The following is a 68,086-nucleotide window of genomic DNA, read 5'->3' as shown; positions in this document are numbered from 1 at the left end:
TGGTGTATCTCAAAAATAAAACTATGAAAACATTCAAAATAAATTTCCTTTGGTGGGAAAAAAGTTTGTGCAACTTTTTTGTATTTACAGTTTTGAGGGATAAGCCTCTTAAATTTCTCTAACTAGAAATATATGTTAAAAAAACAAAAACGATTTTAAATTTTTTTGTAGTTTATTGCACTTTTTTGCAATTTATGTAATTACTATGCACTTAATGTAGACATATTATTAAAATTTGGGATATAATGGTTATATTGATGTATAGCAACTTGAAATGCTCCAAAAAATGGCTCCACAGCATGTAAAAATATAATATAAGCTCTGGCGGACTTGGTTCTATGGTAGGTCTTAAAGGGTTAAAATAAGCTGACTGGGCTTCATAACCAAAGCTGAGAAATTTTTCATGCTCATCAAAAAGGATGCAGGTCGGAGTCTCAGTGAAACCTGTTGACCCCAGTATTTTAAACGAGGTTCAGTTTCTGCTTCTCTTTTTGTCAGACTGAAAGCATATCCACTGTACGCAGTGCCAAAGTCTATTGCTATGATGTATGAATTATCCATTGTGGAAACAGTGCTGAAGAGCAGCAGTTAAAGAGTATTTATGAACAAACCAGGGGGCGGACCTCACTGAACTCCACCCCCTGGTCTGTGGAGTTCAGTGTAACAGTCGTACTTGTGTCAGACTGGAAAAAGACTTTCACTAAACAAGACAAGACACACCACGATGAGTACTCAAAGCAGGTAAGTGCATTATATCAACATTTATCATCTGCATAAACTGGCAGATTTAAAGGTTACACTAATTAAAACTATTTAAACGTGAAAATGCCTGAATGCAATTTGAAGTTTTGTTTAACAGTTTTCCTTAGTTTGAAATGATATGACAGAGTATGAAGTGCGCAGATAAGGTTTAGTATTTTTCCTCTCTGGATATCTGCCTAAATATCTGTGATATCAGTGTTTCCTCTTTACCTTCAAATTAGACATTGTAATCAAGCAGCAGCTCCACAGGAGCTAAGTTAAGGATTTGCTCTTTTTTTAATATCATTTGATGTTTCTGATCAGAAATGTTTTAAATTGCTTCATTTACATGGTTTTCACAGCTGAGCACAGGATAGACTGCATGAATTATACTCTATGTTGCTATATGATCATCTCATCATAAGATTTTACATTTTAGAAAAGCTCAATAAACATTAAAATTCTGAAATGAATTCTTCAAAATTGTTTTGTGTATTGTGAATAACTTTTCTAAAATGGTTTTAAACAGTTTGGCTGAGATGGGAAAAAAACTGAAGTTTCTCATTTCTTCTTTTTATTTGATCCTTTTTTTTAATCTGTTCACCAAGACTTTTGCTTTAATATGTATATTTGTCTCACAGTATGGTGGTGAAACATCAAAGTCTGCTGTAAAAACTCATATAATTACACTCATATTGTTAAAGTATTTTAAACAGTGAAATTTTAGTCTTTTGCAGACTGGTATGCTTGATAATACATATGCTTAATTACACTAAAAACATGAATTTTCTCTCACAGGTCTGTGAAACGTCTAGAGGAGGAACTGAATTCAGTCATACAGAGGTACTGTTGGCATATTCTTGTGAAACATCAAAGTCTACTGTGCAAACTCACATAATTACACTAACATTGTTAAAGTATTATTTTAAACAGTGAAATTTTAGTCTTTTGCAGAGTGGTATGATTGATAATACGCATCAACTGAAAACTGACTGAGATTAATTTTTCAAAATATTTTTTCCCAGTTTCAGTGAGTAAAAATCTCTCAAAAACAGTCAAAAAATCAGCACTGAACACTGGACCTATGTTATTGATCGCCAGCAAGTGTGAGCATCTCTATAACCTCAATAAGGGAGGTTTTAGCTGTTTGTTCGTCTTGAAATTTAGGTTTCTCTAACCCACACCTGCCGCCTGCAATGACCTGAGCACAGAGTCTCCTGGCCCTTTGGTGCCAGGAGATTAAAGTGGCCCCACTAAATGCTGAGTGTCCAACGCAAACTTCCTTAATTGCCTGATCACCACCATGCCATGTAGGTTCACCGCCTCCATCTGGGACTGAAGGAACTGCAGGATGTGAGAGTGCAAGACAAAGGCACCAGCAAATATTATCACTGCAGCTTCTGAGCTTGGGTCAGAAGCTGCAGTGATACAAACGTAAACAGACACACAATGCCTCGACATATGGTACCACACAAAGCGCAAGTGGTCAACGATCGCTGGTTTTACTTCTGTACAGCCATTTTATATGTACGCTTTTGGGCATGGATGGGCTAGCTGGAGTTTCTTAAAGAAATATTCATGTGTCATAACCAAGGGGTGGGGAATCATTACATATGGAGAGGTAATGTAAATATACCAGAGAACATAACAATCTTCCTAGGAGTGGGCGTTTTACCAAATTCATTGCAAACCCAGGAACTCTACAGGCCTCAGTGAGCAGGTTAAAGGTTAATAATGATGACATCACAATTAGAAAAAAACTGATCAAGCACGGCTGTTTGGACGGGTTGCGAGAGAACTCTTCTTCCATATAAAAGAACATAGCTAAATGGTTTAGGCTTGCAAAGCTGGGGGTGAACAAAGCATAAGACTTCTGGCTGATAAAGTGACACATCACTGCAGGTTACTGCTGCTAAAGTTTGTTCTACAAGATGCTGAATCAGGTGGTGGACTTGTACACAAAACTGTAGATACAGATGTATTTCTAATCATAGAGCTGACTGAATATATTGCATATCGTGAATAACCTCTATATTATGTTTTTAAACAGTTTGGCTGAGATGGGAAAAAAACTTCATCAGGCAAAGTAAACATTTTTTCTTTTTTTTTTTTTGCCTGTCCCATTTGGTTCTTTAGCCATCAGAATTGTTGTCTGAAGACCAACAAGGATACCAAATGGATTTATTTTGCCAAATGGATCATCGTGGCATTGCCGTATTGGTCCATTTGATCGACCTTTGTTTTTATTATTTATTTTATTTTATTTTCAGATGTTACAGACGGGACAGACATGAGTGAGGGATAGGAAAGGGAGAAAGAAAGAGGAAGGAAAAGAAAAACAGAAGGGGAGAGGGACAGTGAGAAAGGGGGAAAAAATCTCCTGGATCACCTGTTGAGAGAGAAAGAATAGAAAACAAGCAAAAACAAAACAAAACAAAGCAACACAAACAAAACACCATCGCATTAATCTAGCTAAGTGTAAACAGCAGTAAATACTAAATATTGAATGTTGTTGTGCAGCACGCAGGACAGACAGCGCACAATGTGTTTTGAAGTAGCAGCCAAGAAAGGTGTAATTTAAGTCTACGAACAGTGAACACCCAAAACATTTTTTTCTCATCTTTCATAAAAGTCTGAAGTTTCTCATTTCTTCTTTTTATTTCATTTTTTTTAATCTGTTCACCAAGAATTTTGCTTTACATGCTGTATATTTGTCTCACAGTATGGTGATGAACCATCAAAAGGAGGAACTGAATTCAGTCATAGAGAGGTACTGTTCGATTAATCTGGTGAAACATCAAAGTCTGCTGTACAAACTCACATAATTACACCTACATTGTTAAAGTATTTTTAACAGTAGCATTTTAGCCTTTTGCAGACTGGTATGCTTGATAATACATATGCTTAATTACACTAAATACATGAATTTTCTCTCACAGGTCTGTGAAACGTCTAGAGGAGGAACTGAATCCATTCATACAGAGGTACTGTTGGCATATTCTGGTGAAACATCAAAGTCTACTGTACAAACTCACATAATTATACTAACATTGTTAAGGTATTATTTTAAACAGTGAAATTTTAGTCTTTTGCAGAGTGGTATGATTGATAATACGTATCAACTGAAAACTGACTGAGATTAATTTTTCAAAATATTTTTTCCCAGTTTCAGTGAGTAAAAATCTTTCAAAAGCAGTCAAAAAATCCTATGCAACACTGGTCCAGTGCAGGACACTGGTCCAGTGTTGCATACCTTCAGCAGGATTGAGACAGATGACCACCCTTATCCCTGTAAATCAACTGAGCATGGAGTTCACTGGAGTTCATGGAGTTCCTCCAGTGGCTCAAAAGAAGGATGCCAAAGGGTGCCATGGAACAGATCAACAACTTCATAATAGCTTAGTAACAGTGATTTACAATATCAAACAAAACAGATTTATTTTGTTTAAAGAAACAAATGTAGAATTTAAACTGTTAGTGTTGTTTTCTATATGTATGGTATTTAAAAAAAAAAAAAAAAGATTGATCTGATATTGTTCACAGAATCTGCGTTTAACGATGAATGTATGATCTGATGCGTTTTAACACATGAATTTGTTTGTTTTTAAATAGTTTGGGTGAAATGGAAGAAGTTTACAAAGTGAACCTCAAACAACCAGGGTAATTAGATTTCTGCAATTTTTATGGACACTCATGAACCAGTATTTCTATCCACTGTCGCTCAATATACACGTCCATGATTATTTAGATCATTCTGTTCCTAATATTAGTTCATTTTAGACTTGAATTTTTATCCTCAAATTTTTTTAAATTAATTGTTAAATTTCTTCCAAAAAGGCACAGACCATTTTTACACACTACTATTTTACTAAGAGATTGGTTGTAAAAAATAACATTAAAAGGGGATGAAAATTGAAATTGAACCTGTATCGGAATAACTTCTTCTTATTTTATATGTTTTAACAGTTTGGCTGAAATGGAAAAGTTTTACAAACAGAAACTCCAAGAAGAAAGGTAAACACATTTTAATACATAAAAGACTTAAAAATGCTTCAAATCCACATTCAGGCTGTGCTTGTTATGGTCCTGGGTCATTGACCCGGTGTTTTGTGTTATTTGTGCCTCCCTTATGTTTGCTCTCTATGTTTCTTAGTTGCTCTGTCTCCCCTGTCAGCTGTATCACCTATTCAAGTCTGTATCTCAGTGTTATGTTTCCTGTTTTACTTTGAAGTTCTGTGTCCTACGTGAATGTATTGAGTTTTGCTTCCCTTTGGTCTCACCATGTCTGATTTCTCCCAACTGTGCGCTCCTTCTGTGTCTCATTCCCCTCGTTATTCCCCAGTGTATTTAAGCCCTGTGTTTCTCTGAGTCAGTGTTATGTCCTCTCTCATGTGTCTGTGTCTCTTGGTGAATATTCCCATATGGAAAAGAAATAGTAAAACCTTATATGACTTAACTCATGAAAGTGGCCACTTTCTCATTACTTTCATATATTGTTTTAGTAAGTATCCAAAACATACAAGTTTCATTATAGAATTTTTCAAGGGATCTTATATGGGCAGAAATCTGTGCCATCAGAAACTGAATTTGAATAAGTTCAATTTGAATTTGAATTGCTCAGATTGAATCTGAATTGTAACTTGAATAAATGCTTTTGAAAACTGAATTTGAATTAGTCTAATTTGAAATTGAATTTATGGTTTGAAAATAATCATCACTAAATTGAAATTGAATTTTATATTTTGAAAATGAATTGATTTGCTTTGAAACTGCATTTTATCCTTTAAAAATTCAGCTCTCGAATAATTTCAGTTTCACTTCTCACCATTCAGTTTCAGTTCTACAATTCAATTTCAGTTCCAAAATTCAGTTTTTTGGAACTTACATCCGGTTCCGGTTCAAGCGCAGATTAATAGAACTACGTTTTACTAGCGGACCGAAAGTGTTACTGACGGGAATCTACAGCGTCTTGAGCTGAATTAAGACTTCAGAAGTCATTCGTCATGTCGAATGACCAGCGGATGAACTCTCAGGTTGGTAATAAATGTATTACATGTATAAGAACAAGCGTCATGTTAACAAATGATAGCCGTAAGGTAACTTTTATGCTTATTGTAGCTAAAAACGCTAATTTAGTGTAGTTTGCCCTGAATTCAGCTTTGACAAACAAATATGATCGACTGTTTCTAGTAGAATTCCAAAGTTGTCATCTTGTACCCTCTCAGAGTACCCCCTCTGTATGCTTGCAGAGACCCCTACAGTAGGGAAACATGCAAAACGGTGTCCAAACCTTTGTATTTTAGCTTTATTTATGTCTTACACAGCATCCCAACTCTTTAGCTAACTTAATAACTTTAGCTAAAGTGAATAGTTAGTCTAATATATTAGTGCAGCATTATTGGATCACCTCTGTTTGAAGTGATATAATATGATATACAACTATCACTGTGTTTAACTACCAGAATAATTCTTAGGGTACTGAGTGCATGCTTAATTAGATTTTTTTTAAAGCATACTGCTCCATTACTATGTTTGACAGGCTGAAGTTGTCGGGTCACCTCCTAAATCGACCATCTTTTACAGGTGTTTTGTGCCAGAAATGGAGTGTCCACTGAAGACTGAAGATACTGAATCTCTACGCCTTGCCATTGATCCCTCTTGTGCCTTCATCTAGACAAGAGACATTAACTTAACCACTCTCATATGCTCTGTACCTACATCACCTTCCCTGACAGTTGTAGCTTGGCTCATCTGAGGGTGAAATTATAAGAATGTGTTATTTTGCAAAGTGCTCTCTAGGGTTCCTAAATAAAATATGGCATTGAGGTCATTTCTTTTGAATTAATCCCTTCTTCTGAAATATAAGAACCTCTCCTGGTTTTAATGGCACTTTGGATTTCCTTACTTTCTATTCCACTTCCAAACCCAAATAGATGCTGACAAGCTGCCACAGTAACATGGAAGAGGGAAAGACATTGGAAAGGACTACTACAAATAAACCTAATGCCTAACAATGAAAAATGTAAAATAAGAACAATGATAATAATAAAGATAAAAGATGAAGTAACAAGTTTTTAGTTTATTCCAAATGATCATCCAGATGTCTGTGACATATGATGACAAACACCATAATGGAAGGCCTTAGTCATCACATGCTTAAACTCATCATATATTTTTGCATATGCTGAACAGGCAGTCAGACATGCTATACCTGTGGGGTAGAAAACTGCATGAACACTATACGGCAGGGGTCTCAAACTCCAGTCCTCGAGGGCATGGAACAGTTGCATGACACTGGCCCTTGAGGACTGGAGTTTGAGACCCCTGTCATATGGAATATGACAGGTGTGGTTGAACTGCATGAAGACTCTGAAGTTTCTCTTCTCTTCTGGCAGGACAGGAATGTGGCCTTGTCCTGTGAGCCACTGTAAGGATGTACTTAGAGTAGAAATGGACTATCACCGGCCTCAGGCTCTTCACCCTTTTCAAAGACAAAGCAGTCATTTAGATAAAATATTAGATATTGTTTACCTGTAAATGCACAAAGTAAATTTTGAAATGTAATTATTGTCAAGAGTGAACAAGCACTGATAGTGTAATGTACAGCTGTGGCCAAACGTTTAGAGAATGAGAAGTGTTGTTTGCTTATTTACAAAGTTTGCTGTTTCAGTGATAGTTGAATATCATATTATATCACTTCAAACAAAGGTGATCCAGTAATGCTGCACTAATGAATTAGACTAACTATTCACTTTAGCTAAAGTTATTAAGTTAGCTAAAGAGTTGGGATGCTGTGTAAGACATAAATAAAGCTAAAATACAAAGGTTTGGGCACCGTTTTGCATGTTTCCCTACTGTAGGGGTCTCTGCAAGCATACAGAGGGGGTACTCTGAGAGGGTACAAGATGACAACTTTGGAATTCTACTAGAAACAGTCGATCATATTTGTTTGTCAAAGCTGAATTCAGGGCAAACTACACTAAATTAGCGTTTTTAGCTACAATAAGCATAAAAGTTACCTTACGGCTATCATTTGTTAACATGACGCTTGTTCTTATACATGTAATACATTTATTACCAACCTGAGAGTTCATCCGCTGGTCATTCGACATGACGAATGACTTCTGAAGTCTTAATTCAGCTCAAGACGCTGTAGATTCCCGTCAGTAACACTTTCGGTCCGCTAGTAAAACGTAGTTCTATTAATCTGCGCTTGAACCGGAACCGGATGTAAGTTCCAAAAAACTGAATTTTGGAACTGAAATTGAATTGTAGAACTGAAACTGAATGGTGAGAAGTGAAACTGAAATTATTCGAGAGCTGAATTTTTAAAGGATAAAATGCAGTTTCAAAGCAAATCAATTCATTTTCAAAATATAAAATTCAATTTCAATTTAGTGATGATCATTTTCAAACCATAAATTCAATTTCAAATTAGACTAAATCTAATTCAGTTTTCAAAAGCATTTATTCAAGTTACAATTCAGATTCAATCTGAGCAATTCAAATTCAAATTGAACTTATTCAAATTCAGTTTCTGATGGCACAGATTTCTGCCCATAATCTTATATCTGTTTTTACTCTTGTATGCTTTTCATACAAGTTTCACACAAGACAGATACAAACTTTATAAGATTTATATATATATATCTTTTCCATGTGGGTTAGTTTATATTTTTCAGTTTACTTTGATCCTGTATCATTTCCATGTGTCGGCAATAAAGCTGCATTTTGAGCTTTTCCCGTGTGTTATGAGTTCTCCATTTTGGGTCATCTTCCTGCCTGTACACAGCCAAATCATGACAGTAGTGACAGCCCACTTTTATAATTTGATAAATTTTTTTATTTATTATTTTATTAATAGAAACATGTGTGTCCTCACAGCGACCTTCATAATATTTTGGAACAGAGATACATTTTTTTCCTTTTTCTACCCTGTACTCAAGATTAAAAAATATATGTAATTTAGAAACTGACATGCAATAATAAAAGTGCAGATTGCAGACTTTTTAGGTATTAGCTGTTTAAATTTTGCAGAAATTACAGAAGTATTTTATACCTTAATGTTAGAGCACGCCAATGTGTCAAACACAGCGATGATATTTATATCAAGGTATTCATGTTCATAACTTTTAATTAAATGACTACTTGTTGTCTTTAAATGTGATTTTCTCAGTTTTCATTTTTAAGGAACTCCTCTGTTGGTGTGGCTGTATGCTTGTGAACACAGAATTAGTTTGGTGGATGTATTATTATTTTTAGATTCAACTAAAAATAAGAATACTAACTCCGAAGGTCATGAAAAATTATTAATTTACAATTTTTCCAGATAATAAAGAAAATTGAAATCACTCACGAAACAAAAAATATCTTATTTATAGTCATGTGAACTGTGGAGCACAGAAACAAATCATTTATTTGTACCAAACACTATTCCACAGATCTGCACATGAAAAAACTAAAGAAGAGTATAAATCATTCAAAGACAGGTAATGTACAGAAACATGGATTTAACAGTGCTCTGTATGATGGTGCAGACATCACCACCTTTTTTTTTCCATGTTCAACATTATCTATTATTATTATCAGAATGGCAGGGGAGGTTGATCTTACACTAAAGACGGGGAACTCTGAAAACATGAACAACCCAGTGAATGAAACCAGACTGAAAGAGATGTATAAAGAGCTGAGGAAGGACTGGGCTAGAATCAAGCCTGAAATGAAGCAGGCCGCTCAGAGCGACGCAGAGCAAATCAAAGTTGGCATTCAGGTACATTATACAGTCTAACGAGGTGAGATCAGAGTGTAGTGTGAACTTTTTTTCATGTATAAAAAATATTTTCATTCCCTCTGATGATTATAGCGCAACTTTCAATATGGGGCAAAGCGAATAGAGCAGAAGAAGAAAGAGATAGAGTCAGTATTTAACCTTAATGCGGACAGCACTGAAGCATCTCAGAAGGTACTAATGTGTTTTGGATGTGTTAAACATGATCTCTAAAGCTATGTCCATACGTACATGGGTATATTCGAAAACACAGATTTTTCTATGCATTTGCACCTTTCGTCCACATGTATACGGCGTTTTCAGTCACTGAAAACTGAGATTTTTAAAAACTTATTTTTTTGGGAAAATCAATTTTTGCTTTTACATGTGGATGAAAACTGAAAAAACGCTGCATCAAAGATGTGCGCCTTTTTTGACATCACACTGTGCACCACGTTATTGTTTCGGTGAAAAGAATTTCTACAATGGCGGACTTACACAAAATACTCTTACTGTTAATTTTGCAGTGTTTAAATGCTTACTTATACACACAAATATATAATGAATATACACACAAAGTTACTTTCCCTCCACACATAGGACTCAGTTCTGCTTCTATGCGCCATCTTTGTTTACTCTTTCCCACCGAGGCTTCTAGACTTCGATTGGCCAAAACACAGTTAGGAATATATCACCACCTGTTGTTTTGGCATGTTCCTGGCAGTGTTTTCCTTCATTTTGGGCATTTACGTGTGGACGTTTTTTTTTTTTTAAAAAACGAAAATCTCCGTTTTCAAAAATACCTGTGTGCGTGTGGATGTAGCCTGAAGCTTCTGTGATAAAGATCAATGACAGGTTTCATTATTTGTTTCAGGTTCATGAATACACAAAGTTAACCATTCAGAACCTTCAGCTTGCTGTTTACTACAGTTTCAAAGGCACTGCTGCTCAGGTTTGTTGGAGTTACCGATACAACATTACACACATTGTATATACACAACGCTGTGCATTTGTGGGACAGGAATCAATCACAAGATGTTAAATTGTGTGTTTAATAAGAAACAGTAACTTAAACAGGACATTGGTTTTTTTTGGACTAAATGTTGTTTGTAGCCATGTAAACTTGAATAATTTCTCAATGGCAGGGGTTCCACGGACAGGAAGGTGAAACTCATAGCTTCAATAAGCTTACCCAGAAGTGCAGCTGGCTGAGCAGCTTATTGGTGCTGAACAATCCCCCTCTTCAGCCTGACTGGAAAAATCATGATCCAGGGCAAGATGCTTGGAACGTTTTCCCACAAGAGATCACAGCTGAATCTGCCACATCACTCTGCCAGGACCCCTCTGAAAATGTTGTTGGATATAGTTGGACATCCCAGCATCCAGACGTGAACCAGAGTGAAGATAATATGATGACGTGAGTTCCAACCAAGGTATGGAAAAATTCATTGGGTCCAAGAGGTAAAACCTTACTAAGACATCACCCCACCCTTCTGAGTTGTTGGGGTTAGTAGAGGTTAAAACAGCTGGGTAGGGATCTCAAGACTGCACTGTCGGTGATAGGTGGTGTTTTAAGTCACCACCTGTGTTCATCCCTGAACAGAGTAAAGGTCTACAGAATCTCACCACTGTGAGGAACCTTGGACTCATTTTTGACCAGGATATGTCCCTCAATGTACGCTCCTATTAAACAAATATGTAGGACTGCTTCCTTCCATTTGAGCAATATCTCTAAAATTAGAAATATCATGTCTCAGAGTGACCTTTAGCTAGTTATGCTACAGTAGTTGTAGGCTGCTGGGGATTCCCGTGATGTATTGAGTATTTCTTCTTCAGTCACCTTCCTCACTCACTATGTGTTAATAGACCTCTCTGCATTGAATCATACTTATTATTAATCTCTGGCTCTCTTCCACAGCATGTCTTTTATCATGTCTTCATTCTCTTACCACAACCGGTCGCTGAAGATGGCCCCGCCCCTCCCTGAGTCTGGTTCTGCCGGAGGTTTCTTTTTTCCCTTCCCACTTCTCCCAAAGTGCTTGCTATATGGGACGTATGATTGTTGGGTTTTTCTTTGTATGTATTATTGTAGGGTCTACCTTACAATATAAGGCAAATGCTGTTGTGATTTGATGCAGTATAAATAAAACTGAATTGAACATGAACTCCTGTCCCCCTCTGTTGACACGGCCCCATGAGCTCCCTGCATCACCTCGCCACTGCAGCAGGCCAGAAGCCACAAGTTCAAAAAAAAAATTCCCTTAACTGACAGTAGCACTACCTTTGTCAAAGTGGAGGGTGTAGTTTGGTAACACAATCTGTCCTCAGGTTGGGTATTGTTATATTTGAAATTATCTTTTGCTCATTATTTCCTCAACTTTTAAACAGCAAGGATTAACTGAAGAGAAAACTGCTGTATATGAATAAAGTTGAATAGAAAACAAGTGTTTATTCAGCTTTTGCCGTTAAAGGAACTTAAGTCAAATAAACATTATGACTACAACTAGTCAGGGACTCAAAATGGAGAGCAGAGGAGAGTCCGGTCATGATAAGTTAGGCAAATCAGTCCCACATATCTTAGTAAAATACAAATGATTTGAATTTCAAATTTGACATATATTAACATGTAATATTCATTACAGTCTGCCAATTGCCAGATTATGCTAAATGAATATTAGGAAAGTAACTGGTACTTTGCAGAGTTCTAGCTAGCAGTAGCCCAGCTTAACAAAAACAGTTAAAATTCAAATATGACACTTAAAGATGATGTATTTTGATATAAATACTATTTCTTTTACTAGTTATCATGTTATTTGTTCTAACATCAATCTAAAACTTAATATTTAACCGAATAAAACTTACCGCACCAGCAAGAAAAAATGGCGACCGAAGATTCTGGAATACGAAGCTCCACAGGAAATGAAGGTGTGGTCTAATTTAACACCCACAGTGTTAAAATGCAGTAACGACTAAAACCCACACTAACACGTTTCAGGAGTTGATTCCTGAAACGTGTTAGTGTTATTTTAACTCGATTAAGTGTTGAACTAACTCGGAACTCTGTTGAATTCTACTAACACTGAAAAATCAACACTGGCATTTTTTGCTGTGGTAATTTGACTTTAGAACAAATTTAGTAGAAGGAGTAGAAGATGCTACTTAGTGGGATGTGAGTGTGTGTTAATCTGTCAGAAGGATAAGCTGGAGCTCCCACCCTAAGCACAAACTCTGAGGGGCTCAGACCACAGAGGGAGCAGCTGGAAACGGACCAGGTGGAAGCTCAACAGTATATGTAAGGTCATAAGTCAAAGGTGGGTTGTCCTTTATAGCAGGTAGACTTGAAGCTGGTATAATATTGTTTTTACAGCTTAGGGTGGAAATTTTATCCAGTGTCATTCTGTTATTTAGCAAACAGAACATGTCACCTGGTCCTCGCCTGCTTTTATTTGAGTTCATTAATTCTGTTCATTGGCCGAACAATAGAGTCTGTTTGCAAGATGGAGTGTTCCCAAACGTCAGTCTGCTGTTTTGTTTGCTCTGAGTCACAAAATGTAGGAATGAGGAGCAAATTCAACACAGAATTGAGATCAAATATCTCGTTTTTCTCAGGATTTTTTTTTCAATAATTCAATAATCTGAGCTAAGGAGACACTGGAGCATCATGAAAGGAGAGGCAAAACGAAACCATCACACCATCATACCAGACAGTCAGCATGACTGATGAGTGTCACATCATCATCTAAATCACAGGTGTCAAACGCCAGGCCTCGAGGGCCAGTGTCCTGCATGTTTTAGATGTGTCCTTGTTCCATTGTGTGTCACATCATCATCTAAATAAATGCTGCAGTCATAATCCATCTTACAGGAGACCTTGATAATACGCTGATATCTTTGAAACAGTAAGCAGGTTGTTAAACTCACAAGGCAACTTAGTTAAACAACTTTGTCAAAGTGGAGGGTGTAGTTTGGTAACACAATCTGTCCTCAGGTTGGGTGTTGTTATAGTAAAGATTACCTTTTGCTCACCATCTCCTCAACTTTTAAACAGCAAGGATTAAAGTGCTTCAAAAACTGGAAAGAAAACTACTGTAAAGAAATAAAGTTGAATAGAAAACACAAGTTTTTATTCTGCTTTTGCTGTTAAAGGAACTTAAGTTAAATACACATTATGACTACAACTTGTCAGGGACTCAAAATGGAGACCAGAGGAGAGTCCGGTCAGGATACGTTAGGCAAATCAGTCCCACATGTCTTAGTAAAATATAAATGATTTGAATTTCAAATTTGATGCAAACTTTGTGCTCATGTAAAATTTGCAGTCTCTTCTTTGTGTTGTGTGCTGCTTCAGTGCCAAGATAACCTCAGAGCAAATAAATAAAACCAGATTCTACTGAAGCTTTCTGCACTTCATGGGATTTCATAGTTTATTTAGAAGTCTTTATAATGTGTCTGGAAAGGCTGCAGGCTGCAGGGGGCTCACCTGCAGCCTGCAGCCACTGTTGGTCAGACAGAAATTTTCCAACATTTATTCTCTGATTTTAATCCCAAAACATGTTAATGACATAAAACTGACTGCTATTACAAATCTCTAAAATGTCAGAACCAACCTTAAAAATCTTTTTCAAGAAATGTGTTGGCATGGCATTGTTTGGGCAAGATGATGTCTTTATACCATTACAAAGTTCTTCTACCTGATTAAAACACACAGGCTCAAACTGGTCAAAGGCAGTAGAGCAGCTGAATTTTGTAAAAACTTCATGTGAAGGTAGGGCGGTCATACATCAGAGTTGTTCTATCTTATTAATGAAAAACTGCAAAAATCTTTCACACGTTTCTGTGGAGCTATTTATACGAGAAGCAGGGGAAATATTCAGGGAAGTCAGTTACTGAGAAAAGAAGCCGGGGGTTGTTGGAGCTATTCTCAATAATATTGGCAAAGGATTGTGTGGGAGCGTTTCATTCGTTCCATAAGGAGTACTTTAGTCTCAGTTCTCAAAGAACAAGCTTTGGGTGATGAAAGACTCCAAACAGTCTTCTGTGAAGTTGAAGCTATATTGATCGACAGACCCATCACCAGAGTTTCAGATGACTCATGAAGCATTGATATGAATGATCTTCATATCAGGAAAAAGTGTAAACAGGTACAGTACATGGCAGAGTTGTTTGCAAGATGCAAGAAAGACAAAAATGGATGAGGACTAAAAGATTTCTTATACCTGGAGATAGTGTCTTGATTACAGACGCTACAGCTCCAAGAGGATCATGGATGATGACAAAAGTCTTAAATGTAAACCAAGATGCAAAAGGCTTGGTGCGTTCTGTGAGACTACAAACAACGACGTGTGTTTTGGAGAGGCCAGTTGCAAAACTTCTTTTGCTACTGGAAGAGAAATAACATCATGAACAGAGATTAAGGACTTGCCTGAGGGAATAGCTCCTTTTTTTATAACTTTAAAGTAATTGTGATTGTATGCACAATCAGGGGCCAGAGTGTTGGAGCTATTTATTCTTTATTTTTGTTATTTTGAGATTTGTTAAAGTTTGTTGTTGAGTTTATTTGTAGGTTAATATTGGTTTCATTTTGTTTTGGTCTGTTGTTTATCTTGTTAAGTCAGCCAGGAAGAACTGTAGGCAAATTTAGTATAAATAAAGGGACTGGTATATGACCAGCATGCACTTAGGTGGGCCTATGGTTTTTTACCAGAGCAGGAGAAGCAGCAGGAAGGAACAAAGATGGGTATGTGTTATTGCTTGCCAAAATGGATAAATAAACCATAAAGTACATTTGGATCTTTAGTTTTAATATTAGTAAAGAGATTTGTATTTAGGAGAACTTGAAATGTTGCTGGGGTAGACTTTATCTCCCCGTGAACCTGATCTGGACGTGCAGAAGAAAATGGATGGAGGACTTGCAATGTCTCTTCAGTAAAGTGACGCTGAATATGAGGGGTACTTGAGCCACAGTTAGTTTCTGTTGCGCAGACGTGATTATAAAAGCTGTTGTTCTGCTCCGTATTCTCTCTGGATTCCTGTTGAATTGTCAAACAGCACACAGCTCCCCCTCCTGAGCTTTGCTCCAAGCAACCGTCAATGGAAACTAGAGGGATCACTGATCCTCCTCCTAATTAACCTTTAGTGCACTTTATGAAAACAGTCTTAAATCTTCCTTACACTCATTGGCTGTGTGTTCACTTTTAAATCACACATATTAAACATAAAACAAGCAAGCTCTTTACTGTTATTGTTAACCTTTTATTCTGTGGCTGGGAATTAAAGACATAATCTGGCTCTAATTGGCTGCTCTGGGCCTTTTCCTGTAATTAGAAGCAACAAAATGAAGCTGATGTTACAGATTTCAGCTGTTACACCTCTTCCTGTGATCTGTCACTAAGTCCTTCTTATGTATGTTATGTTAGTATAACTAACTTTTGCAGGATATCACAGGTTGTTTTTATGTGCTGTTTTCACAGCATCAATCAAGAAGGTCACACTTTTCTGCTAAAGAAAAGGTTTATGATTATATTATATTATTTATGATCCTTGATACAAAATTAAAGTTAGTCACAGTCTACAAATCATCACAGTGCAATTGTTCTTTTTTCCAGCCTGTGGGTAACAAACACAAACAGCTGTGTGGTCATTCAGCTTTTTGGACTCTTCCTCCTCTATAAGAAGAGATATACATGTGTAAAAACTGTAATCAATACAACTTTATGCTTATCTTTGTGTATCAAACAGTCTGGATGAGAGCAGAGCTGCTTTGATTAGAGACTACAGACTTTGCATAACATAACAAAAAGAAAACACTTTGCTAGCCTGGAAACATCTTTCAAAGTAAAGGCTTCACAATACAAATGTTTAAATGGGGGAGTATAGCTGCCTCCACTTCATATGGGACAGATGTGAGGCGTGACACAGAACACTAGACAGTGGTGTATCAGAGCAGGTTTTAATGTTCCGATAAAAGTAAAATGTCACAAACTCCTCAGGAACAATTCTCATGTTTTCATGATTATATTCCTTCATCTGTGCATGTGTATAACCCATCTTATGGAGTTTAAAGAGGACACTGAGATGATCGGTAAGTGTAGAATTTAACGAGCGGCTGGAATATGTTGAAAGTATTTCACTGTTTTGTCTTTTTTTTCTAAAAACTTAAGAACTGATCAGTCATTTGTATGATCTGTGGGGCTCAGGCTTTAAATGTGGTAATGTGTAGGCCTGCGCCTGCTGCCTCTCTCTTACTAGGTCAGTAAATATCAGCAGTTATATATATTTGCAGTAAAGTAACATAGAGATTCATATATTATTGTATATGAATATATTACTGATGGGACATGAGGCCTGCTGAAGGCAGCCAAGCTGGGGCCAGACTCAAGGTCAGGTGAAACGTGTCACGTGCAAACTAAAGCTCTTCTGCTGCCACCTACTGGCACTTATTCTTTTGTGACTTTTTCCACAGTGCATACACTCATTGGCCAGATTTTTAGGCACACCTCACTAGGTGTGCTAGGCCAGGTGAATCTCAGAGAACATAAAAATAATCCATGCACATCCTCTTCACCCTGTGGGGTAGGTGCAGATAAGGAGCAGGTATGGATGAAACATTACCTGCAGCTGAGTTTATTAAACTCCACCAAGACAGCTGGTGACGCAAATCTAGGCTAGACCGTCCAATTTCACAACCTTGCACTTCTGGGCTCCTCGGTCTCCGAAGGACCTGGCCCACATAGACTGCGAAGGCCAGGTTCTTCGCAGGATGCAGCCTAGGAATTGGGAAACAACTTCTGAACATGTTGTTTTAGTTTCATTTTGTTCATTTGTTTGAAATTTTAGTGTTATTAAAAGTTTTAAGGGATTTTTGTATCTGATATTTGAATGAATAATCTATAAATTGTTTTTTTTATTTTTTAATGGAAAGTGACTTTTTAAATTGTCAGCAGAGCATTCTTTAAACATGCAATCAGTTTGTGTTCTTGAAGAAAGTTTCATTTCTTGTACAGTTTCAGCACAGAATGAAAACAAAATGGGAAAATGTGTTTTAAGAGAAATGAAAGCTCACAAATTTGACTTTGGTGTCATTGCTGCACACATTCTATCACTTGGTACACTATATTTCAATGAAAATCAGACATACCATTTTCCACTGATATACAGTTCAATTGCATATTTACCTTACTCTTTTTATAAAGGTAATATAATGACTGAAGGATGTGTTTTTAAACTGATAAAACAGGTTAGCTATCAGTACATCAAAACTGAAAATGTCTAGAATGGCTTGAATTTAAAAAGTCTTCTCACATTTATATTACACATGTACTGAGACAATATTCTCTCTTTCTTTTCATGCTCACCACCACTGCACAGGCTGTAACTTTATCTGTATCCTTAGGTCAGAGCCGGGCCACTATTTACCAAGGAATTAAAGTCTGAATAATCATATTTATTTTATGCCCCAGTGATGTACAAATTGACTCTTACTTCAAACAACTTCAAACATCCTATTCAGCAAGTAGGCTGCACCTCTTTTGTTTTTGTTTGATCTGATCACTGAAATAAACTGTACATAAGTGCAGTTCAACACGTGTCAGCACAGCAGACGGCTGTATTCAGAGAGAGCCGAGGACGTTTTCACGCCTAACCCTAACCCTGACATCCTCCAACATCTGTCTCCTGAGGGGCACCAGGCAGGGATGCCCACTCTCCCCTTCACTGTTTGCAATTTTTTATCAAAACACTAGCAGCAACATTTAGGCGGACTATAGTTATTAAGGGCATAAAATGCAAGAACGTAGAACCTCAAATCAGTCTTCATGAGGATGATGGGTTGCCTTTTCTCCGAGGTAATTGCATTAATAAACTCTTTCTCAAGACTTTCAGTTTATCCAATAAACTGGTTAAAGTCTGCAGTTCTTCACATAAAGAGGCACTGTAGGTGACACTTAATAATTGTCCACATTTTTCATTTTTTCATATTACTGCTGTGTTGCAGGATCCATGACAGCAAGAGGAACCATCATCATTCTGGACAACCCTATGAGTCCAGTCAGCATTTAATTAAAAACACAGAAACTGCCTGTAAAATTCCTAAAATGTGTGTATTTACTGTGTTATTTAATAAATAAATAATCAAATCTATTTGGTTTTATCATGCTAGAAGGTGCAAAATCACCCAAATTAAAGCATATTGGTTATTTCTGCAATTCAGAACGATGTTTACTTAAATAGCTAAATATGCAAAGCATAAGCTTATAGATGTGTGTGAGTCTTAGCTCAGTGTTGGAGCTATTTATTCTTTAATTTTTTTTATTTTGAAGTTTGTTAAAGTTTGTTGGTTTGTTTATGTTTTTGGGTTATTTACAATTTTTATTTGTAGGTTAATATTTACTTCGTTTTGTTTTATTTTGTTGTTTATCTTGTTAAGTCACGCAGGAAGAACTATAGAGACTGGTATAGAACCAGCATGCACTGGGGTGGGCCTATGTTTTTTTTTACCAAAGCAGGAGAAGCAGCAGGAAGAAACAAAAATGGGTCTTTGTTATTGCTTGCAAAAACGGATAAATAAACCATAAGTATTTGGACATTGGACTTCTATAGTCTGCATACAAAATATCACCACAGTGCAGCTGTGCAGTGGCTTGTAGATTTGAAATTGTTGGATGTTTGGTTGGACCAGGGACGATTCTAGGATCAGAGCTTTGGGGGTGCTGAGCATCAGGAGAGCTGCCCAGCCAAGCAAGATAAACTTTACTTGTCACGATGAGACGTCTTCCCTGTCTCTGTCAGTCCCTGCATCCCTAAATGTCTCCAGTTGTCCCGAGTTCCCTCTGACTGTCTCCTTGGTGCATTTAAAGCCCTGTTCCTCCCTGTCCTCGTCGTCTGTTGTCTTCATCTCCGTTATCAGTCATCATAATTTTACCATCTCTGTGCAAGTCTGCAAATTTCTTTATTAAATCACAAAAATCTTAAATTCATCAAGTCTCAAAACATGACATCACTGTTTTGTACATTTCAACATAATTTAATCCCCAAATTTGTGAAAAAAAAGCAAAACACTTTTTTTGAAAAATCTGTAACAAAACCATCAAATCTGATCAAGGTTATTTAAATGCTGCAAAAGAAGAATGGATTGGATTTAAAAAAATAAATATCCTAACCTTAATTACTGGGGGAGAATAATGAATGATGCTCATAGTTAGGGATGGGTATCGTCAGTGTTGGGGAGTAACGGAATACATGTACCGCCGTTACGTATTTAAAATACAAAATATGAGTAACTGTATTCCGTTACAGTTACCGTTTAAAAAGGTGGTATTCAGAATACAGTTACTTTGTTGAAATAAATGGATTACACTGCAGTACTTCCCTGTTTCATGTTGTCGCGGGTCAGGACTCTTTGGGTTTTGTTTGACAGCTACGTTCTGTTGTTCCAGGCGGCAGCGTTACGGTTGCCATGGTTACATGGCAACGCTCTCTCTCTCTCTTTCTCTGCGACTGTGTGTTTCCTGGGTGAGAGAGCGCGTTGTTGTTGTTGTGCTAAGCTAACAGGCAGAATGCTACAAGCATAGCTCTAAAGAATGTAGCATCATGGGCAGTGTAGTCCGTGTTGCAGGGAGAATGGACTGCCATACACGTTATGGGTCTGTGAGCGCGAGGAGGGAGAAAAAGGGGAGTGGAAAGGTACGAGTTGTCGTCTAGGAAAAACGGGAGCTGGAAGCATGTAAATATAATAATAACCACTTCAGCCAAGAAGAGAGCCTGATGAGCCCAGTTGTAAGTAAGCTATTAAGACTCGACTGTACACCATGTTCGTGTTTTCCTCTGAAAACAATAAGTTCCGTTGGAGCAGTCTTTCAACGCCTCTCTCTGTCTCTCGCAAGAAAAGTTGACCCACACAACAAAGTAAAGCTAGTTTTCGGCTACGAGCCGACAGGGACCCCGCCGTATTAGTCAGAGGTCCCTTTACAGTTCGGAGTCGCGGACCTTCAGTAATAGTAATAAATCACACAGCAATAGTACATTCACGTTGTTGTAAAAAGCATGATAATATATTAAGTAATCAGAATACGTTACTGTCATTGAGTAACGTAACGGAATACGTTACAGAATACATTTTGGGGCATGTATTCTGTATTCTGTAATGGAATACATTTTAAAAGTAACCTTCCCAACACTGTCTATATGTCAGGTCGGGTCTTAGACTCCACCTCTCTGGGAACTCCCAGGCGCTCCAAAGTGTGGAGGCCTATCTCCCCTCACCACACTCCCTGCCGGTGACTGATGCCCTCAGGGGTTGGTGCATTGGTGGTTCTTGGTGTCCGGGGCTCGGCACTCAGGTATGTACCAGCTCACTCCCGGTGGCTACTTGGCGGGGCCTGGTGCCTGTTGCTCGGTCAGGCCTCTTCCGGGCCGCGGGGGGCCCTCGGGCCTCTGGGCCTGCGGCTCGGTTCACTCTGGCACAGCTGGTACGCCGGTACAGCCCCCTCTAGCTTCTGCTCGGTGGCTACTGGGTGACCCCTCGTCTGGGGATCCTCAGCCCTTCCCATGAGGGTGGAGAGATGGATGAGATCCACCCCTGAAACCTGACAATATTGATTTTTAAACTTAGTTTTACTGGTTTCAGTAAGTAAAAGAAAAGAAACATTCCAAAAATCCAGACCATTGAGCATCAGGAAGTGTGGTCTAAGGAGCTTGGAAAGAAAAGTGTCTGGACTTCTTTAGTTGTTTGAAGACGTTTCACCTCTCATCCGAGAAGCTTCTTCAGTTCTAAGGGTCAAATGGTGGGGAGTCCCAGATTTAAAGCCAGTGGGAGTTTCCCCCCAAAGAGGGACAAAGGACCCCCTGATGATCCTCTACCTAATCACATGAGCCAAGGTGTGAATGCGGGTGTGGGTCCTAATCAGCCAGAGTTTCGGGTGAGCTCATTGTGAAACCCTATCATGTGATTTCCTGAGGTCAGATGGCCCAGGATGTAAATGGGCGTTAAGGCGTCTGGGAAGGGATCTCAAAAAAGGATTATAGATGGCAGACAGTTGGTGTTGTAAACCACCGTCTCTGTTCAAAGATGGTTTGATGATACATACAGGTGATACATACATTATACTGCTACTGTTCTATTGAAATTTTAAACGAATATCCTCATATGTGGATCTCATTTTTCTTAGAAACATAAAATAGGTAAAAAAAAATAAATCTGGAAATTCTTGGTTTTTACATTCATCGGGTCCCAATATGCCCAAATATCAAAGAGAAATTAAAAATGCATGCCGTGGAAGAGTTCGGGTCTTAGGAGGTTAAAGAAATATCCAGGTAACAAAACCAAAGGGTGGGGGATCATTACATATGGAGAGTTCATGTCAATATGCTAGAGAACAACACATTCTTCCTAGGAGTGTGTGTTGCAGCAAATTCATCACAAGGTTGTGCAACAAACCCAGGAACTCTACAGGCCTCAGTGAGCAGGTTAAAGGTTAACATTAATGACATCACAATTAGAAAAAGACTGAACAAGCACAGCTGCTTGTAAGGATTGCAAGAGAAATCCTCGTCTATCTAAAATAACATAACTAAATGGCTTAGGTTTGCAAATCTAGGGGTGAACAAAGCACAAGACTTGATGAATCACATCACTGCAGGTTACTGCTGCTAAAGTTTGTACTACAAGCTGCTGAATCCGGTGGTGGACTTGTACACAAAACTGTAGATACAGATGTATTTCTAACCAAGGGGCTGAGTGAATATATTGTATACTGTGAATAACTTCTCTGTTTTTAAACAGTTTGGCTGAGATGGGAAAAAACTTTGTGAGGCAAAGTAAACATTCTTTTTTTTCTCATATTTCACAAGTGCCTGAAGTTTCTCATTTCCTCTTTTTATTTCATCCTGTTTTATCTGTTCATGCTGTATATTTGTCTCACAGTATGGTGGTGAAACGTCATGAGGAGGAACTGAATTCAGTCAAAGAGAGGTACTGTTGGTATAATCTGGGGAAATACCCTACTTCCCCACTCACCTACCTACTTCCCCACTCACCTACCTACTTCCCCACTCACCTACAAACAACACCCTCTATTTCTCCATATTTTCACACCACGATCACGCAAACACATCAGCTCAACGGCAGCACATTCACAACAGCCTTACAGCACGCACAGACTTGCAGGACACATAAGCTCTGTATCATCAGATATACCAGATTCTAATACCAGTTCTGTTAACACCAGTGCTGTGTTATCATAAATGATGTTTAATAATAAATATGTTGATTTGAAAATCTTTGAGTAATTGCTTTGATAACTTTGGCCATAAAACATGCTCCAACACTGTAACACTGCTCTCTCAGTCATCTTTTTGCCTCAGTGTAGCATTGGTAACAGTGAGCCAACACTGTCACCATGAGGTCAAACTGGGACATTACACCAGATAATTCTCATCCTCCAAATGTTTATTAAAAAATACCTCCACACATTTGTAAACACTAAAAACATCTAAAGAGCAAAGTTTCTGACCATTTAGTTCAATTTTAATCATAAGGTGATAAATTGCAACAAGTGTTGCCCAGAGGTGCTTTATATTGTAAGGTAAAGAAACATTTGAAACATGAAGAGGCAGGAAAAAAGGACTGTGAGATGATCATCCATGATTTTTTAATGATCATCAAACCACACAGAGGAATTTAGGACAAACATTTACATAATGTCCTCTTTTTCTTAAACGAAGCATGCAGTCAAGTAGATACACCTGCTAATAAATCCTGTGGATTTATTCCCAATATTTGTCGCATCTGCGGCAGATTTACTGCAGACTCTGATCAGGAAAGTGAGACACCGAAAGAGAGGGAAGCGAGCCGGCGCACTCGTGCGTCTGAGGAGACGCGGACTGCGAACTGCTCTTCCTGGGATCTTCCTTTCCAATGTACGCTCACTCGGAAATAAGATAGACGAACTGGCCCTGATGAGAAGCATGAATAGAGACTTTGCCTCCTCCTGTGTGTTATGTTTTACGGAGTTGTGGCTCAGTGAGGACATCCCGGACTGCGCGCTCAAGCTGGAGGGCTTTCATCTGACCGGCAGGCCTCTCTCTCCGGTAAGACCAAAGGTGGAGGTGTCTTCTTCTACATCAATAGTGGCTGGTGCACAGATGTGACAGTGATTGCTCAGCACTGCTCTTCCTCTCTGGAATATCTTTTTATTCACTGCAAACCGTTTTATTCTCCGCGGGAGTTTGCTTCATTCATCCTGGCCGCTGTTTACATCCCGCCAGACGCGGATGCGCAGGCAGCTCAGTGCGCACTCGCGGAGCAGATACTGCACATGGAGCGGACATTCCCGGACTCTCTCATCATTGCTCTTGGGGACTTTAACAAAGCCAATCTGAGCCATGAGCTTCCGAAATATAAGCAGTATATTAAATGCCCGACCAGAGAGGAGAGGACATTAGACCACTGTTACAGCACGATCAGCCGGGCCTATCGCGCGGTCTGGTGTGTAAAACAAAAATTTGACAGAAACACGATCACTGTTAGTACATCTCAGGAAGATCTCATTTCTCAGAAGAGTAATAGATTACATCTTCACAGTATCTGATCAACCAGCTGCTGTGGAAAGTTCTGAGTTTTTTTAGACACAGAAATAAAAAAAAATGTTTGATTTAATGCTGATAAATGAATACTGAGAATTTAGAAGGAAATGTTTTCATCTCAGAACCTGATTAAAACTGTCACACGAATCTCTATGCTTTTTTTAAACTCAGCAAACATGAAACTAAGTGCTGTTTTAATTGCTCTCATTTTATGTGATGTGTAAATAATTCAGAGCAAAGTCTTTTGTTCCTCAGTGGTTCACTCTGTAGCCTCACAGTAACGTGTCTACTTCAGGAGCTCCAATTTCTTCAGCCAGCATATACATTTCAGGCAGAGGGAATGCTTCATGCACCAACAACAACATCATCACACGGCCACATCCATTTATACCAAATAAGGAAGCACTAAGATTTTATCGAATAATCAATCTAACCTGCTGAAATTATGAAAGCCAAATTTTTAGCCACCATGTAAAAGCATCTGATTGGATGTGACATCATTATTCAGGATAACCTACTGACCTATTGCCAATCAAGTAAAAACATACCCAGATAGATGAACTATCAGTCAGGATTGGTCTCCCTAAAACCCAGAGAACTGCTTAAGCAACCAGATGCATGTGTCAGACACTGAGTGCCAGTGTACTGTATGTGTGTTTGTGTGTGTGTTTATATGTGTGTAGCACCCCAAAATGGGCTATGTTTACCAATCAATCAGCAAGTTTAATTTCAGTTATTTAAACATACAGGAAAACATGACTCATGATTAATATGCTGGTTTTACAACACATACATGCAGATTGTAAACTGGCTTGTTTACCAAGAAGCATATTGACATTGATCAAGGTGTGTTGTCTACTTGTGTAAAAACAGTAAAAACACAATAAAAGGTCTTGTGATGTGATGACAAATTTGTACCAATGCGAGAAAAAAAGTGAGCTAAACCAGTGAAATCAGCGTGTTTGCAGACAGAAAGATAATGAAGACATGCTGCTAGGAAATGAAAGATACAGATAAAACGAATGTAGTGTGTATTGTGTAACTGCCTCAGTACTCATGGACATTATAAATTCTGTCTGTATTCTCTTTACAGTCATTGCGAAACATTACAAACGCGGTGACACATTAACACTAGTACAGTAAATATTAGTAACTACAAACTAAGTTTAAAGATTCTGCTGTTGGAATTTAGTAATTTAATACAAACATACCTTATTATTATTATATATCTCACAACTACCTCATAATAATAATAATAATGGATTGTATTTATATAGCGCTTTTCGAGAACCTCAAAGCGCTGTACAATTCCACTATTCATTCACTCTCACATTCACACACTGGTGGAGGAAGCTACAGTTGTAATAATGACATCTCTTCCTTGTTTTATACTTTATTCCACACAGGGTAGTTTTAGAAGTAGATGGAGGGAGGGTAAGGCGTGGTTTCCATGGTGATCTCTGCATAAGGCAGTGGTTCCCAAACTTTTTTTGCTGGGCCCCCCTTTGTTTTACAAGAAAATGTTTGCCCCCCGTGCGCGCACTGCCCATCACCACCACCCCCACCTAAACAACAGCATGTGCTCCTGACACAGGGGAAACTAATTCTGTCACAGAGACCAGCCACTACATGACACCCACAGTGGGCCCACAGACTGTGAAGCCTTTGATTTATTATTTATTGCTGCAGTCTATGGAACACTTATAAAACAATGAAGAAGAGACGTGTTTATATATCTAAATGAATCTGTAAAATCAGATCCAAACAAATCAAGAAGAGCAGTTATTCACTGTAGTGAGACAGGCAGTCGAAGTTAACATTTAACCTGTGTTACTGTTTCCTGTATTTGGCTTTAAATCAATTTGATGTCTGATGATATGAAATAATGCCAAGGTACATCAGCTCTATGTTCACAGATGGAAAAATGAAGCACATCAAGAAAACAACACTGTCCCAACTGTGAAACATGGGGGAGGCTCGGTTATGTTCTGGGGCTGTTTTGCTGCATCTGGCACAGGGTGTCTTGAATCTGTGCAGGGTAGTTGCAGGTCATAAGTCTTACAACAGGACAATGACCCAAAACAAAGCTAAAAACACCCAAGAATGGCTAAGAGGAAAACATTGGACTATTTTAAGGTGGCCCTTTTGTGAGACCTGACCTCAATTCTATTGAGGATCTTTGGAAGCAGCTGAAACATGCAGTCTGGAAAAGGAGCCCTTCAAACCAGAAACAACTGGAGCAGTTTGCTCATGAGGAGTGGGCCAAAATACCTGCTGAGAGGGGCAGAAGTCTCATTGACAGTTACAGAATTTGTTCGATTGCAGTGATTGCCTCAAAAGGTTGTGCAACAAAATATTAAGATAATATATAAGATATTAGGTTGTGGGTACCATCATTTTTGTCCAGGCTTGTTTCATACATATATTTTAAAACAATTCAGTTGAAGCATGGTTGAAAAGCAATGTCTGACTTTCATTGGTTAAGATTTATAGAATTTTTATTTATTATTACTTTTGTCAAATTAAAGTTATTTCTGTGACCATTGTGGGTTTTCTTACATTGACCAAAGGGTACCAACAATTTTGTATTACAAGTAGCAGCTAAAGTTCATAAAATATATTGCAAGCGTATTACTAAATTATACAAATAAGAGCATCAGTGCTTAGTTTGATTGTTTTTTTATCCTGTTTGAATCTGGTTTGTATGAATCCTGTTTCCTGCAGGGTTCTTGGTGTTTTTTCATTATTTACACTCTCCTCGGTGTGTGTATAATGGTCCTGTCAGTTTCAGAGTTTCAGTGTTTTTTAAAGGGAGTGTTTGCCCAGTGCACCAGACAGGCTAGGACTGTCCCTGTGTGTGGAATGCATTTTATGTTCTCTGTGAGATTCACATAGCACACCTTGCAAGGTGTGTGGCCAATGAGTATATGCACTGTGTAAAAAGTCAATAAAAATAAATAAAAATAAGAGCCACTAGGTGGCAGCACCAGAGCTTCAGTTTGCTCAGCACATGATGGTTTTCATCTGAACTTGAGACTGTCCCCAGCTTGGCTGCCCCCAACAGGCCTCATGTCCCATCAGTGATATATTTATATACAGTAATATGTGAATCTCTGTGTTACTTTAGTGCTAATATATATATATATATATATATATATATATATATATATATATATATATATACATATATATATATATATATATGTATATATATAACTGCTGGTATCTACTGACCTAGTAAGAGAGAGGCAGCAGGAGCAGGTCTACACATTACTGCATTTAACGTCTGATCCCCGCAGATCATACAGTGAAGTGATAATGCTGACAGTCCTTGGCTGATCAGTTTTTACATTATTGGAAAGAAAAATAAAAGTGAGATTTTCTGTGTTTGCAGGCCGAGCTGTGTCAGAGACTTATCACCTGTGAACAAAGCAAGACAAACAGCGATCCATTTTAACTTGCAAGGGAGGTCGATCGGATCAGGCTGCAATTCTGTACCCGACCTCAGACGACTCCGACTCCCAGTGTCCTCTTGCCGCCTTTTATTCAGTGACAAACAAACACCACCCGTTATAAAACCCATATGGTCATAAAAGTTTAAAACACGAGCATGTGTGTGTGTGTATGCACGTGTGCATGAGCACATGAGTATGCGTGTCCGTGTGTGTGACTTCCTGGTTACAAACATTTTAACAACATCCCTGGTCATAAAAAGGGTCATCTCCCTTCACCCCGAAAGAAGTGAACGCCCTTACTAAATAAGAAAACAGAACCTTTACATAGGATGTGCCTGCAGTTAAACATTATAGCCTCCCCCACCATTCAACAGGCTGGGGAGGAGAATACAACCAAAAGAATGTCTTTGATCATATAGTTTAAAAGAAGGTTTACACATTTAAGTATAATAATGACAACATTTAACAATATACTCTAACAGCCCTAGTCTGGTGGTTTGTTTTTATTTAGTTTGATTTTGTGAGCTGGTTATTAGGTGCTGCTCCAGCCAGCCAGAAAATGCCCCGCCATCCGTCCTACCCCTTCCTCCCTGTGTAGCACGCAGCAGGTGCAACTCGCAAATGGAGGGCCTCCTCCCTGCAAATGGGCAACACAAAAGCAATCGGTGCCCATGCAAAAAAAGAAAAAAAAAAGAAAAGTGCTGCCATGATGTCGGGGCAGCATGGGTGTGAGCAACATTTTTTGTGCCAATGTCATGATGCCGTCCAGGGCAACCATTCATGTCGCCCATATCAAAAACCGTTACTGGAGACACACAGAAGCATTCATTATATCTGAGTGGGTGTCAGAAATGATGACAGTTTAGTGGCAGTTCAACTGAGTGGCAGAAAGTACCTGAAAGTGCTTCAGGTGTTTCACATTTCAACATATCCCAGACCTTGGACAGGATTTAACATGTTTGTATTTGGCCTTTGGGAGAAAACGTTGGTCGCAGAGAAAGTTCACAGCGGCACAGGGAGAACATGCAAACTCCACACTGAAAGGCCTGGGAAATTTAAAGCAGCAGTTTGACTTCATTTAAAAAGATCTTAAATTACCAGACAAAACATCTTGATTTCTTTAAATTGGAAGTCTAGACGCCTTTTCTTTCCAAGCTCCTTAGAATATACTGAGTACATCAAAATTACACTGTTAATTAGCAGTAATTCTTTGAAACATTATACACTTCTTATTACACTTTAGAAAGTGCCTTTTCTTGGAAATTATTCCACTTTTCCACTTTCAAACAGGTGAATTTCAGTTCCCATTCATGGAAGTCATGGAAAGAGTCATGGAAACTGACACATGCAGAGACTATTTTCCGAATAAGTCTGTTTGCGTGTCAGTTTTTCAGTGGTTAAATACCTTTAACCGCCATCCCCAGGAATACACACCCTGTTCATTACAGAAAATAAGGCACACATGAACGGTTTACTGGAGAAACAAACACAAAACAGGTTCAGGTTCCCACTGTTATTTCAAAGGACTTGCTTGTTGGAATGTGTGGATTTATTGTTGCTCTTTTACAAGCTTCTGTTCTTACTGAAAGTGCTGCTCAAAAAAGCTGTTTCGTTGAAGAAGTTGTCAGTGACATTCAGGAAGAGAAGTAGTACTCCAAACATTTCCCTCTCATAGTAAGGAATCAGACATTTACAAAAGAGTTGAGCACATTTTAAACCAATTGGATAACTGATTTTCAAAATTAACACTGAGAAAAAAAAGACAGATATATTATGATTAAAAATGTGAAATAGTTGAGCTTAACCTCCTAAGACCCACATTTTTAATTTCTCTTTGATATTTGGGCATATTGGGGTCCGATGAATGTAAAAACAAAGAATTACCAGATTTTTTTTTACCTTATTTTTGTTTTTAAGATTAATAAGAGCCACATAGGACGGGCGATCGTGGCTCAAAAGTTGGGAGTTCGCCTTCTAATCGGAAGGTTTGAGCCCCAACTTGGACAGTCTCGGTTGTTGTGTCCTTGGGCAACACACTTCCCCCGTTGCCTACTGGTGGTGGTCAGAGGGCCCGGTGGCACCAGTGTCCGGCAGCCTTGTCTCTGTCAGTGCGCCCCAGGGTGGCTGTGGCTACAATGTAGCTTGCCATCACCAGTGTGTGAATGTGTGTGTGAATGGGTGGATGACTGGTTGTGTAAAGAACTTTGGGGTCCTTCGGGACTAGTAAAGCGCTATACAAATACAGACCATTTACATATGAGGATATTCATTTAAAATTTTGATAGAACAGTAGCAGTATAATGTCCTTATGAGTGGATATCAGGCCCTTGTTGAGCAAAATTTAGTATTTTGGTCTAAATAACCCAAAATGTGATGTCCTCATATGTGGACGCCAGGTCCTAGGAGGTTAATGAATTTGTACTTGGTGTAAGATTGGATACACATAGACTTAGAACTACAGGTGATTGTAGTGAAATACCTGTCAGAGACAAATACATGTATGTGCCCATTTTAGTTACAATAAATTGATTTTCAGGTATAACGAAAAATAGAGAATATTTCTTGCATGAATTTGAAAGACAAACTGGGTTATACAAAGACATTAACGAAGGATTATATTTCCAAAACCATTCTGTTTCCACAACAGAAATATGCTCTACACATTTTACTGTATTATGATGATTTTGAAACTGCAAACATATTAGGTTCCAAGATCCTGGAACTGGACTGTCTTTATTTCACTATAAAAAATGTATTTAAAAAAAACTTCCACAAAGGTTAAGTCTGTACTGAAGAGCCTACATTTAACCGCTCTTTTCTACAAAGAAGACAAGAAATATGTTGTTTTTTTTTTAAAACATGGTATGGAGGCCTACCCCTCCCCCCCACTGCCAGTGACAGACGTCCCCAGATATCGGTGCATTGGTGGTTCTTTGTATCCGGGGATCGGCATCCAGGTACACACCGACACACTCCTGGTTGCTGCTTCTCGGGGCCTGGAGCCTGGGGCTCGCTCGGGCCCCTTCGGAGGTGGGGTGCCCTCGGCCTCTCGGCCTGGGGCTCGGTCACTCAGGCACAGCTGGCTGCCGGCGGAGCTCACGGGCACGTCACTGCAACCCCCCCTGGCTTCTGCTCCGCGGCTGCTGAGTGACCCCTCATCTGGGACTCTCCTCAGCTCTTTCTGGGACAGTGGCGCGGCTGCCCCTCTGTTGGTCTTCCTTGGTCTCTTGTGTTCTGGGGGCCTCTGGATGTCTGGAGTTTTGATCTCCTCCATACCTGCTTCATGCCCTGGAGGACGGGGCTGTGTCTCCCCCACACCCTCTAGCAGATCATCACATGAAGGAACCTGTTAAATACAAGCATGCTCATGCTCACAGGTGTTTCACACGGGTGCTCACACACACAAACTACACCCTTTTTGGCTCCTACCTCAAAGCACACTGTGTGCTGTTGATCTTACGTGCTGCACAATAATGTTTAATATTTAGTATTTACTGTTATATTCACATAGATCATTGCGATGTTGTTGTTTATTATATTGCTCTCTTTCTTTTGCTTGTTTTCTCCTATTTTCTTTCTCAACCGGTGATCCAGGTGATTGATATATGTTTTTTTTTGTCTGTTTGTTTTGTTGGCTTTTGTTTTTTGCCCTTTATCCCCGTCCCTCTTCCGCACTCTTTTTCTTTCCCTCTTTCTTTCTCCCTTTTCTTTTCCCCATACAAGTCTGTCCCATACTTAGCAAGTAAAAATAAAATAAAATTGATGGCAAAAGAACCAAACGGGACAGGCAGGGGGAAAAAAAGAGAGAGAGGCGTTGAAAGGCTGCCCCAATGGGACTGTTTCAGAGGAAAACACGAACACAGTGTACAGTTCAGTCTAGTAGTTTACTTACACCTGGGCTACACTGCCCATGAGGCTACATTCTTCAGGGCAATGCCTAACACTCTTCCTATTGCCTTCATATTAAGTAATTTTTTGAAGAATTATTTTTGAAAATGTTTGGTCACGTCATTATTCGGGCCGCAAGTTGAGGTGACATGTGCCACGAGATTGAGAGCTTTGAGAGATTGAGCCTTGGTCTCAAGTTTGTGTTTTGTTTGCTTCCAACAGGGTGGAATTACCAAAAATTGAAAGGGGATGGACTAACATATGAAACAGGAAAAGACCACTGTGTATTCCATTTATTTCAACAAAAAGTAACTGTATCCGGAATACCACCATTTTAAACAGTAACTGTATTGGAATACAGTTACTCATATTTTGTATTTTAAATACTTAACGGCTGTACACCAGGAACGGCTGGGACCAGGGAGCAGAGTTGCAGTGTTACACGCCTCTCTGCAGCTTCTCTCCTCCTGTTACCCCCCCAAAAAACCCATCTCCATAGAGACTGTGTCTGCTCCCAAACAGACGAAAAATAAACTAAAAACCAGCAACAAACAACTTAAACATAAAAAAATCACAAAGAAAGAACAATACAGTATCCACATCTGAACCAAAGAGTAAAACAGTGAAATGTGGATTATTAAATATTAGGTCTCTCTCCTCCAAGTCTCTGTTAGTACATGACTTAATAATTGATCAACAAATCGATTTACTCTGCCTTACAGAAACCTGGTTGCAGCAGGATGATTATGTTAGTTTAAATGAATCAACACCCCCGAGTCATTCTAACTACCAGAAATTTCGAAACACAGGCCGAGGGGGCGGTGTGGCAGCAATCTTTCACACCAGCCTATTAATCCTATTTTCTGAATCCTTTATCATCTGTGTCAGGGGATTTTTAAGTTTTATTGTCATGAAATGCAACTGAGTGATATACTGATAAGTGTTTAATATTTCTGCTTATGCAAACGTCTTTCTATCATGAACTCTCTGAACAATCACATCACAACACCACAACGAGTCGTGAAGACAAGCTGTTATTGTTAAATTGTGTTTAATATTTCTGCTTATGCAAACGTATTTCTATCATGAACTCTCTGAACAATCACATCACAACACCACAATGAGTTGTGAAAACAAGCTGTTATTGTTAGATTAAGTTCCAGCAACTGCATGTTCTCTCCCCACGAGTGAAGAGCGTGCAGCTAAGCTCCTGTTTTATCTTTCCTTTGCCATGTGACATCACTATACTGAAGTGTATAAATAAAGATGCAAGACAAGTGTAGGTGTGTGAGTCTTGTTGGGCTCTCACCCGTGCACGTTACCAGCTGAACTGTCTGAGTGTCATTTCTTCACCTGAGTGTTTGATAACTGTTCACCCCTAACAATCTGCAACTGAAAATAGTTGTGGATCATTACTATACCTTTCTAATGTGACATTGTTGTCCCTCGCTGTCTTTCTCTCTCTTTCCCTCCTACTCTGCTCCTGTGCTACTGAGAGTGTAACTAACCCCCCCCCCCCTTCCCTTCCCAGCGCAAAGCACAAGACTTGCGTGCAGAGTGTAGCGGAAATTAGTGAGAGAGAGGGTGAGAGAAAGGGAAAAAAAATCCACGGGCTCGCGTCATTAACGTCAAAGATCCGTCTCTATGAGCCGTTTCGTTCGCAACCGACACATGACTACAATTTTCATTTCATATCAAAAATCCTTGAAAGAGTAGTTGTCAAACAGCTAACAGATCATCTGCAGAGGAATGGTTTATTTGAAGAGTTTCAGTCAGGTTTCAGAGCTCATCACAGTGTAACGCAATCTGTACTTACGCCAAACCTTTAATGCGTGGAAATCAGGACTGTTGACCTTGGGCAGTTCACTAGGTGTCGGTGTCATCAATTTCACCCCAATGTTTAACCCAGAATCACAGTTTCCCTAGAAATAGGTTACAAGAAATCAAATGTATCCCAATTATTTGTATGCCATCAGAGGCTAGTTTCGTAAAGGAGATTGGTAGTAGCTGCTCCACCACAGGAACAATACGGCTTCCAGCACACAATGGACACCACAATTACTTAACATAAACACATTTATTAGACACAATTTTAAATAATAAACCCTTTTTTTGCAGTGTCTTTCCACTCAGTGTCCCAAGAAAAATAAAATAAATAAATAAATAAATAAACTCAAATATGTATCCTTTCAAGGTCCTTTGGCCAAAAGAAAATCACCTGAGCTCAGGGAAAAGTAAAGTGCATCGTGGGGCCCTTTGAATTGTCCCTACCACTCTGTTGGAACGGTGTAGCATCCAATAATAGGATCCAGCAAGCAGAAGCATCCACCCGCAGCAACGACCATCTATTTGCCAGGACGGTTCAGCAGAGTCATCAGATGAGGACTTCCACAAGGCAGTTCATCAAGTAGGATCCAGGGCACCAAAAGGGCAAACAAACCAGCCTACACACAAGTGTGCAGAAGAATTAACTAAAATATTCATAAATCTCAGTACCACTGACTCAGTGTCCATATCACTAATGGCTTATTAACAGTCTTACCATCATAATAATACAGGTTTGTCAAAATAAAACATAACAGAACATAAATGCTGTTAACAACGCTTATTAATGCTGTTCTCTTAGGCACAACATAATAACTCTGTAACTGACCTCGTGTTGGCCGCCATTTTAGGACATTAGCCAGGCTCACTTAACGGCTAGCTCTCTAACAGTCAGCCAGTAACACACGTTATACAATATTTAGCCTCTTTCTTAACAAACATGACAGTGGTAGATTTGATACCTCGCTGCAGCATAATAAGGCACAAAACATTTCATACGAACATGAGCTGCAAGCTAACTCACCAGAGAGGTTCGTGTAATGGCGAATGGCTGTCGGATTCAGCTCAGCTTCACGTTCGTAACCGCTACAAGACTCCTTTTTCTAACAACATATTAAATCATTAGCTTCACATATAAAAGTTTTTAAAACTATTTACAGCAACTCAAATGTCTACTGTACCCGAATTTCCAGCTCGCAGAGGGCACGAGAGCAGCATGCGCCTCATAGGACGAACGGAAGGAAAAAACTCTGTAGCTGGACTAGAGAGTGCGTTCAGTGACTACAAATAATCAGAAATCCCATACTCAAACAATGATCTGGGTTACAACAGCACAGAAACAGCTTTAGTGAAGGTTACAAATGATCTTCTTGTGGCCTCTGACAGTGGACTCATCTATGTGCTTGTCCTGCTAGACCTTAGTGCAGCATTCGATACTGTTGACCATAATATCCTATTAGAGCAATTAGAACATGCTGTAGGTATTACAGGTACTGCACTGCAGTGGTTTGTATCATATCTATCTAATAGACTCCAGTTTGTGCATGTAAATGGAGAGTCCTCTTCACACACTGAGGTTAATTATGGAGTTCCACAGGGTTCAGTGCTAGGACCAATTCTGTTTACATTATACATGCTTCCCTTAGGCAGCATCATTAGAAGACATAGCATACATTTTCACTGCTATGCAGATGACACCCAGCTTTATCTGTCCATGAAGCCAGATAACACACACCAATTAGTTAAACTGCAGGAATGTCTTAAAGACATAAAGACCTGGATGGCCGCTAACTTTCTGCTTCTTAATTCGGATAAAACTGAGGTTATTGTACTCGGCCCTGAAAATCTTAGAAATATGGTATCTAACCAGATTCTTACCCTGGATGGCATTACCTTGGCCTCCAGTAACGCTGTGAGGAACCTTGGAGTCATTTTTGACCAAGACATGTCCTTCAATGCACATATTAAACAAATATGTAAGACTGCGTTCTTCCATTTGTGCAACATCTCTAAAGTTAGAAATATCCTGTCTCAGAGTGACACCCCTCCCTGAGCCTGGTTCTGCCGGAGGTTTATTCCTGTTAAAAGGGAGTTTTTCCTTCCCACTGTCGCCAAAGTGGTTGCTCATAGGAGATCATGATTATTGGGTTTTTCTCTGTATCTGTTATTGTACGATCTACTGTACAATATAAAGCGCATTGAGGTAACTGATGTTGTGATTTGGCGCTATATAAATAAAATTGAATTGAAACGTTTATATGGCAGCACGGTGGCACGGTGGTTAGCACTGTTGCCGCAAAGCAAGAAGGTCTTGAGTTCAATTCCACCATCAGGCCGGGGTCTTTCTGTGTGGAGTTTGCATGTTCTCCCCGTGTTTGCGTGGGTTCCCTCCGGGTACTCCGGCTTCCTCCCACCGTCCAAAGACATGCAGCTTGTGGGGATAGGTTAATTGGGTAATCCAAATTGTCACTAGGTGTGAATGTGAGTGCGAATGGTTGTCTGTCCCTGTGTGTTGGCCCTGCGACAGACTGGCGACCTGTCCAGGGTGTACCCCGCCTCTCGCCCTATGACAGCTGGGATAGGCTCCAGCGCCCCCCGCGACCCTGAAAAGGATAAGCGGAAGCGAATGGATGGATGGATGGATGAAAAGTTTATAGCATGTGAAAAAGAGGTTTTATGAATCTAAGATGTCTCTATTTGTTGTTTTGCGATTGTGTGCTAGGATCAGATACTGATGGAAGTCATTGCTTCACTGTTTGTTTTCGCTTTGCTTTACAATGTTTTATAGTGCTGGATGTTGAGTAACAGTACAGCTGTTAGAAATCAACTGAGAAGTACTTCTTCAGTAAGGAATTTTATTCTAATCAATCAACAATACGTTTTTAAACTTATATAACTTAAATTTCTATTGTAATGAAACAAAAAGTGGCGATTTGCTGTTTATATGTTTTATATTGAAATCAATTAAAAACAAACAAAACAAGAAAGTTTGGGCTTTTTTGGATTTTTTGTTTTGTTTATTTATGTACATGTTTTTACATCAAATTGGCATAACATTATGACCACCTACCTACCATTGTGTTGGTCCCCAATTTGCTTGCCAAAAAGCCCTGTCCTGTTGAGGCATGGACTCCTCTAGACCCGTGGAGGTATTCTGTAGCATCTATACCAAGATTTTAGATCCTTTAAGTCTTGTAAGCTCTGAGGTGAGCCCGCATGCAACAGACTTGTCTGTCAAACACATGACAGATGCTCAATTGGATTAAGATCTGGGGAATTTGGAGGCCAAGTCGACATCTCAAACCGGTTGTTGTGCTCCTCAACCTATTTATAAACCATGTTTGCTTTGTGGCAGGACGCATTATCCTGCTGAAAGGGGTCATCAGGGAGTACTGTTGCAATGAAAGGGTTTCTGCAACAGTTCTTAGGTAGATCCAAGGTTTCCCATAACACTGCCCAAAGGTTTCCCATAACACTGCCAAAGTGTCACATCCCCCCACCAGCCCACCTTCTTCCTGTAGGACATCCTGGTGCCACATTTTTCTTAGTTAAGCAAAACACACAACTGGACATCTGCCGCAGTGAACATTTCTGAACAGAGATGGGCAGTAACGCATTAATTGTAATGCATAATTGTTTTCAAGTAATGAGTAAAATAAGGGATTACTATTGCATAAAATGTAATTAGATTACTGTTACTTTCCCATAACCATGCTGCGTTACTACGTCATGACAATGACGTAAGCGAGTGCGACATTTGTGGCAACACCTGTGTACAGATCAACAATGGATATTATAACAAGTGTGGGAGAGATTATGACCGTGCAGTGTTTAAAGCATGGAAGTACTGACCTTACTTTGAGTTTGATTATGTAAAAGTGACAAAAACATTAGCGTCCGCTGTTCACTGTGTGGGAAGAAAACTTTTTTTACAGTGAAAAAAAACCCTAAACCTCTGAGCAAGCACCGAGTAGGCTACGCTACCATGAGAATGTGAAATTCACAGAGAAACACGCAGATTCTTCCACTGACCACTGCGGCACACCTGCACCAGGGCAAACCTCCACCTGTGTTCCGCTGTGTTTTATGTGCATCTATTTGAAAGAGTAAGTTAAAACTATTTTATTTTATGTGCTGGAATATGCAGAAAATCGGTTTAAATGTTAAACAAATTTAGTTACTTATTACTATTTTCAAGAAAGTTGACCAACACCGTTTCTAAAACGAATGAGAGAAATTTAACATATTTAATGAACAAGTGAGGGTTAAAAGCTTGCAGTTGTTTTTAGCTAAGCTTTTAGTTAAATCACATCTGATGACCGTCATTAAATGTGTCTGTTAGCAGTTCAGCAGGTAAGGAGAGTAGAGATCAGTCTCCACCGGATCTCAAGCCTGAAACTTCTTTTAGCAGTTGGTTAACAGGTAACTCTACCACCATCAAATTTCACTTCCAGAGTCATTAGGAGTGTAAAATAAAGCAAAACATTATTTTACAGCAATATTCTAAAATAATTTTCTTTCCACCTGTTGTTTACAGCATAGTTTGATACTTATAATAATGGGAATATGGTAAAGTACAGTTTTGTATTTTTTGTGATGTCATGATGTGTTCGAAAATGTGATGTATTGGTCATTTTGTCATGGAATGACAAAATTGTGTGTATTTTTAATGTTTACAAAATTAACCAGGAAATTAGTTTGCTATTGTTACTGGAGGTAGATGAAGACCTTCATCCTCCAACTCCAATACAGGTGAATGCGATGAGTCCACAGGTTTTACAGACAACTGATTTCCTTACATTAGGGGTCCCGAATCCCACGAGGGCCAGTGTCCTGCAGGTTTTAGATGTGTCCTTAATCCATCACAGCTGATTTAAATGGATAAATTACCTTGTCAACATGTCTTGAAGTTCTCCAGAGGCCTGGGAATGAACTAATCATGTGATTCAGGTGTGTTGACCCAGGGTGAGATCTGAAACCTGCAGGACACCAGCACTCGTGGACTGGGATTGGGGACCCCTGTCTTACAGGAAGAAACAGGTTTATATCGTAAAAAAATAAAATATTTTATTGAACAATGGCTTTAAAACAACATATGAAAGCCCTTTATTGAGGTCGAACAAGCATTAATAGGTGTTGTACAGGCTCATTAAGATACAGGGTCTACTTATTATTAGCTATTAGCAATGAACGATGATAGTAGTAACTGTGTACCTTCCAATGGGAAAAACCTTTTAACACTAATTTTGGAAGAAAAAACATCAACATTTTAGGATATTTCTTTTCCAGATTTGATGAATCCCCGAATTATCATTCAAATTACAATTAATAAAGTAATGCTACAAATAACTTCAGAGTAACATTTTCAAAACTTTCTTCTATATGATTTCGGTAAAATTATTTAAGAATTTTCACTGAAAAAGCCCTGGATAGATCATAAAACATATAAACAGGAATTATACACTAATGAAAATATTTTAAATTATACATTTTGAAGGATTAAAATTTTATGATATTTTATTTTAATTTTATAATTTATACAGTGTCTTTGGACTTTAAGGCACAGGTTAGAATTTTTATGAAGAAAAGAAACAAAGAAATTAAAATTCCAGGTGTATTAAAATTGGATTGGATTATACAAAAGTTTTATTCATAAAGTTTAACGATAATAAAATAAAAAAAAGCAACATAACCACAATGTAACTTCACATAGGTTCTCATCAGATTTCATAAGAAGAAGGATGTTTTCACTACTTCCGTGACTAAAGATAAACTGCTAGAGTACCTATTATAACTTAAGGACAGCAGTGGCTCTAACAACAATGTATCTATTTGTTTCCTGATGTTTCATGAATTCACTTCTGCCACACGTTGTTTCTGAATGATTTTATTGATTTAGCCATAAAATCGAGGTCAATTTTAACTGTGGAACCTGAATCTACGTCTATGGCTGTGGCCGTCATTTCTGTGGCACCAAACTTGATTTGTAGTTTGATTTCACGATTCATGCCGCGTGCTGTGTCAGGTGACTCAAGAATAATAGAACCAATTTTCTCTACTCCCCACTCATCCACATATATTAGTCCTTGGATTTTTCTCTCTGTGCGATAAAATGCAAAGGTAATGGCTGTCTGATCTCTTTCTATTGGAGTGCAGCTGTACTCACTGGTTTTATCCCAGCCCACTTCCTCATTTTCCTTCACCAGTATACAGAAAATACTATCACACCACTCACCCTCTTTGTTTGTGTATCTCTTGTCTGCTTTATGCTTGGACTCATCAAACCTATGACACAAAGAAACCCCGTAAGTAAAGGCACTTATTCGAGATGCCACCAATGCTGGGTTTCTTCCAAACAGCACAGCTCCCTTCATGATTGCTTCTTGAGGATGAGAAGGACACAGAACTTTATACTGACCACCAAACTGATTGGTAATATGCTGACGCAGAATCAGGCTTCTAGCGTAGCCTCCGACTAACAGAATGTACTCAATCCTGAAATCTTTCTTCAGGATTTCTCTGAGACTCTTGGTGATGCCATTCAGACTCTCAGCAAAGAAAGATCGTACTTTCTGTTTTGAGATTTTGATGGCTCCTTGATTCCAGGAAACACCTCTCAGCGATTCAAAAAACTTTTCCATTTTCTGCTTTTCTTTTGCCATTTCAGCCAGGTTATATGGGCAGCTGATCTCCACATCATCATCATTCTCTTTTAAAACTGAGATTTCATACATCATCTTCTGCAGCTCTGCTGGATGCTCTTTTTCATATGCATCCCACAAACTATCACTGAAGATTTCTCTGAGGAACTCTTTGAATTTTTTATCCACAGTTTGTCCCCCCAGATCATTTCCTGAGGCCTTGTGCAGCTCCTTCAGGGCTCCTCCCTCCAGGACTTCATGGACAGTGATGTCAATGGTTCCACCTGCAACACACAGGAAGTAATTTAAAATAATTAAAAGTGACAAGCGATAGCATTTTTACAAGTCATTCTCTTCTCCATCCTCCTATTGCAGACTTTAGGGCCTTTATACCTCACTGGTGAATACACAGAACTATACACAAGTGTGTCAAGATACCGGCACCAAACTCATGTTTTCTTAGTTTTACTTCCCTGTATCTGATTCTCTAAATTTTGGGAGCACTATACATTTAGTTATCTGGTATCAATTCTGACTAACACTGGTTGGTTTAATGTTTTAAATGTGAGACCTGCACAGTTTTAGTTTCATCCTCCCAGGCTAACACAAATAAAAATCCAAAACACTTAATTTTCTGTGAGAAGTGCCTAAATAATCTTCAAGGCCATAACTACCCTTAACTCACACATGCACCGATAAAGACAATTCCATCGCCCAATTTTTCCCATTACCTTTCCCTATAAATCACACCTGTGCAACACTAAATTTGTGGTGCAATAACCTGAACTGTATATACAAAACACTATTTATTTACATGTTTACTTCTTATTCTTTTCCTACACACAATTTTACATTTGTACATTTTATATATTTTTCTGTTAATACTGCTCAAATGTATGGTTGCCACAGAATCGTCGTCCCCCCCCCCGCCCTAACTTGCACTGACTAGCAGATGCTCAATATCTTATGTGGGCATTAAGGCATCTGTGAGGGGATGTCAAAACTGGATTATAGCTGGCAGACAGTTGGTGTTGTAAGCCACCGCCTCTGTTCAAAGATGGTCTTTCACAGCTGACATAGATGGCTTCTTTCACTCCTCTTTTACACCATAAAAACATAAAAAAGTAAGAAAAACTGCACTATGAAAACATAGAGTACCTCCACAGTCCACCACAATGTATTGTGTTCCTGAAGCCTGTTCGAATGTGACTCTGCTGTTATTTTCTGTTTTAAAACCATCAGCTGGCAGCTTCTTACACCAGACTGAGGCTGCTTCTGGTTCCAGTGCAATAACCAGTCTGTCTTCCTTTCCTGCGGTAACAATTCCTGCCTATAAATCAAAGGTAAATTAGTCCTTTTCTCTTTAAAACAGCTGCACAGTACATCTGTTTATTGTCTTTGTTACCTGCGTCGCAGCTTCTCTCATGAACTGTTTTGCTGAAGGATCCCAGATGGCCGGTACAGTCACCACCCAGGTGAAGTCAGAGGCTATAAACTGCTTCCCACCAGAATCTTCTGAGATGAACTTCAGAGCGTCCTCCTTCAGGTATCTCAGAGCTTCTGTGAACACCTTCAGTGCCTTCATCGATCTTCCATTTGCAGCTTCAATTGTCACATCACTATTAAGCTTCTATGATGGCAGACTGGATATTAGTTAATAGGTTGGTAACTTCCTACATGAGCATATATATATATATATATATATATATATATATGCTCATGTAGGAAGTTACCAACCTATTACTCTCTAGCTATACATCCATCATTTATACTGTTAAAAGTCTTTTTCAAAACTGATCTTTCCAAAAGATAATACTTATGTTTAACATTAATGTACGTATGCTTATGTTCTTGTGGCTATCATCTAAAGTTATATTACAATTGGTAAGGTAGATCAGTAAAATGCTAATGCTATATTTATTTATTTATTAGCACCTTTAAAACATTCAACAGAAAGCAGTTAAACCATAATATGGGAATAATGATATCTTCAGATTTTTACACTTACTTTGCCATAGAGGGACATCTTGAAGCATTCAAAGAAGAATTTCTTTCTAGATTCATCACTGCGTGTTTTAAAATAAGCTGACTGGGCTTCGTAACCAAAACTGAGAAAGTTTTCATGTTCATCAAAAAGGATGCAGGTCGGAGTCTTTGGGGTCTTCAGTGCAACCTGTTCACCCCAGTATTTTAAACGAGGTTCTGTTTCTGCTTCTCTTTTTGTCAGACTGAAAGCATATCCACTGTACGCAGTACCAAAGTCTATTGCTATGATGTATGAGTTAGCCATTGTGGAAACAGTGCTGAAAAGCAGGAGCTACATAGTATTTATGAACAGACCAGGGGGTGGAGTTCACTGAACTCCACCCCCTGGTCTGTTGAGTTCAGTGTAACAGTCGTACTTGTGTCAGACTGGAAAAAGACTTTCAATAAACACGACAGGAGACACCACGATGAGTAAAGAAAAGTACCGCAGGTAAATACATTATATAAACCTGTATCACTGCATAAACTGGCAAATTTAAATGTTTATACAAGTTAAAAGTATTTAAACATGAAAATGACTGAATGTAATTTAAAGTTTTGTTCATCAGCTGCTGTAGTTTGAAGTATGAAGTGCACAGCTTAGGTTTAGTATTTTTCCTCTCTGGACATTTATCATTTGCCTAAATATCTGTGATATCACTGTTTAATCTTTACCTTCAAAATAGAAATTGTTTTCGAGCAGCAGCTCCACAGGGGTAAGGATTCAGTCTTTTTAATATCATTTAATGTTTCTGATCAGAAATTTTTTAAATTGCTTCATTTACCTGGTTTCCACAGCTGAACACAGGATAGACTGTATGAATTATAATCTATGTTGCTATGATCATCTCATCATAAGATTTTACATTTTAAAAAAGTTTAATAAACATTACTCTGAAATTAATACTTCTATTTGTGTGTGTGTGTGTTGTGAATAATATCTCTATGATGTTTTTCAACAGTTTGGCAGAGATGGGAAAAAAACTTCAAGACACAAAGTAAACATTTTTTTCTCATCTTTCATAAATGCCTCAAGTTTCTCATTCCTTCTTTTTATGTCATCCCTTTTTAATCTGTTCACTGAGACTTTTGTTTTACATGCTGTATATTTCCCTCACAGGTCTGTGGTGAAACGTCAAGAGGAGGAACTGAATTCAATCAAAGAGAGGTACTGTTGGCATAAAACGGTGAAACATCAAAGTCTGCTGTCTAAACACTTATATTGTTAAATTATTATTTGAAACTGTGAAAATTTTCAGTCTTTTGCAGAGTGGTATGCTTGATTTTAGGCTTAATTAAACTAAAACACATGAGTTTTGCAAGAAAACCTGATGAGATGAAATTTTAAAAATTATTTTCCCGGTTGCAGTGAGTAAATATCTGTAAGAAATGGTCAAAAAATTTCTATGCAGTTTTTTGGTTGCAGACCTGTATTATCGATCATCAGCAAGTGTGAGCATTCACAAAAGAGACAAAATTCTCTAACCTCAATGAGGGAGGTTTCAGCAGTTTGTTGGTCTTTAAATTTTGGTTTCTGTAACCCACACGACAATCTTCCTATAGAACCTATAATGCTGTGCAACAAACCCAAGAACTCTACAGTGATCAAGTTAAATGTTAAACATTTATGACATTACAATTAGAAAACGACTGAACAAGCATGGCTGTTTGAAAAGGTCGCAAGAGAAATCTATCTAAAAGAATATAGCAAAATGGCTTACACTCTAAAAAGTAATTCAGAGGCTTAGTAAATATCACTATAAATATAAGTTAGATGATCCTGATAAAATCTCTGAATATCCTTTTAATAATTATTTGAGTTTGATAAGTTGAAATAAATGTCTAAAATGTTACCGTTTGTGTTTGTGTTAAATTAAGGTCATTATTTACATTTATCTCAGACAAAAAATTCAGTATGTGGTCCACAGAATACCTTATTTGCATGTACTTAATATTTTTGTTTAAAATTGAATCTAAATATTTGACAAATAGGTATACTCATCAGTATCTTGTACTAAAATCATTAATTATTCAAATCAATATTATTTATTGTCAGCAACTACAACTGAAAAGTGTACGTAAAACACAATAATGTAGAGTAACTGAGTACCACGAGCCTTTTCATTATTTTGTTCATTTTGTTTTTTAAATACTTTGAGCTTTAGTGTTTGCTCTCCTGGTTTGCCATTTATCCTTCAAGTATGTAAGGCTTTGAGCTAAAAGGGAAAAGGCTCTTGTCTTTTTAGTGCTTGTTTATTTCGAGTTATTTCCATGTTTATGAAAATTTAATTTTCATTTGGAAAAATGTTAACATGTGGTCATTTTTCATACATGTATTATGAAACACCCAACTACATATTAGTTTGTTTGTTTTTTTCGATTTAGACTACCAGTGAAATAAAATGGGTGAATGACTGAATGTGTAAAGCGCTTTGGGGTCCTCAGAAACTAAGTACAGTGCAATACAAATACAAGCCATTTACCATATTTAATATAAAGTACAATTTTGATTATGTTCAGTTTACAATATTAAGTGAATGGAACAAAATTTTGGATTAACTGACCATCTATATTTCAGTTACATTGACCAAGCATGTCAGTGTTATTTACTCTTTTTTTTGTGTTTAACAACTACAATTATTCATTTCAACTTAAAATGTTTAAGCTTTAGTTATTTAATTGATCAAGTATATTGAACAGATTTGACTGGTTTCCAATCTACTCAATATTTTTAAGTGTTGCCTCAAAAATTTTAAGTAAATGCCAGTTTTAGTTTTTAGAGTGTAGGTTTGCAAAGCTGCAGGTGAACAAAGCACAAGACTTCTGGCTGATAAAGTCACACAGGAAACCACCTCTGCAGGTTACTGCTGCCAAAGGATGTTCTACACGCTGAATCAGGTGGTGGACTTGTATACATAACTGTAGATACAGATTTATTTCTAATCATGGAGCTGACTGAATATATTGTGTATTGTGAATAATCTCTCTATGATGTTTTTAAACAGTTTGGCTGACATGGAAAAAAAACTTCAAGATGCAAAGTAAACATTTTTTTTTCTCATCTTTCATAACTGCCTCAAGTTTCTCATTTCTTCCTTTTATTTCATTTTTTTTAATCTGTTCACCAAGACCTTTGTTTTACATGCTGTATACTGTATTTCTCTCACAGGTCTGTGGTGAAACGTCAAGAGTTGGAACTGAATCCAGTCAAAGAGAGGTACTGTTGGCATAATCTGGCGAAACACCAAAGTCTGTTGTCTAAACTTAGATAATTACACTTAAATTGTTAAAGTATTATTTAAAAAAATAAATAAATAAAATAAAACTTTTGCATTCTATTGCAGAGGGGTATGATTGATCACCAACTTTGCAATGTAGCTTAGTAACAGTGGCTTACGAAAACAAACAAAACAGATTTACTTTATAAAGAAAGACAAATGTAGCATTTAAACAGTTAGATTTGGTTTCTATATGTTTAATATAATTTTTAAAAATTATTTATCTGATATTGTACATGAAATTTGTGTTTAATAATGAATTTGTGATCTTTTGTGTTTTAACAGATTAATCTGTTTATGTTTTTAAATAGTTTGGGTGAAATGGAAGCATTTAGCAAAGTGAGCCTCCAAAAAGCAGGGTAATTATATTTCTGCAATATTTATAGACACTCATTAAACAGTATTTATATACACTGTCTCTCAACATACATGTTCATGATTATTCAGATCATTCTGGTTCTGGTTCTAATATTAGTTCATTTTAAACTTGAAATTTTATCCATAAACTTTGTGAATGAATTTTTTTTTAATATATACTGCTATTTTACTAAGAGATCTGCTTTAAAAACATAATAAAATAAAAAGGGGAATGAAAATTGAAAGTGAACCTCTACAGGAATAACCTTTTTTTTAAATGTTTTAACAGTTTGGCTCCGATGGAAGAGTTTTATAAAGACAAACTCCAACAAGAAAGGTAAACACATTTCAATACAAAAAAAAAGACATAAAAATGTTTCAAATCCACATCCAGGCTGTGGTGACAGCCAACTTTTATCATTTTATTTATTTGTTTCCTCAATTACAGTGACCTTCATAATATTTGGCACAGAGATACATTTTTCCCCTTTTCTACCTTGTGCTCAAGATTAAAATATATATATATATATATGATTAAGCAAGTATTTATACCTTAATGTTAGAGCACGGCAATTTGTCAGACATAGCGATGGCATTTATGTCAAGGTATTCATGTGTTAACTTTTTTTTATTAAAATCCCTTACATATATGACTGCTTGCTGCCTTTAAATTTGATTTTCCCCAGTTTTCATCTTTAAGGAACTCCTCTGTTGGTGTGGCTGTATGCTTGTGAACTCTGAATATCCAAACAGTTAGTTTGGTGGATTTATTCCAATTTTTTTTAAATTTAAAATAGCTTCTTTGGCAACTAAAGACTCCAAAGGTCATGACAAATTATTAATTCACAATTTTCCAGATGATAAAGGAAATTGAAACCACTCACAAAACAAAACATTGTGGAGCTGTCTAGCCCAGAAACAAATCAAATATTTTTACCAAACATTATCCCACAGATCCGCACATAAAGAAACTGAAGAAGAATTGAGATCATTCAAAGACAGGTACTGTACTGAAACATTGATTTACCTCCTTGGTGGCGCTGTCACTTGGTGTTCGCTCGCTCTGTGGTAGAGTATCACTTCCTGTTCCTGCTCAAACACAGTGGTGTTTCTGAGTAGCTTAATTGCTTAGCAATTTAATTAACACGTTTTAAATACATTCTTCTTTCGTCACGTGCTTCATCCGAAGCACACTTTCTGTGTACTCACTACCTAATTTATAGCCAAAGTATTCACTCACTGTCTCTGTACTGTCTCGCTAGCTTAGCTTAGCTCGTAGCCGACTCATTAGCACCATGGCTACTTCACCTGTCCCTCCTGCACTTTCTTGCTCATTGTGTCAGATGTTTAGTTACTCCTCGGCCTCCTTTAGCAGTAATGATATCTGTAACAAATGTAGCATATTTGCAGCGCTGGAGGCCAGGATTACTGAATTGGAGACTCGGCTTCGCACCCTTCATTCACCCGTAGCTAGCCAGGCCCCTGTAGCTGGTGCAGCCGAAAATAGCGTAGGCCCCGCTAGCTGTTCCCCGGCAGGTCCCAAGCAGCTGGGGAAACAGGGAGGCTGGGTCGCGGTGAGGAGGAAGCATAGTCCTAAACAGAAGCCCCAGGTACACCACCAACCCGTTCATGTGTCTAACCGTTTTTCCCCACTCGGCGACACACCCGCCGGGGGTCAAACTCTGGTAATTGGCGATTCTGTTCTCAGACATGTGAAGCTAGAGACACCGGCAACCATAGTCAATTGTCTTCCAGGGGCCAGAGCAGGCGACATTGAAGGAAATTTAAAACTGCTGGCTAAGGGTAAACGTAAATTAAGTAAAATCATAATTCACGTCGGCAGTAATGACACCCGGTTACGCCAATCGGAGGTCACTAAAATCAATATTGAATCGGTGTGCAACTTTGCCAAAACAATGTCGGACTCTGTAGTTTTCTCTGGTCCCCTCCCCAATCAGACCAGGAGTGACATGTTTAGCCGCATGTTCTCCTTAAATTGCTGGCTGTCTGAGTGGTGTCCCAGAAACGATGTGGGCTTCATAGATAATTGGCAAACCTTCTGGAGGAAACCTGGTCTTGTTAGGAGAGACGGCATCCATCCCACTTTGGATGGAGCAGCTCTCATTTCTAGAAATATGGACAAATTTATTAAACCCCCCCCAAAATATGACTGTCCAGAGTTGGGACCAGGAAGCAGAGTTGCAGTCTTACACGCCTCTCTGCAGCTTCTCTCCTCCTGCTACCCCCCCCAAAAACCCATCTCCATAGAGACTGTGTCAGCTTCCAAAAAGACAAAAAACAAACTAAAAACCAGCAACAAACAACTTAAACATAAACAATCACAAAGAAAGAACAATACAGTATCCACATCTGAACCAAAGAGTAAAACAGTGAAATGTGGATTATTAAATATTAGGTCTCTCTCCTCCAAGTCTCTGTTAGGACATGACTTAATAATTGATCAACAAATTGATTTACTCTGCCTTACAGAAACCTGGTTGCAGCAGGATGATTATGTTAGTTTAAATGAATCAACACCCCCGAGCCATTCTAACTACCAGAAATCTCGAAGCACAGGCCGAGGGGGCGGTGTGGCAGCAATTTTTCACACCAGCCTATTAATTAATGAAAGACCAAGACAGACTTTTAATTCATTCGAAAGTCTGATGCTTAACATTGTCCACCCCAGCTGTGAAACTCAGAAACCAGTCTTACTTGTTATCATCTATCGTCCACCTGGGCCTTACACAGAGTTTCTGTCTGACTTCTCAGACTTTATATCTAATTTAGTTCTGAGCTCAGATAAAATAATTATTGTGGGTGATTTTAACATCCATGTAGATGCTAAAAATGACAGCCTCAACATGGCATTTAATCTGTTATTAGACTCAATTGGTTTCTCTCAAAATGTAAAAGAACCCACCCACCACTTTAATCACACTCTAGATCTTGTTTTAACATATGGCATCGAACCTGAACATTTAACAGTGTTTCCTGAAAACCCTCTCCTGTCTGATCATTTCCTGATCACATTTACTTTTACAATAATTGATTACACAGCGGTGAAGAGTAGACTTTATCAAAGTAGATGTCTTTCTGAAAATGCTGTAACTAAGTTTAAGAATATAATCCACCCACTGTTATCATCTCCAATGCCCTGTACCAACACAGAGCAGAGCAGCTATCTGAACGCTACCCCAACAGAGGTCGATTATCTTGTTAATAATTTCACCTCCTCACTACGTACGACTCTGGATACTGTAGCTCCTGTGAAAACTAAGGTCTCAGATCAGAAGTACCTGACTCCGTGGTATAATTCTCAAACACGTAGCCTAAAGCAGATGACTCGTAATCTGGAGAGGAAATGGCGTGTCACAAATCTAGAGGATCATCATTTAGCCTGGAGAAATAGTTTGCTGCTTTATAAGAAAGCCCTCCGCAAAGCCAGAACATCTTACTATTCATCACTGATTGAAGAAAATAAGAACAACCCCAGGTTTCTCTTCAGCACTGTAGCCAGGCTGACAAAAGTCAGAGCTCTTTTGAGCCAACCATCCCAAATGTTAGATTTGTATTGTTGATTGTCATTTATGCTTAGAAATATTTACTTATATATGCTTAGAGTTTTGTAATTAGTTGTAGATTGGTAGAGGTTTTGATCCTTGATAGTCTGCAAACTTTGTGTGTATTAGACAGCACTTTGGGAGCATGAGAGGTCATACCGTGTCTTATTGTTTTATGGTAGGATTAACGTAGTTGCGTCTGTTCTAGTCTAAGTGCTCTTTGTTTAGATGAACTGCAGGACTTCCTCACCGTGTTATCTAGGATGAACCATCTAGGGTGAGGGGGACAGCCACCCACCAGAGCATAGCTGCTGATGTGGGCTGGCCTTCTCCACACGCTCTTCAAGGCTGGTGTGTTTTCTGAAAACTTCTAACATTTTAATCTCTTCCATTTTTAAGCCTGCGATTAACCGCACGGCTCAGGTCCGCGTGAAACCCGCGCGACCGCGCTCGCGTGAACCCGCGCAGCTGTGGAGCCGTCGCTCCCTCTCTTTTTTACATAAATACTTTGTGCTGCCAGGAGCAAAGTCCAGCACAAACGTCTGTCTCCCTCCGACTCACTCTTGGTTGCTTAGAAACCCATGATAACAACAACAGTCGGTGTCACAGACCACATGTTCTGCTCCGCACACACTCACACAACAACAACAACAACAACAACGACGACGACGACGACAACAAAAACAACACAAAATAGGCCTATCGTCCAGCACAATCTGGACCCCGCGGAACTTCTCAACGCCCCACAAAGCGGCGGAGAACTCACCTCTAGCCACACAAAGTAGCGAGGAACCTCTTGCTCCACAAAGTAGCAAGGAACCCGGGTATCGCCACACAAAGTAGCGAACTTCTCAACGCCTCACACAGTGGCGGAGACTGCACAACGACACGGTTATAGAGTCGGCCTCTTCTCAACGCCTCACACAGTGGCGGAGACTGCACAACGACACGGTTATAGAGTCGGCCTCTTCTCAACGCCTCACACAGTGGCGGAGACTGCACAACGACACGGTTATAGAGTCGGCCTCTTTAAACTTACTTGGCGTTGCTTAGAGTGTAATATCAGCCCGAATCCCGCCGACCGTCATTCATCGAGGAGAAAAGACAGACCGCGAATCCACAGGAACTTCCTGGCTGACGTCAGGCTTTCAGCGTGCCTCTCCCCCCCTCGGTGAATGCGATTCCAGGGCTCCGGCTCTCGAAGGACCAATTAATGTTAGGTTTGTAGCATAAACCTATTCGCTGGAACGTTAAGACAATATAATTACACTGCTAAGCAAGACACAAATAGGCAAAGTTCTTCATGTTACTCGTGCACGGGAGAGAACCGGACAACCGCTTGACTCCAGTTGGTCTCGTCCGTCCTCCTGTAACACTGCCCTTTTATTGAGGTTACATGAATATGCATAGGTTCATTAACATACGACGTCTACATACAAACAAAGAGTACCTTGTGTGTGTGTGTGTGTGTGTGTGTGTGTGTGTGTGTGTGTGTGTGTGTGTGTGTGTGTTGCTGATCAAAGGGTCAAACATCCTTGGTCAGGAAGAGGGTAGCCTCCCCCTCACCCTAGATGGTTCATCCTAGATAACACGGTGAGGAAGTCCTGCAGTTCATCTAAACAAAGAGCACTTAGACTAGAACAGACGCAACTACGTTAATCCTACCATAAAACAATAAGACACGGTATGACCTCTCATGCTCCCAAAGTGCTGTCTAATACACACAAAGTTTGCAGACTATCAAGGATCAAAACCTCTACCAATCTACAACTAATTACAAAACTCTAAGCATATATAAGTAAATATTTCTAAGCATAAATGACAATCAACAATACAAATCTAACACCTTTAACGTTAACTAGTAATGACTTCATGAACTTCTTCACAAATAAAATTTTTATCATTAAGGAAAAAATTATCAATAATCATCCCACAGATGTAATATTATCTACAGTTACTCTTAGTACCATTGATGTTAAGTTAGACTCTTTTTCTCCAATTGATCTTTCTGAGTTAACTTCAATAATTACTTCCTCCAAACCATCAACGTGTCTTTTAGACCCCATTCCTACAAAACTGCTCAAAGAAGTCCTGCCATTAATTAATTCTTCGATCTTAAATATGATCAATCTATCTCTAATAATCGGCTATGTACCACAGGCCTTCAAGCTGGCTGTAGTTAAACCTTTACTCAAAAAGCCATCTCTAGACCCAGCAGTCTTAGCTAATTATAGGCCAATCTCCAACCTTCCTGTCATATCAAAAATCCTTGAAAGAGTAGTTGTCAAACAGCTAACAGATCATCTGCAGAGGAATGGTTTATTTGAAGAGTTTCAGTCAGGTATCAGAGCTCAGCACAGAAACCGCTTTAGTGAAGGTTACAAATGATCTTCTTATGGCCTCTGACAGTGGACTCATCTCTGTGCTTGTCCTGCTAGACCTCAGTGCAGCGTTCGATACTGTTGACCATAATATCCTATTAGAGCGATTAGAACATGCTGTAGGTATTACAAGTACTGCGCTGCAGTGGTTTGTATCATATCTATCTAATAGACTCCAGTTTGTGCATGTAAATGGAGAGTCCTCTTCACACACTGAGGTTAATTATGGAGTTCCACAGGGTTCAGTGCTAGGACCAATTCTGTTTACATTATACATGCTTCCCTTAGGCAGTATCATTAGAAGACATAGCATACATTTTCACTGCTATGCAGATGACACCCAGCTCTATCTGTCCATGAAGCCAGATAACACACACCAATTAGTTAAACTGCAGGAATGTCTTAAAGACATAAAGACCTGGATGGCCGCTAACTTTCTGCTTCTTAATTCGGATAAAACTGAGGTTATTGTACTTGGCCCTGAAAATATTAGAAATATGGTATCTAACCAGATTCTTACTCTGGATGGCATTACCTTGGCCTCCAGTAACGCGGTGATGAACCTTGGAGTCATTTTTGACCAGGACATGTCCTTCAACGCACATATTAAACAAATATGTAAGACTGCGTTCTTCCATTTGCGCAACATCTCTAAAATTAGAAATATCCTGTCTCAGAGTGACGCTGAAAAACTAGTTCATGCATTTATTACTTCCAGGCTGGACTACTGTAATTCATTATTATCAGGATGTCCAAAAAACTCACTGAAAAGCCTTTAGCTAATCCAAAATGCTGCAGCAAGAGTACTGACAGGGACTAGAAAGAGAGAGCATATTTCTCCTGTTTTGGCTTCCCTTCATTGGCTTCCTGTTAAATCCAGAATTGAATTCAAAATCCTGCTCCTCACATACAAGGTCTTAAATAATCAGGCCCCATCTTATCTTAATGACCTTGTAGTACCATATCACCCTATTAGAGCGCTCCGCTCTCGCTCTGCAGGCCTACTTGTTGTTCCTAGAGTATTTAAAAGTAGAATGGGAGGGAGAGCCTTCAGTTTTCAGGACCCTCTTCTGTGGAACCAGCTTCCAGTTTGGATTCGGGAGACAGACACTATCTCTACTTTTAAGATTAGGCTTAAAACTTTCCTTTTTGCTAAAGCATATAGTTAGGGCTGGACCAGGTGACCCTGGATCCTCCCTTAGTTATGCTGCAATAGATGTAGGCTGCCGGGGGATTCCCATGATGCATTGAGTTTTTCCTTTCCAGTCACCTTTCTCACTCACTATGTATTAATAGACCTCTCTGCATTGAATCATATCTGTTATTAACCTCTGTCTCTCTTCCACAGCATGTCTTTATCCTGTCTTCCTTCTCTCGCCCCAACCGGTCGCAGCAGATGGCCGCTCCTCCCTGAGCCTGGTTCTGCCGGAGGTTTCTTCCTGTTAAAAGGGAGTTTTTCCTTCCCACTGTCACCAAAGTGCTTGCTCATAGGGGGTCATATGATTGTTGGGTTTTTCTCTGTATCTATGAAGCGCCTTGAGGCGACTTTTGTTGTGATTTGGTGCTATATAAATAAAATTGAATTGAATTGAACTGATTTAAAAGTGCTGTGTACAATGCTCCAGACACCACCATGTGTTTTTTTTTCTTTCAACATTATCTATTATTATTACCAGAGTGGCAGGAGAGATTGATCTTGCACTAAAGACGGGGAAATCTGAAAACATGAACAACCCAGTGAATGAAACCAGACTGAAAGAGATGTATGAAGAGCTGAGGAAGGACTGGACTAAAATCAAGACTTATCTGCAGATAGCTTACAGCAACACAGAGCAAATCAAAGCTTCGATTCAGGTACATTATATAGTCTGAAGAGGTGAGATTAGAGTGTAGTATGAGCTTTATTCTTATAAAAAAAAAATATTTGCATTCACCCTGATAATTACAGCGCAATTTTCAAAATGGGGCAGAGGAAATACAGACCAAGAAGAAACAGATAGAGTCAGCATTTAACCTACATGCAGACAACACTCCAGCATATCAGAAGGTACTGATGTGTTTTGGATGTGTTAAACATGATCACTGAAGCTTCTGTGATAAAGATCAATGACAGGTTTCATTATTTGTTTCAGGTTCATGAATACACAAAGTTAACCATTCAGAACCTTCAGTCTGCTGTTTACTACAGATTTAAAGACACTGCTCAGGTTTGTGGGAATTACAGACACAACATTACACACATTGTAAATACACCACACTGTGCATTTGTGGGACAAACCAACTGCAAGATATTAAACTGTGTGTTTAAACACAACAGCTGTTTTTTTGATTAAATTTTGTTTGTAGTCATGTAAACTTAAATAAATTCTCAATGGCAGGGGTTCCACGGACAGGAAGATGAAACTCGTGATGCTATCTTGAATAACCTCCTCTCGAAGTGCCGCTGGCTGAGCGGCTTAATGGCTTTGAACAACCCTCCTCTTCAGCCTGACTGGATAAATCATCATCCCGGGCAAGATGCTTGGAACATTTTCCCACAAGAGATCACAGCTGATTGTGCCATTGCACTCTGCCAGGGCCACTCTGCAAAGGTCCTTAAATGTCTTAGCCCATTACAGGGCCCAGACATGAGCGATAGTGATGACCTCTAGAACAATGTTTGTAGAAGTAAGCGAACTCTAACTTAGTTTGTGAAATAAAATGAGCCACTTGTTTTTAATATATCCTTGAGAGATCAAAATGACGAACGCTGCACTACTTTTGCGTTTTTAATGAAAACATAGACTGTTATCCAAAAGGCATCTTCAGTTTTAGAGTAACTGGTAGAAAAATACAGATGATTTACAAAAAAAAAGAAAAAAACATATTGGAGACTTTTCTCTTGGAGGTGGTCCTGAGGGTCGCTGGCCCACTTTTGATAATGAGAGTCATCACATGAATCAAGGAGTGCAAAAAGTCACTGGGACCAAGATGTAAAATGTTAGTAAGACATTGCCCCACCCTACTGAGTTGTTGAAGTGACATGAGGCAAGGGGTGAGTGGAGGTTGAAACACCCGGGTAGGTATCTCAAGACTGCACTGTCGGTGAATGATAGGTGGTGTTAAAGGTCACCACCTGAGTTCATTCCCGAACAGAGTAAATGTCTATAGACTTTACACTTTAAAATCAGTTTGGCATATTACATTCTGCAGCATCCATTTTCTCTTGATGCTGTAGCATTTTTATGTTACAGTATCAAGTACTTTTACAGTATTATTATGTCTCCAGTAACACAGCAATCATTTTTGACCAGGCTATGTCTTTCAATACATATATTAAACAAATATGTAGATCTGCTTTCTTCCATTTGCACAATATCTCTAAAATGAGAAATGTCCTGTCTCAGAGTGACGCTTAGTTAGTTAGTTATGCTGGAATAGTTGTAGGCTGCTGGGGGATTCCCATGATGCATTGAGTTTTTCCTTTCCTTTTCAGTCACCTTTCTCACTCATTATGTGTTAATAGACCTCTCTGCATTGAATCATATCTGTTATTAATCTCTGTCTCTCTTCCTCAGCATGTCTTCTATCCTGTCGTCCTTCTCTCACCCCGACTGGCTGCGGCAGATGGCCGCCCCTCCCTGAGCCTGGTTCTGCCGGAGGTTTTTCCTTCCCACTGTCACCGAAGTGCTTGCTCATAGTGGGCCATATGATTGTTGGATTTTTGTCTGTATGTATTATTGTAAGGTCTACCTTACAATATAAAGTGCCATGAGGTGACTGTTGTGATTTGGTGCTGTATAAATAAAATTGAATTGAACATAAACACCTGTCTCCTCTGCCATCCCATCACCACCCCATGAGCTCCCTGCACCACCTCTCCACTACAGCAGGCCAGAGACCACACCCCTGCCACAATTTCAAGAAAAAAGTTTTACCTTAACTGACAGTAATGTGTTTTAAAGTATACTGTATACAGTGAGGCAAAAAAGTATTTAGTCAGCCACCGATTGTGCAAGTTCCCCCACTTAAAATGATGACAGAGGTCAGTAATTTGCACCAGAGGTACACTTCAACTGTGAGAGACAGAATGTGAAAAAAAAATCCATGAATTCACATGCTAGACCCCCTATGCTAAGTAAGCCTACCACAGACATGAGCGAGACAGATAAATATGAAGGCATGCCAGCTCGGACGTCGCCCGGATCAACAAGGTCCACGTCAGGTGTTGAGGAACCAGGGCACCCTGACGAAAAGTGGGCTACTGGAACAAGAAGGCATCGGTGGGCAAGAGACGAAAACAGGGCGTTGTTGGAATGCTACTACGCAAGTAACCCCGGCAGAAGGGGCTACATGAATAGGATGACGGACCTATGGATTCTTCGATACCCAACATCCACAATGACGGCGAAACAACTAGTAGCTCGGTGTTCCAACATTCAAAAGAAGGGACTGCTCTCACAGCTAGAGATTGACGAGGTACAACACAAATGCTACGGCAAGGAGGAGTCAGGACGCCAGGTCAGGGGGGAGATATCATCACCCCCACCCGAGATTGGGTACATAGCCCCAAGTGCGATAGGAGAAGGATCGTTGAGTGCGAGAGGAACTGACCTGAAAAATAGGATCATGGCCAAGCTTGAAACCTGGATCCCCCGTAGCCGGTTACCAAGATTACGTGAAGTACCCTCAGAAGGTCTGCTAGATGATGTTAATGCAGCACTACGGACAATACCTACAACCACGATTACTGACACTAACAAGCTGATCTACAATACGGCAGCAGTGATCAGTGAGATGCTTGGCTACAAGTTGAACAGCCACAAGGGGCAGTACCCTCCATGGAGAAGGAGGCTAGAGGGCAAGATCAAAGTAGCACGGAGGGAGGTTAGCCAACTAACGGAGTTGCAGAAAGGTGCAACAAAGAAGGTGCATAAGAAATACAGCAAGCTGTCCATACCTGAGGCCTTGGAAACTGCCAAGCAAAGACTCACAGCCTTGGCAAGCCGCTTGAGGAGGTACACCAGAGAGATAGAAGGCAGGAGAATAAACCAGCTGTTCTCCACAGAACCAGCAATGGTGTACTCTCAGTGGCAAGGGAACAATAATAATAAGAGAACAGCACCACCAAGGCTGGAGACGGAGCAATACTGGAAGAGCATATGGGAGAAGGACGCAACCCATAACGGCAATGCTCAGTGGCTAGTTAATCTGAGGGCAGACCATAGCGACCTCCCTGAACAGGGTCCAGTAACCATCACAGTGGCAGATATCCAAGAAAGGGTCTCCAGTATGAAGAGTTGGACAGCACCAGGGCCCGACATGGTTCACGCCTACTGGCTAAAGAAGCTGACTGCACTCCACGAGCGTCTGGCAGCACAAATGAACCAGCTGCTAGTTAATGAGAGACACCCGGAATGGCTAACCGAAGGTCGGACGGTCCTGATCCCCAAGGACCCCAAGAAGGGACCGGTCCCCTCCAACTACCGACCAATAACCTGCCTCAGTACTACATGGAAGCTCCTGTCAGGCATCATATCGGCTAAGATGAACAGGCACATGGGTCAATACATGAGCGGGACACAGAAAGGAATTGGCAAGAATACCAGAGGCGCAAAACACCAGCTACTGGTAGACAGAACAGTCAGCCGAGACTGCAAGACCAGACTGACCAACCTATGACTCAATGCCCCACAGCTGGATACTGGAATGCCTAGAATTGTACAAGATCAATGGGACCCTAAGAGCCTTCATCAGGAACTCAATGGGGATGTGGCGTACAACACTAGAGGCCAACTCCAAGCCCATAGCACAAGTCACCATCAAGTGCGGGATCTACCAAGGAGATGCTCTGTCCCCACTGCTGTTCTGCATAGGCCTGAACCCCCTCAGTGAGATCATTAACAAGACTGGCTACGGATACCGACTACGGAACGGAGCAGTTGTCAGCCACCTCCTGTACATGGATGACATCAAGCTGTATGCCAAGAGTGAACGAGACATCGATTCACTGATCCACACTACCAGGCTATACAGCAATGACATTGGAATGTCGTTCGGACTGGAGAAGTGTAGTCGGATGGTAACAAAGAGAGGGAAGGTAGTCAGAACTGAGGGGATTGAACTACCAGAAGGCAACATTGCAGACATAGGGGGGGACAGTTAAAAGTACCTGGGGATCCCGCAGGCAAATGGGAACCATGAAGAGGCCGCTAGAAAGGCTGCAACCACCAAGTACCTGCAGAGGGTCAGGCAAGTCCTGAGGAGTCAGCTGAATGGTAAGAACAAGATCCGGGCCATCAACACGTACGCCCTGCCCGTGATCAGGTACCCTGCTGGGGTAATAGGCTGGCCAAAGGAGGAGATAGAAGCCACTGACATAAAGACAAGAAAGCTCCTTACCATGCATGGAGGGTTTCACCCCAAGTCGGGCACCCTGAGGCTGTACATTAAGCGGAAGGAAGGGGGCCGGGGACTGGTGAGTGTCAGCACCACAGTCCAGGATGAGACAACAAACATCCAAGAATACATTGGGAAGATGGCCCCAACTGACCGAGTGCTCAGTGAATACCTCAGGCAGCAGAAACCCAAGAAAGAGGAGGGAGACGAGGAACCATCATGGAAGGACAGGCCCCTGCACGGTATGTACCACCGGCAGATAGAGGAGGTGGCTGATATCCAGAAATCCTACCAAAGCTGGACTGAAAGACAGCACAGAGGCACTAATCATGGCAGCACAAGAACAAGCTCTGAGTACAAGATCCATAGAGGCTGGGGTCTATCACACCAGGCAAGACCCCAGGTGCAGGCTGTGTAAAGATGCCCCAGAGACAATCCAGCACATAACAGCAGGGTGCAAGATGCTAGCAGGCAAGGCATACATGGAACGCCATAACCAAGTGGCCGGCATAGTGTACAGGAACATCTGTGCCGAGTATAACCTGGAAGTCCCGAGGTCAAAATGGGAGATGCCCCCAAGGGTGGTGGAGAATGATCGAGCTAAGATCCTGTGGGACTTCCAGATACAGACGGACAAAATGGTGGTGGCTAACCAACCGGACATAGTGGTGGTAGACAAACAGAAGAAGACGGCCGTAGTGATCGATGTAGCGGTTCCGAATGACAGCAATATCAGGAAGAAGGAACACGAGAAGCTGGAGAAATACCAAGGGCTCAGAGAAGAGCTCGAGAGGATGTGGAGGGTGAAGGTAACGGTGGTCCCCGTGGTAATCGGAGGACTAGGTGCGGTGACTCCCAAGCTAGGCGAGTGGCTCCAGCACATCCCGGGAATAACATCGGAGATCTCCAGAAGAGCGCAGTCCTGGGAACAGCTAAGCTACTGCGCAGGACCCTCAAGCTCCCAGGCCTCTGGTAGAGGACCCGAGCTTGAAGGATAAACCGCCCGCAGGGGCGTGCTGGGTGTATGTGTGTGTATGTATATATATATATATATATTTGATTTGTTTTAACAGTTTGGCTGCAATGGAACAGTTTTATAAAGAGAAACTCCAAGAAGAAAGGTAAACGCATTTCAATGCATAAAAGACTTAAAAGTGTTTCAAATCCACATCCAGGCTGTGGTGACAGTCAACTTTTATTATTTTATTTATGATTTTATTAACAGACAACAATCTTGGCACAGAGATACATTAACGTAATACCTTAATGTTAGAGCACGACAATGTGTCGTATCTAGGTATTCATGTTCATAACGTATTATTAAATAGAATAGAATAGCCTTTATTGTCATTGTACAGAGTACAACGAAATATGTTACCTGTATGACTACTTGCTGCCTTTAAATTTGATTTTCCCCAGTTTTCATCTTTAAGGAACTCCTCTGTTGGTGTGGCTGTATGCTTGTGAACAAAGAATTAGTTTGGTGGATGTATTCTTATTTTTAAATTCAAAATAGCTTCTTTGGCAACGCAGGAATTCAAAAGTCATGACATATTATTAATTCATTTTCAGATGATACAGGAAATTTGAACCACCTGGGGAGCCAAAAATACCCAATACGGCAATTGTGGCTCAAGAGTTGGGTGTTTGTCTTGTAATCGGAAGATTGCCGGTTCGAGTCCCGGCTCGGACAGTCTCGGTTGTTTTGTCCTTGGGCAAGACACTTCACCTACTGCCTACTGGTGATGGCCAAAGGGGCCGATGGGGTGATATGGCAGTCTCGCTTCTGTCAATCTGCCCCAGGGCAGCTGTGGCTACAATTGTAGCTTGCCTTCACCAGTGTGTGAATGTGAGAGCGAATGAATGGTGGAATTGTAAAGTGCTTTGAGGGGTCCCGAAAAGCGCAATATCAATCCACTCCATTATTATTATTATTAAATTACGAGTTTAATTTGTCAGCAACTTTCTGCCAGCCCTCTCTCCTTGCTTTTGCAGCCTTTGCAGTGTTCCCTTGCGTTCTGATTAAACTCTGAAACTCCTGAAATCCCTCACTCAAATGTTCTTGCTCCATTATTATTTATATATATCCAATCCTAATGTAAACAGAAACAAATCACTTATCTGTACCAAACACTATTCCACAGATCTGCACATAAAGAAACTGAAGAAGAATTGAAATCATTCAAAGACAGGTACTGTACTGAAACGTGGATTTAACACCATCTGTTTTTTTTTACAATTTCAACATTATCTATTACTATTACCAGAGTGGCAGGAGAGGTTGACATTGCACTACAGGCCGGGAACTCTGAAAACATGAACAACCCAGTGAATGAAACCAGACTGAAAGAGATCTATAAAGAGCTGAGGAAGGACTGGGCTAGAATCAAGCCTTATCTGCAGAAAGTTCACAGCACCCCAGAGAGAATAAAAGCCTGGATTCAGGTGGGGCATTAGAGTGAGATTATAGTATAGTATGAACTTTATTCTTATAAAAAATATGTTTATTCCCTCTGCGAATTATAGCGCAGCTTTCTGTGTGGGACAGGGGATATGGAACAGAAGAAGAAATTGATAGAGTTAGCATTTAACCTAAATGCACACCACGCTCAAGCATCTCAGAAGGTACTGATGTGTTTGGGATGTGTTAAACATGATCACTGAAACTTTTGTGATAAAGATCAATGACAGGTTTCATTATTTGTTTCAGGTTCATGAATACACAAAGCTAACCCTTCACAACCTTCAGCTTGCTTTTTATTACAGTTTCATAGACACTGCTGCTCAGGTTTGTTGGACATTGCACACATTGTAAATACACTACACTGTGCATTTGTGGGACATGAAACCAAACCCAGGTTATTAAATTGTTTGTTCAATAAGAAACTGTAACTTAAACACAACAGCTCTTTTTTGAATTAAATGTTTGTCATTTAAACTTGAATAATTTCTCAATGGCAGGGGTTCCATGGACAGGAAGGTGAAATTCATGATGCTAGCTTGAATAACTTCCTCTCGAAGTGCCGCTGGCTGAGCGGTTTATTTGCTTTGAACAACCCTCCTCTTCTGCCTGACTGGATAAATCATCAACCCGGGCAAGATGCTTGGAACATTTTCCCACAAGAGATTACAACTGATTGTGCCATGTCACTCTGCCAGGGCCACTCTGCAAAGGTCCTTAAATGTCTTTGCCCATTACAGGGCATGAACGAGAGTGGAGACCTCTGGAACAATGCAGCAGAACAATGTAGAAGTAAGAGAACTCCAATGTAGCTTGTGAAATAAAATGAGTTATTTCTTTTTAATATATCCATGAGAGATCGAAAAGAAGAAAACTGGACTAGCTTTGGGTTTTTAATGGCAACATAGACCCTTATCCAAGAGGCTTCTTCAGTTTTACAGTAATTGCTAGAGAATTCCAGATGATTTAAAAAAATGTAAAAAAAAAAGCTATTGGAGGCTTTCCTCTTGGAGGTGGTCATGAGAGTCGCTGGCCCACTTTTGATTATGTGAGTCATCACATGAACCAAGGTATGGAAAACGTCACTGAGAACAAGATGTAAAACCTTAGTAAAACATTACCCCACCCTACATGAGTTGTTGAAGTCACATGAGGCAAGGGGTGAGTGGAGGTGAAACACCCAAGTAGGGATCTCAAGACTGCACTGACCGTGAATAATAGGTGGTGTTATAAGTCATCACCTGCGTTCATCCCTGAACAAAGTAAAGGTCTACAGAATCGCGTTACTTTACACTTTAAAATCAGTTCAGCATATTACATTCTGCAGCATCCATGTTCAATTCATACTGTAGCATTTTTATGTTACAGTATGAAGTATTTTTACTTTTATTTTTATGTCTCCAGTAACACTTTGAGGAACCTTGGAGTCATTTTTGACCAGAATATTTTCTTCAAAGCACAATTTGAAATAAATATGTAGGACTGCTTTCTTCCATTTGCACAATATCTCTAAAATGAGAAATATCCTGTCTCAGAGTGACGCTTAGTTACTTAGTTATGCTGCAATAGGTGTAGGCTGCTGAGGGATTCTCATGAAACATTAAGTATTGTTTCTTCAGTCACCTTTCTCACTCACTATGTGTTAATAGACCTCTCTGCATTGAATCATACTTGTTATTAATCTCTGACTCTCTTCCACAGCATATCTTTTATCCTGTTTTTCTTCTCTTTCCCCAACCAGTCACAGCAGATGGCCCCTCCCCTCCCTGAGCCTGGTTCTGCTGGAGGTTTCTTCCTGTTAAAAGAGAGTTTTTCATTCCCACTCTCACGAAAGTGTTTGCTCATAGGCGGTCAAATGATTGTTGGGTTTTTCTCTGTATATTTTAATGTAGGGTATACGTTACAATATAAAGCGCCTTGATTGTTGTTGTGATTTGATGCTATATAAATAAAATTTATTTTAATATAAACACGTCCCCTCCGCCATCCTGACACTGCCCTACGAGCGCCCTGCTTCATCTCTCCACTGCAGAAGACCAGAGACCACACCCATGGCAAAAATTTCAGAACATTTTACCCCCGACTGACAGTAATGTGAAAGTACTGCTTTGAAAGAGGTGCATGTTTTATTTCCTTGGCTTATATAAAATTAACATGTTTGACTTGACCATTCTTAGTGTCCTGTGTGTTTTAAAACTTGGGATATTCTTTAATGTAAACCAAGGAAAATGAAGAAAAACACATGTCTGTAAAGGTTCTCAGTCATCCAGGTCATCGTAGTCAAAGGAGCTTGCAAAGAAAAGCGTCTGGACTTCTTTAAGTTACTTGAAGACGTTTCACCTCTCATCCGAGAAGCTTCTTCAGTTCTAAGGTCAAATGGTGGAGAGTCCCAGATATAAACCTAGGGGGAGTAACCCCCCACAGAGGGAAAAAAGGACCCCCTGATGATCCTCTAATCGCCTGAGCCAAGGTGTGAAACTGGGTGTGGGTCCCAATCAGCCAGAGTTTCGGGTGAGTTCATTGTGAAACCTGGCCCCACCTTATCATGCGAATTCCTATAATCCAGTTTTGAGATCCCTTCCCAGACGCCTTAACGCCCACTCACATCCTGGGCCATCTGATCTCAGGAATTCGCATGATAAGGTGGGGCCAGGTTTCACAATGAACTCAGCTGTAGGATTGCATAGTAGGTTTAACTGGCTCAGTGATGTTTTGTTTATTTTAGCTGGTTACTGCCCTGAAGCCACACTAGTTTGTATCTAAAGTAAATGGAGTGTAGGACTGTGATTACACAGCTCTGTATTGTTTACCATCTTATGATTTACAACAGTTAAACCACAGTAACAACTCAACACTAGTATGGGAGATATGAAGCTACATACACTTTAGAAGAATAAACAAATTTTTGACAACTGACATTTTTCCTCTGCAATCAGACTTGTAAATCATCAAACCTATTTTGTAGCACACGAGTCCCTGCAGATGGGCTGTGTACTTTCTGTAGATGCAAAATATTGTGTGCCTCCCTCCATACTTGTTATCTTGATATTCAGAGTAGACAGCTTGGATGTAAGTGACTTCTTACATTCCTTGATTTCAACTTGATTGTCTTAATGTCAGATCTAATGAACTTCCAAAACAGAGCTACTAGATCACTTAAATTACACAATTGAAAGCTTATGTGTATTGTTTGTGTATTTATACACAAGCACTCATATATATTCAAATAATTAAAAAAAAAAATCTTTGTTTACCTGTTACTACCACACACCAAATCCGGTCGTTGGTACTTCCTGGCTTGTGTAGCCACTAGGTAACAAAAGCTCAACACTGCGCCTAGCATCCTGGAGCACTTCTGTTGTGTTTTGTACGTGCTTCGAAGTTTGTACGTGCTTCGAAGTTTGTACGTGCTTTGTAGTTTTTAAGTGTTTTGGAGTTTTTACATGTTTTGGACTTTTTACGTATGGCGTTAGTTTTGTGCCACTATTCTGAGCACACGTAAAATAAATTGCAGGTGCAAGTGTAGCATTTTGAGGAGAAATTTATTTCGAGCAAAGAAAAGCTGAATTTGAGTGAACAAAATTCATTGCTGTGTGCAAAAAATGTATTTCAGTGTTTGCTATTATTCACACACACTCACAATAGCAGCCCTTCTCGCTCTATTTTTGCATTTGCGCTCGCTCGCAATGTGTCGCTCTCAACATTTCTGTCTGTGCGCGCTCAACTGCAGAAAGTTCACAGCACCCCAGAGAGAATCAAAGCCTGGATTCAGGTGGGGCATTAGAGTGAGATTATAGTGTAGTATGAACTTTATTCTTATAAAAAATATTTTTATTCCCTCTGCTCTGCGAATTATAGCGCAGCTTTCTGTGTGGGACAAGGGATATGGAACAGAAGAAGAAATTGATAGAGTTAGCATTTAACCTAAATGCACACCACGCTCAAGCATCTCAGAAGGTACTGATGTGTTTGGGATGTGTTAAACATGATCACTGAAACTTTTGTGATAAAGATCAATGACAGGTTTCATTATTTGTTTCAGGTTCATGAATACACAAAGCTAACCCTTCACAACCTTCAGCTTGCTTTTTATTACAGTTTCATAGACACTGCTGCTCAGGTTTGTTGGACATTGCACACATTGTAAATACACTACACTGTGCATTTGTGGGACATGAAACCAAACCCAGGTTTTTAAATTGTTTGTTCAATAAGAAACTGTAACTTAAACACAACAGCTCTTTTTTGAATTAAATGTTTGTCATTTAAACTTGAATAATTTCTCAATGGCAGGGGTTCCATGGACAGGAAGGTGAAATTCATGATGCTAGCTTGAATAACTTCCTCTCGAAGTGCCGCTGGCTGAGCGGTTTATTTGCTTTGAACAACCCTCCTCTTCTGCCTGACTGGATAAATCATCAACCCGGGCAAGAGGCTTGGAACATTTTCCCACAAGAGATTACAACTGATTGTGCCATGTCACTCTGCCAGGGCCACTCTGCAAAGGTCCTTAAATGTCTTTGCCCATTACAGGGCATGAACGAGAGTGGAGACCTCTGGAACAATGCAGCAGAACAATGTAGAAGTAAGAGAACTCCAATGTAGCTTGTGAAATAAAATGAGTTATTTCTTTTTAATATATCCATGAGAGATCGAAAAGAAGAAAACTGGACTAGCTTTGGGTTTTTAATGGCAACATAGACCCTTATCCAAGAGGCTTCTTCAGTTTTACAGTAATTGCTAGAGAATTCCAGATGATTTAAAAAAATGTAAAAAAAAAAGCTATTGGAGGCTTTCCTCTTGGAGGTGGTCATGAGAGTCGCTGGCCCACTTTTGATTATGTGAGTCATCACATGAACCAAGGTATGGAAAACGTCACTGAGAACAAGATGTAAAACCTTAGTAAAACATTACCCCACCCTACATGAGTTGTTGAAGTCACATGAGGCAAGGGGTGAGTGGAGGTGAAACACCCAAGTAGGGATCTCAAGACTGCACTGACCGTGAATAATAGGTGGTGTTATAAGTCATCACCTGCGTTCATCCCTGAACAAAGTAAAGGTCTACAGAATCGCGTTACTTTACACTTTAAAATCAGTTCAGCATATTACATTCTGCAGCATCCATGTTCAATTCATACTGTAGCATTTTTATGTTACAGTATGAAGTATTTTTACTTTTATTTTTATGTCTCCAGTAACACTTTGAGGAACCTTGGAGTCATTTTTGACCAGAATATGTTCTTCAAAGCACAATTTGAAATAAATATGTAGGACTGCTTTCTTCCATTTGCACAATATCTCTAAAATGAGAAATATCCTGTCTCAGAGTGACGCTTAGTTACTTAGTTATGCTGCAATAGGTGTAGGCTGCTGAGGGATTCTCATGAAACATTAAGTATTGTTTCTTCAGTCACCTTTCTCACTCACTATGTGTTAATAGACCTCTCTGCATTGAATCATACTTGTTATTAATCTCTGACTCTCTTCCACAGCATATCTTTTATCCTGTTTTTCTTCTCTTTCCCCAACCAGTCGCAGCAGATGGCCCCTCCCCTCCCTGAGCCTGGTTCTGCTGGAGGTTTCTTCCTGTTAAAAGAGAGTTTTTCATTCCCACTCTCACGAAAGTGTTTGCTCATAGGCGGTGATATGATTGTTGGGTTTTTCTCTGTATATTTTAATGTAAGTTATACGTTACAATATAAAGCGCCTTGATTGTTGTTGTGATTTGATGCTATATAAATAAAATTTATTTGAATATAAACACATGTCCCCTCTGCCATCCTGACACTGCCCAACAAGTGCCCTGCTTCATCTCTCCACTGCAGAAGACCAGAGACCACACCCATGGCAAAAATTTCAGAACATTTTACCCCCGACTGACAGTAATGTGAAAGTACTGCTTTGAAAGAGGTGCATGTTTTATTTCCTTGGCTTATATAAAATTAACATGTTTGACTTGACCATTCTTAGTGTCCTGTGTGTTTTAAAACTTGGGACATCCTTTAACGTAAACCGAGGAAAATGAAGAAAAACACATGCTCCGTCTTTGTTTTTGCCTCATAGTAGGCCACTATTATGGATGTATGTGATTTGACTTTAGAAAAAATTGAGTGGAAGGAGCAGAAGATGATAGTCAGCACGATTTGAGTGTGCGTTAATCTGTCAGAAGAACAAACTGGAGGACTGAGGGGCTCAGACCAAAGTGGAAGGAAGCTGAAGTTTTGTGGCCCTCTGGAGGCCAGATGTAATTTATGACATTCATTTTGCTGTGACAAGAGGAATTTTCGATAGTGGTGAAGAGTAAAGAGAACACGCCAACATCTATTAATCCTCATACACATTTTTGTGGAAGTTTTCCAGAGACACTGATGCACAGAAAAATTCTCTGCCGGTTTCTGCATCCCACAGGGATTCTGTGGATTCCCCTTTGGACCTGAAAACTCCAGCAAGTATAAGAATCCCAATAGGCCTGTAGATCAACGTGGTCCATCTCCTTCCACCTCTCTCCAAAAACACACCTTCCTTCTAGATTACTGCAATCCAGAATAATTTTCTGGATGGAATCTGGGATGAAAAGCTCAAATGAAGACTTGATGAAGAACTATGTCAATCTCAATTGCAGGAGTTAAATTATGGAACAGTCTAACAGAAGAAATAAAAGACAGTCAAAACATAAAACAGTTTAAAGTAAAATATAAAAACCTAATTTTAAATAAGTATAAGAATGAAGAAAACGGGGTTAACCCAGGACGGTAATGTTGCTGGTAATGGTGTTGCGGTTCTTTTTTGGTTGTTTTTTGTTTTGTTTTGGTTTGTTGTTTTTCCATAACTTGTGTATCTGCAAATATACACATTCTGTATTTTTCATATGAAAGAAACTATACTGTGGTGGGGCTTGCTAATTTCTTGTTTTTGATTTATGTATGTTATGTTTTGTTTTACTTCATATGTTTATATGTTTCATATGTTGTTTGTTTAATTTAAGACAAAAAAAAATTTAATGAATGAGAGGTAAAACTTGAGGGGGTAGGGACAAATAAGTAAATACTTCAGCCTACTCCTTTTCAAACAAATAATGGAATGATATTTTGTAATGATTGTGAAGGCACATGTTTGAAATGTTTGAAATAAAAATGAACTGAACTGAACTGAACTGAACTGAACTGAACTGATGTCCTGCACATGAGTAACTGTCAGCCGTGTTGGCCCTGGTTGCATCCTTATCACATTAGCAGCTCTGCAGGGTGGCTCATTTCTTGGGCAAGAAGAACATTAAATTTCACCATTTTTTGACATCCATTTCTCTTTACTTGCTGTGTTGTGGGCTTGTTATGGTCCCGGAGCTGGCTGCTGACGAGCTGGCTGCTGATGGGGTACTCGTCTACTCTCATCTTGATCATTTGTGAGAAGGAACCATATTGGCAAAGTCTTATTTATAGTGTTATGCCCCTAATTTGCAGGTGGGACAGGGTATGAGAAAATAAAATTTGGATCCCTCAAGAAAGAGGGTAAAATGTTTGGGAATGTAAGAGCAGACGGTGTTGATAGTTGAATAGTTGAACTTTGTGTGGGATCAGGAGGGGAAGGAAACACTATCAGCAGCACCAGAAAGGAGGAAGACAGAGTGTGTGAACACAGGACCTACACTTTCAACACTTTTACTAGACCTGGGTCCAGTGGACCCGAACACCTTGTATGTAATGTAAATGCGTGGGGGGAGGTACAGTATACGGTCATTGAAAATG

General features: G+C 39.5%; 3 protein-coding genes across 5 annotated transcripts; 2 read left to right on the top strand and 1 right to left on the bottom strand.

The window, feature by feature from the left end:
- Positions 1-694: 694 nt before the first annotated feature.
- On the top strand, positions 695-11,567 carry LOC113018498 (uncharacterized). The gene is made up of 13 exons (XM_026161566.1): positions 695-741; positions 1,540-1,584; positions 2,792-2,827; positions 3,464-3,511; positions 3,681-3,725; positions 4,354-4,401; positions 4,708-4,755; positions 9,183-9,230; positions 9,331-9,511; positions 9,605-9,703; positions 10,383-10,460; positions 10,654-10,941; positions 11,427-11,567. The coding sequence occupies exons 1-12, from the start codon at positions 725-727 to the stop codon at positions 10,927-10,929; spliced, it is 969 nt and encodes a 322-aa protein (XP_026017351.1). The 5' UTR covers positions 695-724; the 3' UTR covers positions 10,930-10,941; positions 11,427-11,567.
- Positions 11,568-38,820: 27,253 nt separating this feature from the next.
- On the bottom strand, positions 38,821-42,186 carry LOC113018496 (heat shock 70 kDa protein 12A-like). 2 transcript variants are annotated; one of them, XM_026161562.1, is made up of 4 exons: positions 41,905-42,186; positions 41,302-41,526; positions 41,055-41,226; positions 38,821-40,180 (listed from the first exon to the last, which is right to left on the bottom strand). In XM_026161562.1, exons 1-4 carry the CDS (start codon positions 42,184-42,186, stop codon positions 39,111-39,113), a joined length of 1,749 nt encoding a protein of 582 aa, XP_026017347.1. In that variant the 3' UTR covers positions 38,821-39,110. The 2 variants fall into 2 exon arrangements, with proteins under 2 accessions (XP_026017347.1, XP_026017348.1); XM_026161563.1 differs by having other exon boundaries at positions 41,302-41,498; positions 41,905-41,966.
- Positions 42,187-42,315: 129 nt separating this feature from the next.
- LOC113018497 (uncharacterized) lies at positions 42,316-55,151 on the top strand. Of its 2 annotated transcripts, none has more exons than XM_026161565.1 (14): positions 42,316-42,372; positions 42,608-42,637; positions 42,884-42,919; positions 43,042-43,089; positions 44,927-44,962; positions 45,091-45,138; positions 45,511-45,558; positions 45,846-45,893; positions 46,511-46,558; positions 53,177-53,354; positions 53,449-53,547; positions 53,633-53,707; positions 53,879-54,012; positions 55,058-55,151. In XM_026161565.1, the coding sequence occupies exons 1-14, from the start codon at positions 42,350-42,352 to the stop codon at positions 55,122-55,124; spliced, it is 918 nt and encodes a 305-aa protein (XP_026017350.1). In that variant the 5' UTR covers positions 42,316-42,349; the 3' UTR covers positions 55,125-55,151. The 2 variants fall into 2 exon arrangements, with proteins under 2 accessions (XP_026017350.1, XP_026017349.1); XM_026161564.1 differs by having other exon boundaries at positions 53,879-54,167; positions 55,058-55,121.
- Positions 55,152-68,086: the final 12,935 nt, after the last annotated feature.

This window comes from Astatotilapia calliptera, unplaced genomic scaffold, assembly GCF_900246225.1.
Source record: "Astatotilapia calliptera unplaced genomic scaffold, fAstCal1.2 U_scaffold_9, whole genome shotgun sequence".
NCBI lineage: Eukaryota > Metazoa > Chordata > Actinopteri > Cichliformes > Cichlidae > Astatotilapia > Astatotilapia calliptera.
Note: the sequence above shows the minus strand (reverse complement) of the source record. Positions and strands in the feature narration are given on the sequence as shown.

Coding starts and splice junctions, on each gene's coding strand:
- LOC113018497 (XM_026161564.1), top strand. CDS start 42,350: ATGAGTAAAGAAAAGTACCGCAG. Junction 42,373..42,607: donor AGTAAAGAAAAGTACCGCAG/GTAAATACATTA, acceptor CCTTCAAAATAG/AAATTGTTTTCGAGCAGCAG. Junction 53,708..53,878: donor GATTTAAAGACACTGCTCAG/GTTTGTGGGAAT, acceptor TCTCAATGGCAG/GGGTTCCACGGACAGGAAGA.
- LOC113018496 (XM_026161562.1), bottom strand. CDS start 42,186: ATGGCTAACTCATACATCATAGCAATAGACTTTGGTACTGCGTACAGT. Junction 41,227..41,301: donor TGAGAGAAGCTGCGACGCAG/GTAACAAAGACA, acceptor TTTGATTTATAG/GCAGGAATTGTTACCGCAGG. Junction 40,181..41,054: donor CATTGTGGTGGACTGTGGAG/GTACTCTATGTT, acceptor TGTGTGTTGCAG/GTGGAACCATTGACATCACT.
- LOC113018498 (XM_026161566.1), top strand. Junction 2,828..3,463: donor AAAAAACTTCATCAGGCAAA/GTAAACATTTTT, acceptor TTTGTCTCACAG/TATGGTGATGAACCATCAAA. Junction 9,704..10,382: donor GCACTGAAGCATCTCAGAAG/GTACTAATGTGT, acceptor TATTTGTTTCAG/GTTCATGAATACACAAAGTT.